The sequence below is a fragment of the Lactuca saligna genome, chromosome 9, assembly GCF_052625555.1.
Source record: "Lactuca saligna cultivar CGN05327 chromosome 9, ASM5262555v1, whole genome shotgun sequence".
NCBI classification, from domain to species: Eukaryota; Viridiplantae; Streptophyta; class Magnoliopsida; order Asterales; family Asteraceae; genus Lactuca; species Lactuca saligna.
The window spans coordinates 68,866,508-68,938,596 of record NC_136425.1 but is presented as its reverse complement, the minus strand read 5'-3'; the positions used below and the strand labels follow the sequence as shown (position 1 = coordinate 68,938,596).

Below are 72,089 nucleotides of genomic sequence, written 5' to 3'. Positions count from 1 at the left end.
TTAAATATTATTTTTAACCTAAAATCTTGAGTTGCTACTTTCTTGGTTCGTATTGTTGGGTAGTAGATATATACTTATATGGGCGTATATATATCGCTCTTAATCTTTGTTAGGTTGGATGTATTTTATGGTTTTGTACTCCAAGACTATCAAATAAGGATCAACCAGATGAGAAGTATTGATCAGCAGGATCATTTTAGCATATATCAATTCTGAAATTCAGCAACCCAAGTGATAGTTCATACTAGTCACCTCTCCCATAAGTATTCAAGAAGTAGGTTAATTAATATTTATACCTATTCTTGTTATTATCCTTAGAGTGCTAAACCTAATAAGAGTGTAGTCCTATATTATAGTTGTATTTCCTAAAATATTACTAGTTCACTAAAACTTGATGTTGATAGCAATCTGTTACACCCCTACCAGGCGGCTGAAGCACCAGGCTATGCGACTTTTCGTCGGGTTGTATCTAGCAACCATAGGTGGGAGTGTCAATCCTGTATTGATCTATACATATATCTCTCAATCATTTAAGAAGTAATGATTATAGGTCAGGCACTAGCTGGATATCAGTTAGCATGTTGAAGAGTCATGTCTCATCTAACTCTTTTCGTGGGGGCCTTCCCTGGTCGATTGTTTTGTTATTTGCATTGTGTTTTCTATGGTATACTTATTATATATATATATATATATATATATATATATATATATATTATTTAGTTGATATATATATGTGTGTGTGTATATATATACATATATATATATATATATATATATATATATATATATATATATATATATATTAGTGTCTAGCATAGCCGAGAATTTGGGTAGAGTAACACTAGGTACTAAGCTTATCCAAAGATGGATATAACGAAGAGTTTCAACATTTCCTGGAAAATATCTAGCATGACAACTAGGTATGATCTTATCTATCATAGTGGTTTAGCATAACAACTAGGCATAATATTAGCTAAAGAGCTTGGGTAGAATAACTAACAGCCTAATATTATCCTAATGCTTTGGGTATAGTTATTTAACCATAATTAGTGATAACTACATAAACTTGTAATTTAGACATATATCCCCCTCCCACCCCCTCGAAAACAGTCTAAAATGGGGCCGTGACCTGCGAGTTTCAAAATGTTGGTGTAGGGTAGAAACCTCAAGTTAGTGATTCGAGAGGCAATGGGGTTATGGAACACGAGGTGATTTTAGAGAGAGGATTCGAGAAGGTTGTAAGTAATGTGACTGCAAAAACTTGCTATTTATAGCAGGTATGGAGTGGGCACTGTGCATTGCACACCAAGGAAATGCATGTGAACCGGACAATCATGCCACGTGGCCTCACCTCAGCGTGCAACATCATCCCATACCTCGACGCAATCAGGTGTCACTACGCGCGACATATTGCGCACAAGCGCATATGACGATAATAAGTGAACTTTGAAATTCCATAACTCTCACATAATAACACTATTATCAACTACTCTTATATATTCATGTAGGTATCAACATTCTCTACAGATTTCTTTTTAGAAGTTTCGTCTAATTTTGACTTCCATTTTTAATGTGTTTCTATTACCATTATAATTTTACAAAAATCATAACTCTCACATGTAATGTCTTTTTTAGGTGTTCCATGCCTCATAGTTCATAATTTAAGTAGTACTACGATTGTCTAGTTGGTGTCTTTCTCCAAAAGTTAACCAATCCCCATGTAGTTTTTGTCATTGTAACTTTTTAATTATGGTAGATATAAATTTGCCATAATTGTCATATCTTATCTATACTATATCAGATTCTTATGAAATTTATATTTATGGAATTGTGGCGGCTTAAGGAGTTAAAATATGCTAATATGTTCTAAAGGTGACACGACTTTTTGCGCACTTATTTTTTAGCCTAATGTTTGACCTAATTAAGGGTGAAATTTTTCGAATATATTAAAATGTATCGAATGCTTACTAGGTTTTCCTTATTACATTCCTACATCTTATTGTCAAGTGTTAACAACATTTGGCAACATATTCTCTGGGTATCATAGAGGGTGATGCAAAAGAAGATGAAGAAGGATTTTTGATAAATTTTGATGATGAACCAGTTGCATATTACTCTAATAATAGAGTGAAGAAATTTTTCAAGAAAATTGTAAATGGAAGTATTATGAAAAACTTTGAAAAGAAACAAGTGTGAAATGTTGGTGGAAGTCAGAGTGTGTTGTCGAAGTAGAAAATAAAAAAGACGAGAAAAAGGCTAAAGTGAAATTAAAAGGAGATTCTAGCTACAACTGCAATTATTGTAATAGCCACAATCACTTTGCTAAGGGTTGCGTGTTGTGATAAGAGATTTGTTGAAAAATATGTGGAGGACAGTGATAATGAATTGGAGGAGTTTGAAAATGTTGATAAGGGAAATGATGAAGAAGATCATGAGACCACTACTAGATGTTTTTTTTCAACCGCCTTGAAAGCTCTATTGTCTGCAAATGTGTGTTTCTAATCTCATTTAATATTCTTTGAATTCTTATCATATTGTTTTAGGTGAATTTGACAAAATTTTCTCTTACTTCAATAACATGATTATTTCGATGGGTAATGAAGAAAAAATATCTAAGGCGTCCCTTTATGAAGCTCATAATAGGTTGGAAGAAAAGAAAAGTAAAATAGAGAGCTTAGAGCCTCATATTATGAATCTTATGTGTGATAGGGATACACTTAGAATGGACAATAAACTGTTAGTTAAAAGGCATAACATCTATTGTAATACATCAAAGAGATTGTACAACAAATTAACTGATCTTTAACACTTTGCTGACATTTGTGTTCAAAAACATAAAAAGTTACTTCCATTTATTATTTCGAAAGAGTTAGTTGATGAGAATACTTTCGACTGTGAGAGTAAAGTAGTTGACTATGATACTGTTTCGAATGATTCATATACGTATGGTGTAGTTAACATATATGATTGTTTAAATTCTAAGGAGCTTGTTAATATTGTGAACGAGACCTTGAATAAAACTGAACATATCAAAACTTTCAAAAAAACTGAGAAATCAACACAAATTACATAACAAAATTTTGCTAATATCGAAGATAATTCTAACAATATTAGTGAAATGAAGGAGGAGGAATGTGTTGATTGCTCAAAATTTTTTGTCATTCATGTCTCTTCATTGGCGAGAGACAAATATAATGTCGATTCTAATGTGAAATTAAACAATGAGTCATCTTCGATAAAAAATCTTACGACTCTAAAAAAGAGGAAGTTGTTGTTGAGGATGTTACACATAACGAAGTATTAGTAATGACGATTCAAGTGAGATAGAAATTCCTTGAGTTATGGAAACTCAAGTGTATTTTGATACGGAGGAATTCTCAAAGATTTTTAAAGAAAAGGGAAAACATTATTTAGAAACAAATTATATTCTTTATCCATCAGGTATTAAAGGTCTTCTAAATCAAGTTTGTGTCACGAAAGGAAATGCTGAAAAATTTGACCCCAAAATACACGAATTACTGAAAAGGGGCAATCAAAAAGTGACTCAAGAAGGTTTTTATTCTAATGAAAACTTGGACGAGAACAAGTTAAGCTAATGATCACATGTTTTTCAACAACAAATGACTCAAAAATCTTTTTCCAAAGAAAATGAAAAGAAATACAACAAAGTTTGGTTCACGAAATAGAATACCAAAAGTTGAAAGTAAAATAGAAGAAACCATAAAAGAAAGCTTATTGGAAGCAACAAAAGGAAAAGCAAAAAATAAAAGTATTTGAGATTCAAGAATAAACCAAAATTTGAAAATAAATTTTCACAAACATCAAAAAGTCATACTTGAAAAAATTTCTCTCAATATAATTTGAGTAATGGACAAACGAATGTTGAAAATAAAAGTGGTTTTTCACCAAAAGTGAAAGTTGATCAAAAAGTGAATGAGAAAATGGACGTGAAAAGTTCGAATCAAACTCAAAAAAAAAAAAAAAGGGAAGTTTTCATCAAAATTATCTTGAGAAAAATGTTGAAAAGATGTAGGATTTTCAAAGAAATATGAAAACTCAAAATCATTTTTAGAACAATTGCCAAAGAAAATTTTCCGAAAATCAAAAGGTTTTTTTCAAGAAGATTCTCACTTCGGTTATCAAAATAAATACTAAAATTGCTTTCAACAATGACCACAAAAATCATCATCACAAATGAATTATACAAAGATGACAAATGCTGTAAAGAAAAATGTACTACTTAAGTCTATTGGCTCATCTTTTCCATATCCTGATTTGAAAAAAAAAAATTGAAAGTATCTTTTGTCAAAGATAGAAGTGACATGAAAAATATTAATCATTGGTTGGAAGGAAAAGGAAAAAAATTTCAGTTGAAAAAGTATTCTAAAGAACAAGTCTATAAAGCTTATGAGAATTACTTAAATGAGTCTTTGATAGAAGTACCACTTCTCAAGAACCAGTGTCCAAAGTTTTCAAATGGAAAGAAGTTAAAGCAACGAAAGTAGATATTTCTCAAGGAAAGGTTGAAAAAGAGAAACTCAAAGTTGAAACTTCGCTATTGCATGATTACATATCAATGCCTAAAGCTGATGAACATGACTTAATTGACAAAAATTAAAACTAATGTTTGAAGTTGCATTTTTGGTTCATCATTGAACACTACATTCCATGCTAATGTCTAAGGACCCAAAAGGTCTTGGGGACTTAAATCTCTGTAATTGATTGCAAGTGAGATGTGATAACTAATATAACAAAAAATTGATATATTGATAGTGGATGCTTGTATCACGTGAATGGGAGGAAGTAGAATTTCGAGAGATTTTCGTTTGTTGGAAAATGTTGGAGTAGTGAAGTTTATAAATAATAAAAAGTGCAAAGTCAAAGGATATGGAATAGTAACAAATGGAAAGTTTATGGTGAAACGAGTTGCTTATGTCGAAGGGTTAAATTATGACTCGATACGTGTATTTCAACTTGTGGTTGGAATAGGAAATCATGTTCTTTTTGATGAGGAAGGAAGAATAATGTCAAATAAAGAAACGAAAGAAGTTTTGTTGAAGTATGATATGTTTACTCTCGACGTGAAACCTATAGTGGGCATACCTTCTGTGTGCTTAATATCGAAAGCCTCTTTAGACCTCAGTTGGTTATGGCATTAATACCTTTCTCATCTTAGTTTGAAGAATCTAAAAGAAGTTGTTCTTATTTATCTTGTTCATGGTTTACCTATTTTAAAATTTGACAATGATTCATTATGTGCAGTTTGTGAATAAGGTAAACAACATCGTCATGTTCATCTAATCACTATTGCTTTCAAGATCGTAGAACCGTTGGACGTTCTTCACGTCGACTTATATGGTCCTTCGACTGTTGAGTCTCTCAATAAAAAGAAGTATATACTTGTTATTGTTGATGATTTTTCACATACTTCAGTTTTATTTCTTGAAAAAGTCATAAACAACTTAAATGATGATCAATTTTATCGAGAACATTGAACTTAGTTTGAAAAAGAATGTTCGAAAGATAAAAAGTGACAATGGCGTAGAGTTTAAAAATAGAGTTTTGGATTCATTTTTTCTTGAATTTAGAATTTCACACAATTTTTTGTCTCCTTAGACATCACAACAAAATGGTGCTGTCAAAATAAGGAATAGGTCCTTATGTGAAGCGGGTAGGATGATGCTTACATATGCGTATTTGCCTCAATACTATTGGGTAAAGGTAGTTTCGACTGCTTGCTTTATGCAAAATTGATCTTTTATTCATCTTCATTTCAATATTACGCCTTATGAAATCATTAAAAAAAAGGAAACATAATGTTACCTTTTCGATGTTTTTGGTTGTAGATGCTTCATGATGAATCTCAAAGATAATCTTTCCAAATTTCAGACGAAAGCTGATGAGGAAATTTTGTTGGGATATTCAGACAATTTTGTTGCTTATAGGATGTTAAACAAGAGGACTCAAAAAGTTGAAGAAACTTTTAATCTCAATTTTGATGATTATTACATCAATAGGATTGAACAAGAATTTTTGAAGAAACCAATTATTTCTAAAACTAAAGAAGAATTTGAGGAAAGGCTTACATTTGATATTGATCTTGATTTAATTTTTGGAATTCCTGACAGGGCAATTGATGCTGAAGTCAACACTAAAGATAATCTAGATCCAGAAGCATGAAAACACTCAGATGATTGTACATTCATGAATGAATAAATTGAAGACAATTCATTATCAACTTTGAGAGTCAATGTCAAAACAATACAAAATTCGACTGATAATCAAGTGGAGTGGGAAAATCTAACAACGAATCCATTGGTTTAGGGGAGCCAAATGGATTGAATCATCATGATGATTGTAACACTTGTGTTTCTAGCCTAGGCATTTATATTGAGTTGATAGTCTGGGTTAACCTTTGTAACTTATTTTGAAGAAATGAAAAGGAATTATGGGAATATTATGTGAATTATGTGTTTTATGCTTAATTATTAGGGTTTATTTAATTAAGAATAAAAATAAGCATCAAAATTAAAATTGTCTGATATCTTTACATAAACTTGTAGTGCTTGAAACAAGGATTTCGAGGATATAAAGAATACCAAAATCCGAGTTATAACGAAGAAGTTATGACCTGTCGAAGTTTCGCGACAAAACTGGCACGGTGCTGAATGTCGTAAAAAGTGAGCTTTTGATAAACTACTTTTTAGCCTTAGTAATCTAAACGAAAGTCGTGGTATTCGTCAAACCGAGAAGTTCGATAAAAAGAACGCCCAAATCTGACTTCTTATGAGGAAGTTATGATTTTTCGAAGTTTCAGCTTAGCAGTAGACAGATAAAAACTCGAATTTTCGATCGAGCAATTTTTAGCTGACACAACCTAAACGACAATTAAGGGTCTCATCATTAGGAGCACAACGGTAAAAAGTCTGACGAAAACGGACGTCGGATGAAGAAGTTATGAATTTTTAACAGATTCCTTGTCCCGGTCTGTTAAAAATAATAATATAAAATTTAAAGTCAAAATCAGTCGATGAAGTCTAAACGGAAGCTGTAGAGCATAATTTTAGCTATGCGTGCATATAAGGAACGTCAAAAACGGAGCTCGTATGCGAAAGTTATGGATTTTAGAAGTTTTTGCACAAAAACCGAGAAAATTCGCATATGTGGCTTCGGCCACGTCACCCTTGCAGCATGCTTGCCACGTGTCCTCGCTTCGCATGCGCCACGTATCCGAGCTGCTGAGTCACGAAGCCTCCAGGCGAGACATGTCGCCTGCCCTCGCATCCGAAGTCCGATCCAGTAGAGGTCTGACGCGTGTTCTACTCCTCGTGTCCGAGCCTCACAATGCCTGCCTCGTGTCCTCTTCTGATTCGACCAAAGGGAGGCCCAATCCGAAGCTCGCATCCGGACCGAACCTCGCACCGCCTAGCCTCCAAACCTCGCATGTGCACCAGTAGACCGCGGTCCAATTAGAGGTCGACACCGAGCCCTTCTCACATGCTACCCTCGTGCGAGCCTTCCCTGCGAACCCTTGGATCTGCGACGCATGGCCTCTTCTCAGCCCTTGGATCAGAAGCCTCGCCCCTGTAAATAGAAGGGTGCGAGACCTCCCGGGTAACTTTGAAAAATTGTCAATTTTAACCCCTAAACCCATGTTTTCTTCATCTTAACATCCCACAAATCCCCGGTATCGATTGTAATGCCCGGAATATGCCACGAAGTGCTCGAGAATCCCGGAAAATTTATCTTTTCGGTTTCGAAGCCCGACTTTTGCAGAGCCCGGTTTCTCAATAAAACTCTCGGTTTTATTAGAAACGATTGTTTTAGGAAATGAATTGCTACCCGATTATCATCAAATCATGTGAGTGTATAGTCACTTTCATTTTACACATAGTATTTACCTTATAATACGTGCTATGTGTAGATATATTAATTGTTTATTTGAGGTACCTGTTGAGTTGATGTTTTATACAAGTTTTAAACTGTATAAGTATTTTTATCTACAAATATATAGGGTAGAACATGGGTAGATAGTGATGTGTGATAAAATAAAATTGATGAGAGGCCTCGATGTGTTTTGAAATCCAATCGTCTAGCGGAGTTTGGATGATGACCACGGATTTTCTAGACAGTCCAGTGGGAAACATTAGCAGGTCCGCAACCTGTAGGTGTTAATGAACTGAGAGTGTTCATTCGTTGTACTCCATCCCCCTCATGGTTGCCTTTAGGACATGTATGGCTGAGGAAACCCCTTAGTAGTGAGGATAACGGGAATGGGTAATCAGGGTTATTGTTGATTGATGAACTTAGTAAGTTTATTATTATTGTGGGTTGAAAACCCTATATGCTCACCAGGCTCCCAAGCCTGACCCACTAAGCTTTTTATGTAACAGGTAGTGGACCCCGAGCATAGTCAGAGGATGAAGAGAGATTTTTGGATTATAGGCCAGTAGTTGTAAATAACTGTTGAAAGGCTTATAATGTCTTGTTTATGCTTTTGATCTGTATCGGAACATGACATCCCGAGGTTTCGATATATATATGGAAAACATATACCTTCTTAATGAAGGGTTTTGATAAACTTTTATCATATTTTGTTTGGGGACCAATTCCGCAACATCTTTTAAAAAGATTTCTCTGATTTTATTTTAAAAAGCATAAATTAAATCGGTCTTTTCTAGCCGAGAAATTAGGGGATGTCACAATGATTATCAGGGTATTGAATTTCTTGATACTCAAGACAATATCTTAGTTTTAGAAGAATTATCAAAAGCGGAAAAGTCATATGAGGATGCACTAAGATCCTTGAGGTTTTGAGTATTACCAACTCGATATTTAGATTTTGAAATGTATGGAAAATAATTTCTCTTACCTTTCTGCTAAGTGACTGGGCCTAGCCTCTGTATCGACGAAAGGTCCTTCTATTGTGTCGAAACTTATGGTGGTTCAATTCTTCTTGAGAGAAGCAAAATATGCATTGCATGGGATGGTTCAATATTTTCACATGAGTCGAGGAAAATAGTGATCATCACTTTTACATGTGGCGATTTTGTTGAAACAATAAAAACTTAGAGCAATAGATTCTATAAACGATGTGAATAAATAACAAGAACAATGAAGAACGAATAGTGTCGAATGATTATATTGAATAGCTTTAGAAGAGTTCAACGTGAACTTCTATGTAAAAGCTTAGTAGGGCGATACAATCGTTAACCCTAGAAAGACCCATGCATGCACATTAAATAGTCTTACCCTAGCAAACCATAATCATGGATGGACGAGCCGAACCTATTATAAATGAGGCTATTCACATATCAAAAATCTAACACAACACTTTAATAGCCCAACAATCTCCCCCTTTGTGTCAAAATGCGAAGGAGATTCTTCATTGTTGCCTTGTTTGAACCTTGAGTAGCTTTGATATCATATTAAGAAGTGTGTTCTATACAACAATGTACCATTTGATCATGTCGGAAAAACATTTTGATCGCTAGAATCATTTAACTTGCATGCTTTGGTTAACTCCATGATGTAGTTCAGAGCGGATGTTGAATGTAAGTTCTTATTTAGCCAAAAGAATACACATCTCTAAACTTTCTGATCAGTTTTCCTATGGTACACCACACTCTAGTTTTCTTTTCTGATTTTCCAAGCTTCGTCTTATTCAGATCCTTAGATTCTTCTTCTCGTTGCAGAATTGGTTTCTTTTTTAGCGTAGCTGCAACTTCCACATCCAACTTCGCAAACTCTTGAATGTAGCAAATCTGCATCCTCTTAAGATAAGCTAAAATTGGCTCATACTTCACTTCGTATTTTGATAGAATTAGGAACAAAGAAATCTAATCATAATGATTCATGCAAGGAAGATCAGCAAGTGTAAATTTAAATTGAGTGCGATTGGTTCCCCTAAATCCCTTGAATCTGATTTCGATGAAGCTTTAGGCTAGAATGGGAGCATACACCTTCCTTGCAACAATCTTTTGTAAGCTCCAGATTTGGAATTGAGGCTTTCTGTATTTGAGATATATAGAGAATAATGTTTGATTAACTTTAGAATCCGAAAGAGGAGCTTTCACAATCTTCTCAAAAAACATGAATAAGAATGCCCTTGGAGTAATTGGGAATCTAGTTGCGAGTGAGTAGTGTTGTCAAGCTCAAAGGAAACGAAGGCTCTAACCAATTTGTGCTTGGTTCTTTAATCACCTCCTTTTGAATCCATTTAGGAATCCATGGGGGGAAAGAGGGACTTTTGAGTTTCTATAGTGACTTACGCAACTATAGCTTCAGCATCCTTGGCTTCTAACTCTTTGCGAAGTTTTAGAATATCATCAAGCTCCTTGTCTCATTTCTTTATCAAAAATTTTTCACTATCAGATAATACATCTTCCTTATCATCATCATCGTTATCAACAACTTTCTCTTTGCCTCTTGAACCAGAAGCTTAGTTACCCTTCTGGTAAACCTTCGGTTTTTGTTCATGATGCTCATAAGTCTTTTACTTTGGTTGGGGTTGTTCCTCGAGGGTTTCTTCTTTATCTTCATTATCTCCCCCTTGTTTTGGAATAGTGCCACTACCCGAAACACCTCTAGTTGATTGAGCATCACAAAGACAAGCTTATGTTTTTCCAAGAGGTGCTGGTGAACTGAAACAGGAAGCATTGAGTCACGAGTTTCCAACAGCCTTTGCAAGTATTGGCTAATTTCCAAAATGAAGCTTCAGAACATTGTTCTCTCAATCTCCAAGTCATCAAGACGTTTATTGGTGTAGTGGAGCTTGACTGATAGAACCTTTTCTTTCTCAGTATTCTTGGCCAATTTATCCATGATTGCATTCACATCAGCAAGATCATTTTGAAGCTGCTCTACCTTTGAGACAATGGAGGCATTGAGTATGGAATTGTCAACCTAGATTTCACCACGAACATGAGAGAGTGTCTCCCTTTCAGTTTACTAAGCGGTTTCAAGACTCGTAATGGCTTTATTAGCTGCTTCGGTATTCTGATCAGAAGAACTTCAGAATTCAAACATGAATTTCATTACTTCACCACATAGTTTTTTTACTTTTGCGGTCGTTTTGCGAATAGTTTTCTCATAAGCTTCAACAGACTTCAAATATTGAAAGGTCTTATTTTGTGGTTTGGGCTAGGCAATTGAATGTAATAAATGTTATATGGCTTTTGTTTATATTGACTGGAGTGTTTATGGTCAGGACTGTGTTTACGGTCTGCCTAACCGTAATCAGGTTTATGGTCAGCCTTTTTATATATATATATATATATATATATATATATATATATATATATATATATATATATATATATATATATATATATATATAGCTTGTCAGAGTCTGTTAGTAGTGGTTGTCAGTCTATCGAGTTTACGGTCATCAAGTTGTACCTGACATTTTTCAATATTAATGTGTGCAAGCTTGATTCTTACTCTTCTTCTACTCATTTCTTACTTTATTTTATTGTTTGATTGATCATTGGTTAAGATCCTTGTAATGAGGACCTTACAAATATTCAGCTAGAACTTTTCCTTTTTCTCTGGTGAGCATCTTAGTCATTGTTCTGTGTGACTTGAACATGAACTTTTAGTTGGATGAAGTAAAAGACGACTCCATAATTGAATCCAACTTAGCACCGAGTTGTTTAAATTTCCCTTGAGTCATTAAGGCATCATCATCATCGTTGTTCTGATGAACTCTAAAGGGGCTAAAGGTAAATACCGAAAATCCTTGATCATTCCTAAAAATAATGTTTGGATCATCTTCTCGGAGAGGTGAAGCTGTAGATGTGCTTGGGCCCTTAGTAACCCCAAAATCAAAATGTACCCCTATATTAGATATGTTGATAGTTTACATCAGAGTACTAACTGTGGAAATTATGGTTAAGTTTAAGTCTATATAAAGTGGAGTGGAGAAGGGAACATAAATTTGTGGTTGAGAAACACCCATAGAGAAATTCGGTAATGGAGCATTGGTGATTGGTACAGTGGTGGTGATTGGAGATGAAGTGGTTATCAGAGATGGTGGTGGAGTGTGTATCTGAAAAAATCTGAAACATGTGTAGAAGTGGGAGGTGGAGTGGATACCTTTTGAATTGGTGTAGACGTAGGTGATATTGATGTGGTTGCAGTATCTTCAACTTCATTATGAATTGGTTCACCCTTACGAGCATCCAATTGAGTTCTTGAATTCGAAGCCTCCTGAACTGGAGATGGTGAACTCCGTTTCTGAGCGGCTTTCTTAATCTTCTTCTTTAGTTTTTTAGCAGCTTCGAAAGGGCTGACTTTTCCTTTTCATTTTGCACCCCACTTTGGTTTGTTTTTTTCATCAATCGCCTTTCACAAGTCATTTGGCATGGGGTGAGCACCAGAAACAGGCTGCTTGCGATACCCATTTACGATCGCATTGTTAGAAGGCACCTTCACAAGCATTACCTATGGAATCTATCCCACAAATGTGAAGTTCATTGTGTTAGACATCACAAATGTGGACGTCTGAAGGATCGGAATCGCAACAAAAACAAAAACCTATGAGATGGGAACTTTGAAGTGAACAAGTTCTCGTTTAATAATGATGGACCAAAAACATGCACATGATATCTCATTGCCACGAGTAGAAGACGAAATGCTTTGAATAAGTTGCCTCCATAGGATGGAGCCATAGTCCAAATTAATCCCATAGTAGAGGCCATAAATAATGGTGCAAAAGACCTTACTAGCATTATCTGATCCTGGTACTCTTCCCGAAAAGCTTTTGAATAACAGCTTAAATAGCCCGTTCCACATTAGAGGATGATTGGGCTTCCTGAACTTTGACAACAAAGTGATATCTCCAATATATCCCATCTGATAAAATATATTGATGAGATCAGTTGATAAAATCGAGTCAGAATCAGCAAGGCCTTCAGATGAATCAAGCCCTAACATTATGCAAAAACGAGCATTGTTTATGTAGATCCTGTTAGCGGCAACCGTGAAGGTGATGTTGCCTCTATCATGAATGTAAATTTCAAACAAGTACACCTTGGAGAGATGAGCCAGTGGAATCGATTCTGCCATTGTCAAAGCTTGAGAATTTAGGGAAAACACAAACATTCAACCATCGGCTTGAGGGGGTCATTGTATTGTGAGGAATTCAGATCAAGAATGATATTTTGACCAGACTTGATGTTCAGTATGATCTCAGATGTAGTTTGGTTAGTAAAGGATGTGGCTTTATATTAACTGCCCATGGTAGCAGTTGAAGAAGATAAACAGTGAGTAGAGAGAGAAAAGGGCTTTTCTTTTGCCTTGAGAGTATTTGTGAGCACTGAGAGAAAAAGAAATTGATGAAATCTATATATACATCTTGATTAGGGAGAGAAAATCATTCCTTGACATTTCCATATCCCGATAAATCAGCCTTGAAGGACATGACAACTGTATGACTCATGCAGTGTTGTAACTGACTAGCGTGATTTCATGGATTTGAAATAAACGTGCCTTATTTGAATCCTTATCCCCAAGAAACCACCTTTTCAGTTTTGATGTTTTGGGATAATATGTTGCTTCCCGTTAACATATTTAATAAATAACAGTAATCCACATGAATTAGAACTAGATTTAGAAAATCTTAAAGATCTTTTAGCAAGAGTGTGCCGAACAAAAGGAATAAAACAAAATAAATTTCTGGGATTTAGCGATGTCAAAGAAAAATGACATGAAATTCAGATTGATCCCGAGCAACGATCTCTTCCTTCTGGGTCAAGAGAGACTTGGAAGTGCTTGTGTGGCTTCCCATTGAATTCTGATAATCTATTTATTAAGAAATAGTGAAAGGCGTCGTTTTAGAAGGTTGCATGGGTGGCTTGGGCTTTAATAAAATTCTGAAACTCAACATAAGTTCTAAGATATGGAAGAAGTACTTGTTTGACAATGTAGCCATAAGAATATGTAAGCTTTGGATATTTTTTTTATATGGCTGGATATAAACGAAATATCAAGAAAAATAAAAAAAATCTTGATCTATTGGGAAGAAATATCTTCGGTCAAGAACATTTAATTAAGATCCCTCAAAAAGAAAAGTGAGATTTCATATGACAATTGTACTAACCAATAAGGTATTAATCATCAATTCATTGGTGAAAATTATAGAACATTTGATTGTTCACCGTCACTTTAGAAATGAGTTTTGTATTGTGGGTCTCACTCAAAATGATGGTGACAACGATTTCAAGATCATCAACATAGAAGTTGTGTAACCATAAACCTCAGCGGTAGATGATGTGAGTCTTAAGGGTTACATTTTCTGAATGTGAAGTTGATGGAGAAATAGGAGGTTGGTTCCGAAGAAGAAAGTGTACCTCTACTATAAATTCGTGACAAAGCAGTCAATTCTTAACTTAGTTTGAGAAGAGGAAGGTAGCTCAACGACTTTTGTGAATTGTCAGCCTGATTGGGAAGAAACAATCAGAATGAAAGTTTCATTAAGGCTTCAAACATAGAGTCTCATAGGCTTGGGACAACATGTAACAACCTGCTTCTAGGGAAACTTAGCTAGTATATATAATTATACCTGCCATATCGTTCTGAATTATGGTAGCATGAATTTGTACCAAAATCAGAAACGTAATATGAAGATAACACACAAAATAAAGAAAAATATTTTTGGAATTTTTGAAGTTTCTGAAAATGATAAAAATGAAAAAAGAAAATATTTTTGGAATTTTTGAATTTTCCAAAAAAACTAACGAAAAACAGAAAGTAAAGAAAAATTATTAAAGAAAATAAATTCAGAAGCCTAAATGAATAGTGATTTCTGAAGCATTTCGAAGCTCGGAATCAATCAGAAGACACATAATGTACAAAGTATACAAATGCTTTTTGAAACCCAGATGAACTATATAAGCCGAACCATTCCGAAGCTTCGGAATGTGAACAGTAAATTCCAACCACGAAAGGGATTTCAGAACTGAGTCAGCAACTATTATTTTGAGACTTGATGAGATATGATTGAATGTAGCTTCAGGTATGGCATTTGTGAATATATCGTCCAACTGATCAGAGGATCTAAAAAACTGGACTTCAACGTTTCCATCCTCAACGTGATCCTTTATGAAATGGTATCATAGTTCAATATGTTTCGTTTTACAGTGTTGCACTAGATTAAGGCATATCCAAATAGTGCTTTCTGAATCACAGTATAAAGGAATCCTCTTCATATTTTGTCTCGTAATCTCTAAGCTGACTTTGAATCCATAAAACTTGCAAAGTGCATGATGCAGCTACTATATACTCAGCTTCAACAGTAGTTAGAGAGACGCATGTTTGCTTCTTAGATTGCCAACTGATTAGTTTGGCATCCAGAAATTGACACCCTCCAGTTGTACTTTTACGATCAAGACCGCATCCCTTTTACGATCAAGACTGCATCCACCAAGATTAGCATTGAAGTATGCTTGTACAAAAAATCCAAAGTTGGAAGGATACAAAATTTCAAGAGAGGTGGTTCTTTTAATGGAACATAGAATATTCTTCACTGCAGTCATATGTGGTTCACGAGGATTCGCCTGAAACCTGACAAAATAGCAAACAACAAACAATATCTAGACAACTAGATGTTAGGTACATTAAAGAACCCATCATTTGTCAATATAGAGTGAGATCTGTTGCTACCTTATCCAAGCATGTAGTGAGTTTCGTTTCGAACTCCATTGGCACCTTGACCTTTGAGTCTCCCACCATGCCAAATTTCACAAGCAAAGTCTTAGAGTATGCTTCTTGGTAGATGAAAATTCCCTCCGAACCCTACCTAATATTTAAACCAAGGAAAAAGTTTATAGGACCCATTGAGCTCATCTCAAATTTAGTTTCCATCAATTTTGGAATTTAGTTGTTAATCTAGGATTAGTCAATCCGAAAATGATATCATCAACGTAAATTTAGACGATCATTAGATGGTCACCATCTTACTGAAGCGGCTAAAAACGAGTTTGGGTTTCGTACCATGCACAAGGTGCTTGTTTTAGACCATACACAACCTTATCCTAAATATAGCAGTGAGTTGGATATTTCTCATTTATGAAACTTGGTGGCTATTCCACATAGACAGTTTCCTCTAGTTCACTGTTCATAAATGCACATTTTACATCCATTTGATAGACTTCGAAATTTTTATGAGCTGCAGAGGCAAGGAAAATCCAAATAGATTTCATCCTTACAACTGGTGCAAACATCTCTTCATAGTCTATGCCTTCCTCCTGGCAGTATCCTTTCACAAGTAATTGTGCCTTGTCCAAATCACCTTGCCTTCTTTGTCAAGCGTATTCCAAAATACTCATTTTAATCCTACCACAGATGCATCATTCGGAGTTGGAATTAATCACCGGACTTTACTACGATCAAATTCATTAAGTCTTCATGCATCGCTTGAACCAATCAGTATAATCAAGAGCAATATTTACAGTTTTGGGCTCGATCTTTTAAATGAAGGAAGTGAACATGTAAAATTCCATTTTGAAAATAATTCATTTTGATTCACTTTTTGTTGTACAAGGTGCACTAGAAACTGCACCTTGTGCAACCAGAACACTCACTCTTGGAGAACTCTATGATATCATCAATGAATAAAATCACAGACCAATACAACATCGGCCTGCATATGCGATTCATGAGGTCCATGAATGTGGTTGGAGCATTGGTGAGCCCAAAGGTAATTCACCATAAACTCATAATGACCGTACCAAGTTTTGAAGGTCGTCTTCTGCACATCCTCCTTTATGACCCTCATTTGAAGGTAACCCGAACATAGATCAATCTTGGAAAACCAAGATGCACCCTGAAGCTGGTCAAACAAATCATCAATCCTCAGGAGTGGATAACGGTTCTTCACCGTTAGCTTATTCAACTCCCGATAATCAATACATATCCGATGAGACCCATCCTTCTTTTTCACAAACAGCATCGGTGCTCCCCATGGAAAACTGCTCGGTCTAATGAACCCCTTGTATAATAGCTCCTTGAAGCTATGTAGACAACTCCTACATCTATGGAGGTGCTAACTGATATGGTGCCCTAGCTATTGGTGCCACACCAAGAGCAATTCAGTCCTAAACTCCACCAGTCACTCCAGAGGCACCTGTCACACCCCGAGACCGATGGCGGAAACGTTCCGGGGCGGAGGACGTCATGTAAAGTATCACAACCAATGTACATAGCAAGCACACTAAACACAACCATTACATTACATAGGAAAATTTACATTTGTTTGAGAACAAAGTAATACATGTTTATATATACATTAGTATAACGTAAGTAAAGACGAGACTTCTCTACGCTCCGTCTTCTCTAAAAGATTGCGGGATACCTGTCTAACGAGAAACTGAGAATACAAGCAGTTTTGAAATATCAGCGTAAAGCTGGTGAGTTCATAAGCATGTTTGTAAGGAAAACCGGTTATTTAATCTTGTAATAAATACTTCATTTCCTTTGATAAAGATTGTTGTAATATCGAAAACCATTGTTACTGAGTTATGAAATACATATGCATGTTTTCCCAGAAAATCCCATATTTTCTAACATGTAAGTCGATTTCCATAAGATAAGAAAAACCCTGACTAATCACCAGTAAGTTAAGAAAACCATAAGATAAGATCCCTGGAATACCCTCCGGTACGAAAGTAGGTAGTTTTAATACATAAAACTATAGTTTAAGATCCCTGGAATACCCTCCAGTATGAATGTAGGTAGTTTTAATACATAAAACTATAGATTAAGATCCCTGGAATACCCTCCAGTACAAAAGTAGGTAGTTTTAATACATAAAACTATGGAATAAAGAAAGGAATCCGTGAATAAAGTTAGTTAGTTTAATACGTATTGTGAGTCGTATCACCATACTGATTTGACCCGTGACCTCCTTGACGTTCTTCAGGCGTCGTTCGATTCCAAAATTTGTCACCCCAGGCATGCCCGCCTAACTGTAGCTAGCAGTTTAGGTGTGGGATTGCCAGTCCCGAATAGATCTATCCACAAATTTCATGTTCTCCCTCCAGGAGACTCTGGTTATACTTCCGGAGAGGATTTACTGGTACCCCAAAGGGTAAAATGAAGACAAGTCTGACAAGCTAGTATTAACTGATTCACGGGATAATAGATCGTTCTCAAGTTTCGAAATCATTTGGTACAAGGTAGAGTATAATTAATCAAATACGAGATAATTATTTATCATGATACTCTAGATTAAACATGGATAAACTAAATCAGACATAGTTTATATTATTGATTTTGTACGAAATCTGAATCCGTAAAACAAGTAATGAAGGTCCCAAATTATTCTCATAATAATTTGAATGATTTGATAAGTTCCCACGTTGTTTGAAAACTATGTAATTATATTCTGAAAATCTCCCTTATGCTCCGCACATTACAATAGGGATTAAGTATTTAAAAGTTTGTCAAAAAATCATATAATTACATCAGTTTTAAGTTTCGAAAAACTTCATGATTTGCTTGTATTCCCCCCTGAAAACATGAAAAACTCAGAAAAAGTATAGGGGTATGAACTCACCAGTCGAGAAATGTGCCGGGTAGGATACTAAGTGTCAGTTTAAGGCTTGAACACGCGCGAGGTTCCTATGTGATATGAAGTGATACATAATTGTATCTAATTAGTTATTGAATTACTAATTAAGTAAGATAATACACTCCGAGGCACGAAAACACTTTATCTTAAGTGTTAGGAATGATATGAGTTACATCTAAGGGGGTGTAGGGGCTAGATATGGAGTTTACTCTTCAAGAGTAAACTCTTGGAGAAGATTAAGGCCCATAGACCATATCTCCATGAGTTTACGGCCGTAAACTCATGGGTGGAGTGTTCTTGGTTGCTCAAAGGTCTTATAACACTTGTGGAATTAGGCTAGGTCCAATTCTAGGGCATAGGAAGTGGCTAAGTCTTCAAATAGACCAGTTATGGGATTTTATGGCTGTAAACATAGAGTTTATGGCCTTAAACTCTTAATTTTCCCCTCACTTCATGTTTTGATGGTTCTAGGTTATGCACACATGATTCTAGTCCAATATACAAGCTATGGAAGGAAGTTAGGGCACCATTTGACCTCTTTAGAGGAGTTTACAGCAAAGGGACCAATCCTTTGGGGGGTTTATGGCCGTAATCTCCTAAGGTCATGCTTTCCTTAATGTTTAAGGCCCCTACTTCGATGGTGGTTTATTCTATACATCATTCCAAGCCATAAGAGGTGTTTAAGGGGAAATTTAACACCTTAAATGGTGTTTATGGCTTATAAGTGAGTGTTTATGGTCCAAGAATTTTATTGGGCCGTAAACTCAAGTTTACTCCCCAAATGACAAGATTTGGTGTTCTAAGCTCATACATGCAAGTCCCTTAGTCATAGCTAAGCACTAGAAGTGATTTGGAAGGGTTTTGGGCTTCAAAACCCCTTTTATGGGTGTTTGCGGTTGTTCCTGGGCCGTAAACACAATATTTTGATACTTTTGGATGATTTAAACACGGATTTGCATGCTAAACAAGCTAAACAACAAGTTAGGATAGATCACTTACTAGTTTGGAGCTTGAAAGAGGTGTTTTTGGATCAAAATTTGAGTTGTAGAGAGAGAGTAGAGAGAGAGAGAGAGAGAGTAGAGAGAGAGTGTGTGTGTGTTAATAGAGTGAAAAGATTCAAATGAAGGTCCACTCACCCTTATATATGTTTTGAGTTTGTGGTCCGGTGGAAATCTACCCGATACCGATGTTAAACGGAGCTTATGGTCATACCGATTAAGTGTTCGTAACTTAATGTGGTTGTAAACTAAAACTTTTCGAGGGTCTTTCACGTGTTTCTAATGCGTTTGGACACTCATGAAGTCATAATAAAAGTCTTAATTCAATTAACCTAATCCAAATGCCAACGGAAAAGTTTCATAAGAACGAGTTTTATTGATAGAAACGGGTTGTAGTGACGGAATAAATTTCAGGTTGTCACAGCACCCCAAGAAAATCCTCCAGAAACACATTCGGATACTCCTACACAATCGGCATATCATCCACGGTCACCTTACCTTTATACCGGGTATCCATAATGTAGGCAACGAATCTGAACAACCCTGATGAATATAGTGTATGGCCTTTGCTGATAAACACAAAATTAGCCCCCGCTGAACTCTCTCCCCCTAAACTATGAACTCTCCACCACTTGTCGTTCAAATTCAAAATAATTGGTGCTCAAAATTGATCACCACCGTATTAAGGCTCAACCAATCCATACCTACAATAACCGTATTCCCACACAAAGGAATAGGAACCAAATAAATCACATATTGGTTGTTGCACATCTAAAGAATACAACTCCGATGAACCCTAGCTACATAGACAAATCGATCTTAATAATCTCAACGTCTAAAGGATAATCCAACTCCCCCGGAGCTCTGACAAAGTTCTTACTAAGCGCAAGTGATATAAAGGATCGGGAAGCCCCCGAATGAAAAAAATACCAATGCAGAAATACCGTTCATGAAGAACGATCCTAAAATTAAACACATAAACATAAGCATGTAATATAATATAAATAAAGAGATAATAAGAAGATACATACTTGTCACCACATCATGTGTTGCACGAGCCTCCTCGGTATTTAGCTAAGAAACCCTGCTATTCACCACAAGAGCATCTGCCTTGCTCAGGCAGTCATTAGTGATCCTCATCATTCCTAGAGTGGGTGCTACCATTGGTCCTGTTGCTACTAAACTTTGAAAATGGGCCTTCTTGTGGCCCCTCTGATTGCAATGGAAGCAAATCAGATCATATATTGGGTGGTGGTGGTAGTAGCATAACAATCCCTGCAAATATGACCTATCTGGTCGCACTTGAAGCAACTAGAACCACCCACCTTGCACGCCCCCATCGTGTGTCTTTCTGCACTTACTACAAAGGCTCCGACTTTGTTGTCCTCTAGATCTATAATCAAATACCTTGGGCCTCTTTCGCGAACTCCATGAAACCTAAACCTGGTCTGGCTTCCCCTTGCACTCCATCTCAAGATCAATCTCCCTCTCCCTAGCCCTCGCTATCATATCCTCCATTGTCCTGCAACTGGATCGGCTCACAAACTGCCGAATTTCACTCCTCAACATCTTGTTGTACCTCGCCATTTTCACAGGAGTCTGCTAAAGTATGTTGCAGGTAATCTCAGACAAATTGAACTCCCACATCTGATCATCCAATTGCATGGCTCTAGAATCTGTGTCTGAGCCCACACTGATACCAGAACCACCAACTAGTCTACCTCAATGAATCACCATACTGAAAATAAACCATAAAAACCATCAAAATACACACACACACACACACACACACACACACACACACATATATATATATATATATATATATATATATATATATTGAGGAGTCTCATACTCTACAAGTGTAACACCCGGTTATTTCAAATCAATAAAAGTCAGTAAAAGTCGCACTTGTTCAAAAAAAGTCAAAAACATAAATTAAATCATGATGTTTAATAATATATACATGGTTTTCGGTTTTAGGAATCTAATCCCATACCAAAACCGAAATTAATTCCTTTATGGAAGTGATGGCCGAAATCACCTCCATGGAAATAGACATGACCGAAAGCTTAAATTGGAATCAAATTAGGATCAAAATCAAGGGGTTTTCGGCCATGTAGGACCGAAATCTCCTTGTTAAGGCCATTAACGCTGAAAACCCTCCCTTATATATATATATATATATATATATATATATATATATATATATATATATATATATATATATATACATATATATATATATATATGTATGTTTAGCCGCAACACTCCTCATTTCTCATTTCCAAGGCCGAAATCATTCCCATTTTGCTCTCAAAACTCATCCTTAAACATCATATCTTCATAAGATTTTGCCCAGATTCCTTCAAATCTCCTTACTTTTATCAAGAACATTCATACTTTCCTTCAAATCTTCAAGTTTTCACCCAAGAACACCAAGAACACCTTCAAATAAATTCTAAGGATTTTTGTAAGTATTTCTTACATAATCTAGTGTTCTCTAACAATTTGATTTATTATTTTATTAATTTAAATGCGATATTGTGTATCATTATTATTAGGATACGACTACTTACACGGGTTCTAACCCAAGGATCGTTGCTACCACTTCGTATCCAAACAAGAACACAGATTCAAGGTGAGTTCATACCCATACATTTTCATTAGATTTAAATATTTTTAGGGGGTCGTACAAGTAAAACACAAGAGATCTTGTGCTAACATACAAACGATTTCAATCTATTTTAAACTATTTCATCCTATAACAAATTATTTCAAATGTTTCAACTATTTTTATTACCGATATATATATATATATATATATATATATATATATATATGTGTGTGTGTGTGTGTGTGTGTGTGTGTGTATGTGTGTGTGTGTATGCGTAAAACTTATTTATTAAAAGCTTTAACCCTTTTGTAATATGCCGAGCAAATGGGTATTTTCAGGAATATTTTCATTACATACAAAACACACTTATAAACTATAATAGGTATAGTTTATGGAACATACATACTACTCTATTAGTTCAAGAAATAATACAAGAACATACATGATAAATTATAATAGGTTTAGTTTATGGAAAACTTACACTATTTTACTAAGTTCAAAGATACAATACGAAAATAATTATTAGTGTATAACTATTTTACACTACGAGTACACTACAAAAGGGAATACATACATTTACAAGAACAAGAGAACATTTACACACTATACGTAAACAAGTTAATGCAAGATTGTGAGCCACTACTTAATCGTACCTACTAGAGTATACGCTAAAGTCCTGAATTATAACGTGTGTCTCTTGGAGGGAGAGCGTGAATTTGTTTATAGATCTATACGTGACTGACAATCCCGCACTAAAACTGTTTGCTACAATTAGATCGGCATGTCTAGGGTGACAAATGTCATGACATTCTGACGCCTGAAGAACGTTGTACATGCCACTAGTTATTTTAGCATGGTTATAATATCACTCACAATAAGCATTCTAGTCAAGTCAAAGTCAAATAAAGTCAACAAGTCAAACCGGTCAACTCAATTAGCCCTTATAGACTAGGGTTTACGTTATGTAATTACTGTACAACTCGCTATTTTCATAAGAAATCATCACTTGGAAAATTTGTATTTTTAGATTTCTGTAACTCTAATTAAAGTAAGTGAGGTAACGAAATGATAAAACAATGTTGCATAGTCATCGGGAGTGTGTAAGATCCTTAAACATGGATTAACGGGGCTTACGGACCTTGAGTTGCGAAGTCAAGCACTCAAAAAGGTCACAAAAGAAGCCTCTCCCAATCTCTTTCACCCTTTCTCTCTATCAAAAATCTCTCCCAAATCTCTTCCAAATCTCTCTCAAAAGTTCCTTTAACTTTTTGAAATCATTCGGGTCATCCCGACCCTTAACCGGGTAAAAAACCGCTTAAAACGTGGTAAAAACGGGTAAAATAACCTTAAGGAACCGAAACCCTCCTATTAGAAGCGAAGCGTCTTAGGACCGAAGGTCCCCTATAGGGACCGAACTCTGTTGAGGACCGAAGCCGAGACCACTAGGTCCGAACTGAGGAGGAAGACCGAACCCGAAGCTCATGGAACCGAACCCGAACCTACCTTCTTGGAACGAAACCCCCCTTTCTCCTTCGGGCTATTTCGGCTCACCTTGCCTTCGGTCCATGACCAGAAGGGACCGAACCTTTGGCCTAGCACCGAGAGGTTTCGCAGGTTTCGCCTTTCTTCCCGGTTTTCGACTACGACTTCGTTTTAGGCCCCTTTTTCATCATTTTAACACGGGATTTTCACCCAAAACTTTATTTTAACATATAAGGCCCCATATTTATTAATTAATCACGTTTTTGGGGATAAATATTATCCAAGAAGAGTAGGTGAAGTACTAGTGGTGGAGTGCTGACTTTTCTTTAGTTTATGACACAAGCAACCACCCACACCCACCCCATGACCAGTCCATACCCCTCCCCACCATACCTAGTCACTTCATTGTACTTATCCATCAATCTCCTACCATTCTCACATCCTAACAGCTGGACAACCCACCCCCTCTCCTCACTTCCCTCATTTCCACCAAAAGATCAAACACTTTTCTCTCTTAATTTCGAGATTTCCAAGACATTTTTCAAGCTTTCCTTATACATTTGCTAAGTATCATCACCCTTCTTATGGTTATTGCACTTCCTTCTACTCAAAATCATAGAAATCTCACACAAACATTGTCACCTTCATGTTAGGTTCTCGATTCATCAAGGCATCTTCTTAGTGTTCTTGAGTTGAACACTTCCTTTTTTCAAACATCCATCCACTAAGAACACAAAAGGTGAGTTCATACCCATATATTTTCTTGTTTTCTTAAGTTTTAAAGAGGGGGGGGGGGATACAAGTTAAAACACCAAGAACACAACTAAACTTTTCCAACAGCTTTCATCAGGAAAGTTTAACTCAAATTCACATACTGTTTTGGTCAACTTAAACATTTTAGTTTTCAAAACTGTATTAGATGAAAATATTTCAGTTTTATACCTTTAAAATGAATACTTTCACATCTCCATACGATTTTTCTACAATTTATGGTGATTTTTACAAAACTGTCTATCACTGTAGCTATGAATCCGGACCAGTCTGTGAATATGGAAAATTTCACACAAGTTAGAGACATCTAAAAATCATGATAAAATTTATGAACAAACTAGACACATTTTCCAAACTTCCAGATTTTACGGATTCAGTTTTTGACTTCGTATGATTTTTCTGAGATTTTTCCAAAACAATACAAAATGTTAAAAACAAGCTGGCAGCTTGCAACTTTCATTCACACCATGTAACTTGTTGAGCAAGGTGTGTATCATTATGTGATTATATATTATTACATTATGTGTCATTTCATCTTGGTATGTAGACATACATCAGAAAACAAATGGGTTTTTACTATATTAAGTATGGTGAAATAATAAATTGTCATAAAGAAAGTTTACATCCGTTACATACAAACATTTGGTAAACCATGACAAGGATAGTACTAATTGAATACATGTGAATGATAATACACGTTATTTACCTTATCTTGAAGATATGAATCATATACCGAGGTTTGACACTACTACAAGTAATTACAATAAACTATAATAAGTGTACGCTACCAACAAATACACTAACTATAGTAGGTATAGTTAGGTTGCATTACATTACAAACAATTTGGATAAACTATAATATGCATAATTCATGTTCTCTATCACTACCAATATTTGGTGAATTATGATATGTATAGTTTATGTTCACTACCACCACCACTTTTCGATAAACTATAATATGCATAATTCATGTTCACTATCACTACCACTATTTGGTGAATTATGATATGTATAGTTTATGTCCACTATCACCATTTGATGAACTATGATAGGCATAGTCTCGGTCTTTGGTTATTTGTAACGACCGAAATTTCGAAACAATTAAAACTTTTCAAAAACAACCCATTTTAATAACGTTGTTACAAAAAGGTTTTCAATACATTATTTAACAGAGTATTTCCCAGGTCCATTTCATAAAACACCAACGCGAGGAACGGTACGATCACGCCTTTGCCTTGCCACAGACTCCTGAAAACCTGAAAACATAAAAAAACCACAATTGTAAGCCCGAAAGCTTAGTGAGATACCCCCAAAATACCAACCACATATACGCCCTTCCAGGCCACAACCTTCCGGTCCAAAACATATCGTCTTCCGACCCATAGCGTAATGCCTTCCGGCCCATAACACATAGCCTTCCGGCCCATAACATGTCGCCTTCCGGCCCGCAACATAAAAAGCATACATATCATGACAGAACATAAAACAACCATGCATACTGGGTTACACTCCAGACCAGACAACCATGCACATAACATGTAATCATATAACAGTTCACAGTTAGCAAATCGATCAACAGATCACATAACATATCATTACGCTAACAAAGATACCAGCCTAGCCGATCACTAGCATAACATCGCCCTACGACTCAGCCAACATAATAATTATGCACATACGCCTTTCCAGGCCATGACCTTCTGGTCCACATCGCATTGCCTTCCGGCTCACAACATGTAATGCCTTCCGGCCCATAACGTAACGCCTTCCGGCCCATATCCCGCAATATCATACAACAGACAATTACCCGGATTTCCATCCGATAAAAGGGTCGGCCTTGGTGCCTTAAACCCTACAGATATAGTGAGGATAACTCACCTTGAAACTACCGACTGAACAGATAACTCAAGCTGCTCCGATCACTGATACCATCTCCACCATTGGATAGCCACCAATGCACTGAAATCAAAACCATAATCAACAATTACCAAAGTACCCCTGGAAACCACTGGTTAACCCTTGGTCAAATACTAGGTCAAAGTCAACCCCTGACTGACCCTACTCGCCGAGTCAACCCTATGACTCGCCGAGTTCCCATACTCAAAACTTCACTCGATCCGCGACCTAACTCGTCGAGTCACCCTGAGACTCGCCGAGTCCAACAACTCTGAGTCCACTCGCACACAACTCACCGAGTCATCCCTTGACTCGCCGGTTCTCGACTCAACCAGAAAATATTTGGACTCTTCGACAAGACTCGCCGAGTCCAAAAACAGACTCGCCGAGTCTAAGGATATCATCAACCTACTCGCCGAGTTGTTCATTCAACTCGCCGAGTTGTTCTTCCAACTCGTCGAGTCTCAGCTCATCTTCAAGCAACTCGTCGAGTCCACCCAAGTGACTCGCCGAGTACCACCGGTCTAAATCCATACAGAAGCGTTCCAGACCTTGCAATTGATCCAAAACATAGATCTAGCCTCCTACAACTCATTCATCACGTAAAGTGGCAAACTTTACGTGAATCCAAAGAGATCTATGCATTTTGCACTTTAGGGCTAAGGTTTGGGACAAGATAGCTTCATCCAACACTCAACACAGGGAATTTCCTGCATTCCAACTCTCCTCCATTCCAGATCTGAGGTAGCAACCTCAGATCTAACCTCTAGATTCCAATATCACCCAAGATAAGCTTCCCCGAAACCCCAAAATCAAGGGACAAGATAACAACAGCCTAAGAACGAGATATTACCTCAAAGGAACGCCCCAATCTGCAAGGAACTCGAATCCAAGCAAAGCCCTTTGCTCCACACCTTCAATTTCCCATACTTTCTTCAACAATTACTTCTCCAAGCTCCAATCCACTCAACAATGGTGCTTCTCCACGATTTTAGGGTTTCAGGGACTCAAAGGAGTGATAAAGAGGTTGGGGAGGAAACATAATGCTCTTTATATAGGGCTCAACCCTGAGAATTAGGGTTTTCTCCACTCAGCGCCTACTCGCCGAGTCCACTTCATTGACTCGCCGAGTCGGCTATTTAACACGCGACCAAGTCGCGACTCTACTCACCGAGTCCACCCATGGACTCGCCGAGTCACTCTTTCCCAAATTACACTTTTAGCCCTTCCACTCAACTCTTGCTATTTCGGGATGTTACATTATTAAGACTACATTCTGTCTAGAATTATTAGATTTCAACCAGAATTACTAAGTGTATATGCTAGAGTTATATAGAATCTAGTCGTGATCGACTTAGAATTGGTGGGTCCACTTTATTTCCTGTTCCTTATTTGGTTTGGGCCTAGGGCAGACCCATTACATTCAACGTTTTATCTAACTTTATTTTATATAACTTATATATATATATATATATATATATATATACTTGGAGATTATAGAAGGAAACTATAGGAAATTCTAGGATGCACTATTTCATAACATAAAGACCTTCAAATCACTCTTTAAGGAAAATATCGGATTTTCTGGAACAACTTTATCGCTTTTACAAAGGAAAAACAATTTCGTTTCAAAATAAAACTCTTATGAACTCACCAACTTAATTGTTGACACTTTTTCAAAACTACTTGTATTCTCACGATTTTAGTGAACAGGAAATGCTCAGCTTTGAGGACAGGGACGCTAAGGCGTCAAGTTCAAAAACATATTTTGTCATCATGATGTAATTGATTTTTGAAAACATGTAAACATATACTACGATGCAACTTTTTCAATTATATTGATGATTGTTGTGTTTGCTTTCTTCACTATTATATTCATTGTTATGATATTGCCCAAGAAGTTATCCACCCCCGAACGTTTCCGCCGTTCTGGTTTGGGGGTGTGACAACAGCCATCGTGGCAGCCCACATGAATCAAATCAATGCTAGTAGTGCTATTGGGGAGGGTAGTGGTGATCACACTTCTAACCACAGAGAAAGTCTCAAACATCCACGGGAGTGTTCCTTTAATGGAATCGGGGGAGTCATTTCCCTAATGAAATGGTTCGAGAAAACAAAAGCAGTTTTCGAGATCTGTTCATGCCCATAAGGGAGCAAAGTAAAGTTTGCAGCCTGTACCTTCTCTGATAGGGACCTTATATGGTGGAATGGCCATGTCAAGTCACTGACTCTCACAGTGGCTACCTCAATGGGCTTGGAGAACCTAAATACAATGATGATGGAAGAGTATTGCCCGAGGGGCGAAGTACTAAAGCTGGAGCAAGAACTTTGGAACCTTACCACGACAGGTTCCAACATAGCAGCTTATACTGCTCTCAGTGATCTAGCAGCTCTATGTCCCGAGATGGTTACCCTGGAGAGTAAGAAAATCGAGAGATATATCTGGGGACTATCTCCTCAGATCCAAGGGAATGTATTAGCTTCAAAAACTACTACTTTCAATAGCGCCAAACGCTTGGCCCAGAGACTTATTGATCATGGAGTCTGCCAAGGTGTGATGGCCCCCATCCCTGAGCAAGAAAAAGGGGGCGAAAGCAAGAGAAAATTCTGGACTAAAAAGAAGAGTCGGCTATCACAAGACCCTGCCAAAAAACAACATATCGTGGTTGTTCATGCTGCAACTACCCTTGCTACCCTAACACCAGTGAAGAAATATGTTGGAAACCTACCAAAGTGCAACAAATGCAATTTTCATCACCACGGACCCTATCGGGAGATACATTGAAATAACTACAATAGGAAGGGGCATACAACCCATTTTTGCAAGGCACCGACACAACCAATCACCCAGGTCCTTGGAGTTGGGGTAAGCCACGCTTGTTATGGGTGTGGTGAAACTGGGCACTTCAAGAGAGTTTTCCCAAAGGCAAAGAATGTTGGTGGTGTGGGAAGAGTGTTGGAAATAGGTCAGGAAGAAACAATAGCAGATCCCATTGTGCTCACGGGTATGTTTCTCCTTGGTAACTCTTATGCATGTATACTCTTTGATAATGGTGCACAGATGAGTTTCGTGAGCCACAAATTTAAACATCTACTTAAACAAAAACCACAATCACTAAAAGAAACATTTACCATCGATATGGTCAATAGGAAGACAAAGAGCACTAACGATGTAACAACGTGAATTTTCAAAACAAAATTTTCATTTCTTAAAACATGTTTTCCAACCAAATCAAGTCATAAAATCCAATGTATCATAACATAGTACAAATCATGTAAATCCCAAGATCATAAATAAATCTCCCGATAGTGTGTACAGATCACGTCGGCACCTTCCCACGATCCTTGCTAGTACCGGAAACACATAACACAACTGTAAGCATAAATGCTTAGTGAGTTCCCCAAAATACTACTTACACACATACGCCCTTCTAGGCCCTAACCTTCCAGTCCATGTGTCTTAGGGAACATCCGTCCCGACCCGGTAAACCTTCCGGTTCTACCCGTGTCAACCTTACAGTCCACATCACAACGCCTTCCGGCCCATAACATATATGCCTTCCGGCCCATATCAATCATAACATACATAGCACATACAAACGGTTAACTTATCATATACAATGCATACAACTCATAACATATTCGACCTTCCAGTCACACAATAAAACCCTTCCGGGTATAGTATAGTGAGAAAACTCACCTCGTAGAAAGTCTAGAATCTCACACGCTCGCTATCTCCAAATCTCGAAATGAAGACTTAACCTCGCCTAATCATAACGAAATATCATTTTAATTAATATAGACTTCCACAACTAGACATTACCCTTATTAACATTCCTCAGAGGGGTAAAAGACCATTTTACCCTTCCTTGACTCAAAGTCCACATGTTGACCAAAACCCTAAAAGTCAACATTTCACAGTACGCGGGGCGTACAGACTTATGTACGCGGGGCATACATCACTGATCCACAATCGGGGTCTCCATCCAGTACGCTGCGCATACTGGGAGTTACGCCCAACGTAACACCCAGATTCAGCCACTCTTCATTTCTGGTCTTAAATGGTTAAGACACTTCTTCAACTTCTAGATCCGGCTCTCTTTTAGCCTCCTTACCCATAAAGTCGAAACCTTTAAGCCTTGGCATGGCTGTAAAGGCTCCAACACTCCTTAATACCTTTCCATTTCAACTCAAAAGATCTAGATCTCATGCATGGCTAATCATTCACGTCCAAGATTACATTTTTATGAACCTACAACTCAAATGGACCAGAAATATGATGGATCTAGGCCAATGGAGGCTACTTGCTCATAAAGCCTCCATCTTTGGGACCAAAACCCCAGAAAATGGTCCATAAAGCATACCACAAGAACTACAAGGCAAGATCTGAACTTTTTACCATAGGAAGAAGCTCCAACCTTTGCTAAACACGGATCTACACTTGAACACCAACTTCTAGCCTCCACAATGGACTCCTCTTCTCTTTTGCTACCTTGAAATGACACCACAAAGCTTAGAACACTCACAAACAAGCTATGAACGAAGGAGCAACTCTCTTAGGGTTTCTTTCTGAAGGATGGTGGCTGAGAAACCAAGCCATCTCATTCCTTTTATAGCCTACCACCAAATTATGGTTTTTGGGTCTGGACCAGTTACGCCCGGCGTAACCTTAGGTACGCCCAGCGTACCTGGGGGATGATGCGTTTAAATGAGGTGCGCGAGTACGCGCAGCGTACTCCTTGTACACCCAGCGTACTCGCCCAACAAAAAAGCCCAAAATGACAACATAACAAAAGATGAAGGGCTAATTAGAGGTACCTGAATTTCGGGTTGTTACAAACGACATATACATAGGTTGTACCCTCACTCTAAATGACTATTCTTTTTCAAATCGAACCTATGCCGGTCTCAATAAAAAGTTTCGACATCATCATCGGCATGGATTGGTTAAGTCCTCACCATGCAGATATTCTATGCTACAAAAAGGTCGTTCACCTTAATCTATCAACTGGCAAAATCCTCATCATTTACGGCGACAAACCTGGTACGAACCTTAGAATTATATCTTGCGTCAAAGCCCAAAAATATCTACTCAAAACTTACTTTAGAGAGATAGTATGACTACATGGTGTGCTGATATCTATTATATCTGATAGAGACAGTAGATTCACCTCACGGTTCTGGAAGTCACTATAAAATCCCTGGGAACTAGGCTGGACATGAGTACAACCTACCACCCACAAACAGACGGGCAAAGTGAGAGAACTATTCAAACCTTAGAAGACACATTGAGAGCTTGTGTGATCGACTTTTGTAAAGCATGGGATACCCATTTGCCACTTGTTGAGTTCTCATACAACAATAGTTATCACACTATTGCTGCGTTTGAAGCCCTCTATGGCTGCAAGTGCAGATCACCTCTGTGCTGGCTGGAGTGGGTAACACGCAACTAGCTAAAGGGAAAGTCCCTAACAACACTCTCACCGGCCCGTAAATCATAAGGGAAATGATAGAGGTGATCATTCAAATCCAAGAACAACTAAAAGCTTCTAGAGACAGACAAAAGAGCTATGCAGACAAGAGACGAAAACCCTTGGATTTTTAGGTTGGTGACCGCGTTCTGCTGAAGGCCTAACCCTAGAAGAGCATGATACGTTTCAGAAATGGTGGAAAACTAGATCCATGTTACATTGGGCCATTTGAGATATTTGCTAAAATCGGACTAGTAGCTTACTAAATAACGTACACCCTACCTTCCACGTGTCTAAACTAAATAAGTGTTTATCCGACGAGACTCTTGTGATTCCACTCGATGAAATCGAGATAAACGAGAGCCTACACTTCATTGAAGAACCAGTAGAAATCATGGATAAGGAAGTTAAAAGAACAAAACAATGTCGTATACCAATACTGAAGGTCCGCTGGAATGCCAAGCGGGACTCAAATTCACTTGGGAACGAGAAGACTAGATGCAACGAAAGTACCTGCATCTTTTCCCTAATCCATGAGTACTTACTATAAAAAAAATTGAGACGAAATTCCCTCTAACGGGGGGATAATGTAACAAGCTGTTATTTCGGGTCAACGAAAGTCAATAAAAGTTGCACTTGTGAAAAAAAGTCAAACACATAAATTAAATCATGATATTTTATAATATATACAAGGTTTTCGGTTTTGGGAATCCAATCCTATACCAAAACCAAAATCACTTCCTTTATGGAAGTGATGGTCGAAATCACTTCCTTAGGAATAGCCATGACTGAAATCTCAAATTGGAATCAAATTAGGACCGAAGTCAAGGGGTTTTCGGCCATGTAGGTCTGAAATCTCCTTGTTAAGGCCCATTAAGGCCGAAAACATCCCTTATATATATATATATATATATATATATATATATATATATATATATATATATATATATATATATATATATATATATATATATATATATATATAGCCGCAAACACTCCTCATTTCTCATTTCCAAGGTTGAAATCCTTCCCATTTTGCTCTCAAAACGTATCCGTAAACATCATATCTTCATAAGATTCTGCCCAGATTCCTTCAGATCTCCTTATTTTCCTCAAGAACATTCATACTTTCCTTCAAATCTTCAAGTTTTCACCCAAGAACACCACAGAACACCAAGAGCACCTTCAAATAAATTCTAAGGATTTTTGTAAGGATTTCTTACATAATCTAGTATTGTCTAACAATTTAATTTATTATTTCATTAATTTAAATGTAATATCATGTATAATTATTTTTCAATGTTTTTAGGGGGGGGGGGGGGGGGGGGGCGGGGGTGCGATACAAGTAAAACATAAGGGATCTTATGCTAACATACAAACGATTTCAAACTATTTTAAACTATTTCAAGCTATTCGAATTTTTTTTCAATTTTTTCAACTATTTCTATTACCAAAAGATATATAAGATTCAACAGGTTAAGGACTAGTGTTTTCGCCTTAACTCCTGTTTCTTGTTTGGTTGTAGGCTTAAGGTATAACCACTTGTCCGATTGCCTTTTTAATCTCGATTATATATATATATATATATATATATATATATATATATATATATATATATATATATATATATATATATATATATATATATATATGAATATAAAACTAATTTATAAAAAAACTTTAACCCTTTTGTAACATGCCGAGCAAAGGGGTATTTTCAAGAATATTTTCATTACATACAACACACTTATAAACTATAATACGTATAGTTTATGGAATATACATACTACTCTACTAGTTCAAGAAACAATACAAGAACATACATGATAAATTATAATAGTTATAGTTTATGGAACACTTACACTATTTTACTAAGTTCAAAGATACAATACAAAAATAATTATTTAAGTAAAATTATTTTACACAACGAGTACACTACAAAAGGGGATACATAGATTTACAAGAAAAAGAGAACAATTACACACTATATGTAAACAAGTTAATACAATATTGTGAGCCACTACTTTATCGTACCTACTAGAGTACACGCTAAAGTCCTGAATTATAACCAGAGTTTCCTAGAAGGAGAGTGTGGATTTGTGTATAGATCTATATGGGACTGACAATCCCGCACCTAAACAGTTCGCTACAAGTAGACTGGCAGGTTTGGGGTGACAAATGTCATAACATTCTGACGCCTAAAGAACGTCGTGCAAGCCACTAGTCATTTTAGCATGGTTATAATATCACTCACAATAAGCATTAATTAAACATTTTGGTTTACGGGATAAACATAAATTCAATTATTTTATTTTAATAATAGAACTATATTACACTACTTTATAGTACAGCTGGTGGATTCCAGGCTCATACATACAAAGGGTTTTCATACAAATACAATAAAGTACACTATTTTTCTAATACAATACACTACTTTCCAAATACCGTCAACATACATTTCGGGGAAGCCTTCGTTTATATGGTTTTCTTTAATAATAGACTACAATATACTATTACAGAGTACAATAACACATACATTTTGGTCTTAAGGATTAAGACTACATTTCAGTTACAAAAGAAAATATTAGATTTTCTAGAGGGAACACATTAACATTTTCAAAGAATAAAGAAAAACTTCTAAAACAAAAATGTTTATAAACTCACCAACTTAAATGTTGATAAACTTTCAAAGTCACTTGTATTCTTAGGGAACCAGTAGACAGGTACACTAATAGGTTTTAAGAAGACGGAGCATCATAGCATCACGTCTTGTAGTATTTTCTACACACTTTTGGTGTCTTACAAACAATGTTACGAACACAATGTAAACTATATATTATCAATACAATGGTTGTTGTTACTTTGATTACTATTTTTTAATTGTTGTGATAATATACATAACGCCATCCGCCCCTGAATGTTTCCGTCGTTCCGATTTGGGGGTGTGGCAACAAGATCCCTGGTTTCATTGCAATTCTCCTTGAAACGAGTATGGATCCTCTGCTTCTAATAGTACTGGTCCATACTACCATCCATATCTATCTGTACTTTCCTCAAGGATCGCTTTGAATCCTCCAGGTTACTCCCTATCCACATGTATAATCCTTCAAAAAGAAGGCTCCCAACACTAAATCTCTTCCTAGGTTTTCTCTAGGGTAAACACCATACCACTCTCCGCCATCAGTTGCAGAAGGAACTCCTACCTTCACCCTCTAACCAGCTTACGAATAAAACTATATATCAGCGACACCAGATAATTCTTCGAATGAAAGGTCTCACACTACAATGGTTGGACTCAAACAAGAGTTGCGCAATAGATTTAAAACCTAACCTTCTAAAATTATTTAGTTTCTCATATATGTGACTTAGTGTATTCGCTTACTAGTTAGCTGATGCTAGTGAGAACTCCTAAAAAGCACAAAGCATGCAACATTCAAGCATCAATTAATCGGAATCAAGCATAACCAAATCAGGCGACTTTATCACTGAGTGATTAGTACTAGCATGCAAGTCTAGAAACTCATTCAGTAGGCATAAAAATGCATCTCTCCTAGCATTCTATCATGCAAACCCTTAGCAGATCCTTAGCCCTAACTAGCACACGATTCACAGATTCACAGATCAAAGCATATCATATATCATATATGGGTATTTTAGGAAAACTTACTTGAGCTCGGTCGATTGCATTCACCACTCCCTTTTCTTTTATTAGAAACTCTTTTTATAAAACATATCTTTTTGAAAAAGGTTACCAAACCCTCAATTTAAGTTCAGACGAACCCAAGAGTACGTCCGAATCCCACAAAAAGGCTCTGATACCAACTTGAAACGTCCTAAAAATTTAGACCAAAACGTTTCATTTTTAAAATTATAAAACCATTATCCTAAAACATTAATATAAAACCATGGTGGAACAAATTGTATCAAATACATCACAAACATCAGAGTAATCATTAAACGCAGACTATTGTGGTGTGTGCACTACAATCATCCCATACGATCCCCTTTCGAACAAGAAGTACCTAAAACATAAACTACAAGCCATAAGCACAAAGTTTGATGAGTTGCCCACAATACTACATAACATACATAATAAACACATAAAGGGCCCCACCGAGCATCAAACCCCGCCCTTTATCCAACCCTGCTCGATTTACAAATCTGTCAGTCATCGGGACCCGACCAACATCGGGCCCCACCAGGTATATATATGAACATATAATCATATAATCATACAAACATATGTGATAATCACAAAGATAATAGTATATAGAATAGTCATTGGGCCCCGACCAATATACATATATATATATATATATATATATTTATATATATATATATATATATATATATATATATATATATATATAAAACACATGCAAAAGGCTCACAGACAACTAGCATACTAACATATCAAACCACGGGCCGACATTATTTCCTTCGACCTACTAAATATATTGAGGAAATTCACCTCTGTATCTGAACAATAATTGATGAGGCCCCGTCTCCGAATCTGAGCTCTAACCGACACCTAATCATCAAAACACAAATTCTCAAACATAATCCAAAATACCCTCATGGGGTTAAACTGTATCAAACCGTGAAAAAGCAATGAAGAGTCAACTCAGCTTAACCGCCACATCGTGGTAGCCCTTTTCTACGACGTGGCATCGAATACGACAATATAGTTGCGACCACCCCCGCCACCACATCGTGGTAACTGGATTTTCAGCAGCTTAATGTATTAAGCCATTTTCTTCAATCCTAAAGGGTCTCCAACTCATATATGGTCCATAATAGGGTTTAGATGGATAAAGTTTCCAAATTTCTCCAATAGAACCCTCTAAAGTGTATAGATATCAACTTTAAGGAACAAAACACTACATGGATTAAGTAAAATTCCCTCAATCCTTAAAATTACTTGTTTAAAGTCTCCAGAAGAGTTTCTAACACCAAACATATCATAAAATTTAGTTCTTTTTAAACATGCATGTCCAATACAAGTCTTGCACTCTTATTAGGTCAAAAGGGCCAAGATTCCATGCATGGCATCAAAACTCAAATCTAAATCAGATCTAAAGATCCAAACGCTCCAAATGGCCTCGAGATTCAGAAAGGTGCAAGCTTTATGAATAGAGAAAAGTGGAAAAAATAGGTCTATCAACTAACTCATCAAGATGAAGACTTTATACCTCCTTAAGATGCTTGAGGAAGATAGACTCTTGGACCTACGTTTCTTTGGACTCCCAATATGATCTTCCACCACCTTCTTCCTTCAGAAGCACGAAACACGCACACTTTAAGGCTAAAAACTAACACAATGGATCTAGGGTTTGCAAGGGATGATTTGGAGAGATGGAGGCTGATAGGAGGGAGGCTACGAGAGGTTAAGGAGTTTAAATAGGGCTCAGCCCTTAAACTTTAGGATTTTATCCAATAGTCGCTACCACATCGTGGTGGCTCATTAAACTCCCGTAGCCCAAAAGCTTATTGTGACGTCATGGCGAGGCTTCAAAAAATCATACACAATCGGCAATATTTTCATACCTGGAATCGAGTGTTACAAAATCAATGAATCAAGTCAGGAATATAAGATTGTGTATAAATTAGCATCACTGCTTGATCCTTTTACTCCAACTCATAGAATGGAGTTGGAAACTAAAAAGGAAGCCTTTTTAACTCGATGTTCAGAGGAAGGAAACCCTGCTGCAAGATAACGATTAGAAATGATATACATCTTTTGTGATCAATTTATAGGAACATATTTTGGTTTTTCATTTGTTGTTGTCATATGTTGATGTTAATCTCATTTTCAAGTTGAGTACTTCTCCAAATCTAACTTTAAAATAGGAATACGGTTGCTACATTTTGCAAGAGAAACAAGTCATTTTGAAGCAAGTTATGTGCTTGGGATAATTTACATCTCAAGGGGGCAGTCTCTATGCTCTCAAGGTATATATAATATACATTATTGTTAATATATTTTGATAATTTGTATTATCTATGTGAGACTATAATTTTAGGATTCTATCAAAACACCGATTGAAGTATATTTTGTTGTTTTGTATGTATGGAAGGCAAATTGAATTGTTAAAATGGATGAATGTTATTTCAAATGTTAAATTGTAGATTTAGAGATACTTGAGTATGATTTTGGTGCAATGTTACCATATGATGAAGAATTTCTTGATTGTTCAACATATGTGAAGTAGTTTTTGGCGCATATATCGCTTACTCATAAGCCAACAAAATATGATATCATCTTGCAATGTGAAGAGGGTGATCATTCAATCATACGGACCTGTTTTGATTATGTATAGTTTGATTTCATATTCGATGATTACCTTGTTTGTCACTGGTATAGGAAGTACAGTGGATTTTGTCATTTCATAGATATTGTTAGTTGACAATTTATGATAACTGTTGTAAAAAATATCTTTTGGCTATGTTTTGGATGTTTGGGTAGCAGATAACACTTAATTATATGTATAAAATACTGCCTCAATGAAGGTAGTTTTCTTATTATATAAAAAATGATATTGTTTTAATTAAATTGTATGGGTTAGGATTTATGGCATTAAGTCATATGGGTCAGATAGTCATATTTGACCACATTATTTGAATGAGGCTAAACGATACATACAGACACACAAACTATTAAAAAAATGTCACCCTAAAAAACTTACAGCCACATGGTTTTTCACGTTTATTATATCTGATTAAATGAAACATATGTTCATATAAACAATTCATATGAGCATAGACATTATTTGCCACATTAGAATCTAATGCGCATTATTTCCGATAAAATGAACATAGAGATCTGGCAGATGGTCATGTTTGGCAACATTATTCGACTAAGGCTAAATGATACATTTGGACGTATGAACTATTAAGAAAACGTCACCATAAAATGTTTACAGCCACATGGTTTATCATGTATTACCTTTAGTTACATTAGAATCCTTTGCACATTATTTTCGATAAAATGAACACAAATACATGGCAGATGGTCATATTATTCAACTGATGCTAAAAGATACATTTAAACACATGAACTACAAAAAATTTACCACCATAATGTGCTTACAGTCACATGGTTTATCACGTTCATTATATGTGGCTAAATGATATATACGTGTAACGAAGTAAAAAATGTGGTGATACAAACAATTAATCTGGTCATAAGTATTACCTTTTCTCCATAATAAATTTTTGTATGTGACAATATATATAGGGGGAGGGTTCAATTGAGAAAAAAAAAGGTTGAGAATGGGGGAATCATTCTCAGCCAATCATTTATTTTTGCCGCAAAAGGCTCCAACGTACCGGCGGAAATGAGAAACGAATGCACATGTGTTTTCCAACATAACATATTTCCTTAAACTATGGTAATCATTACCTTAATATATACAAAAACATAGTTTTTTCATTTTTTTTTTTAATTTTTATAAGCTATTTTTATCAAAAAATGATTTTAAATATACCAAAATTCATGATTTTTTATTTTCTACAAATAGACATCCATATTGATATAGTTTTAAGATAATATATATATATATATATATATATATATATATATATATATATATATATATATATATATATATATTCAGCTAATAAGTGAATAACAATGTATCAGGTTCTATTACAGTACATTCGTTATTCAATTATGAATAAAAAGTATGATTTTTTTTTTTTTTTTAACAATTTAAGTATCATTCATATATGAATATAGTATATAATAAATATAGTATATTCATATTTTAATATTGGACGATAAATTCACTTGTGAATATTAACATAGTATATTTACTTGTGAATATTAGATGGTATATTCACTTAAGAGTATTAAATGATATTTCATATGTGAATATTAGATAGTATTACATACATGGTATATCACATGTGAATATTACAGAGTATATTCACTTGTGAATATTAGATGATATATTCACTTATGAATATTACATAGTATATTCACATATGAATATTACAAGGTATATTCACTTATGAATATTGAAGGTATTTTGACAAATATATATAATTTTTATATGTTATTCACATATGAATAACATACAGACTTGCATATTTGTTTTGTGTTTTTAATAATCATATACTGATTCAGGTGAGAAACATATTCATATGTGAATATAATGTGGTAATTTAGTTTATGCATTTTATCAAACAGTTGGAGTGCAAACAAGTTAACTATTTTAAAAATGTTAAAAACATCAAGTTATCAATTCCAAATCATCATATACTTCCGATTTCGACTTCAGATGCGACATCCTATCTCTGATTGATTTCTCAATTTAATTTTGATTTCCGAAAATCCGATTGGGAACCTGTGAGTACCGATTCTAAGTCCCTCAATGTCGACTGTGATTGCGAGTCCAGAACTCTAATTCCAATTTCATGAACAGCGAAAAATTCCGGTTTACTTGAAAAATCTTGATGATTATTGAAGGTTGGAGGAAAAATTTTGATGATGAACGAACAGTTATCGAATCCGCTATAGCTACGTATTTGAAATTGAAGGTTATTACAATATTTATAAGTTTGTTGTCGTGTCTTTTATCTCAACCTTTTTTATTTTTCTCAATTGAACCCACCTATATATATATATATATATATATATATATATATATATATATATATATATATATATATATATATATATATACTAGCCGTCTACCCGCGCAAAGCGGCGGGGCACGTGAGTTCTTTCAGTGATATGTTTCCATTACAAAATTGTTATGTTAGAAAAAAGTACATGTTGAAGACAATATAATCAAACTATGGTGTTATTTGTTACATCATGCATCAAATAACCAATAAAAAGCAACCAGTCAAGACGACACAAAATATTAATCGTGCAATACTTCTTTATACACCACATTTGCTGTATAAACCCCATCACCTTTTGAATTTTCGTTAGGCTTTACTAATACTTTTGTATTGCAACGTGAAACTCCTCTGGACAATGCAACATAAAGTTGTCCATGCGAGAATACTGGTTCTGGAAGATAGATACCTACATATGGAATTGTTTGTCCCTGAGCTTTATTGATTGTCATTGCAAAGCACAATCGAATAGGAAACTGTTTCCTCGTTAGCTTGAATGGGAACATATCATCATCAGATGGACATAAAGGAATCTTAGGCAAAAATATCCTTGTTCCTGCATGTTGACCAACAGCTATTTCTGCATCAATAACATTTTGCTGAAAGCTTCTACATATCAATCGGGTGCCATTACACAACCCATTTGCTGGGTCAATATTCCGTAACAGTATTATCGGACATCCAACTTTTAATCGAAGGTAATGCGGAGGTAAACCACTAACACTGATCGAGTTTAAGAATTCCAACGGATAGAAGCCATTTTTATCATCTATGGCTTCATCGACACTATAGTAAATTCTCTCTTCTCCTTGAAATCGATCGATCATGTAATCGTTAATCGCATCGACACTATCATTTTTTGTAGATAATATTGCCCACGATATGATATAATCTGATTCAGACCTATTAAATTCCAATGAGGGAAACACTGCATCAATCAAAGAATCTAATGATTTTTCTTTATCAGTGTATGGAATGACCATATCATCAGGGATGCGAATAAAACTTCCGTCCACTGTTTCTTCAACTCCATCACCAACCCGTAATAGAAAGTTTGAGAACCATGGATCAGTAAGTGCTCTCATATTTATTGTTAACCGCAACTTTATAATCGAAGACCAAAGAGGCGACATTCGTAGGCTAGAGTCTACAATTTGTGCTCGTGTCCCACGTCTTACGACTGGCAATACTTGTCTAAAATCGCCTCCCAGAACCATTATCTTTCCACCAAAAGGGAGTGCCACCCCAGTGATATCTTGCATTGTCCGATCAAACGCCTCCACCACCTGTCGCTTTGCCATCGATGCCTCATCCCATATGATTATTTTTGCAAGCCGAAGTAGTTGAGCGGTACCGCTTTGTTTTTGGATTCTACAGAATGAGTTATTATCTGGAGTTAGAGGAAGTTTGAAACGCGAGTGAGCTGTTCTCCCCCCAGGCATGTTATTAGCCGCAACACCCGATGAAGCTGTGGCGAGTGCAATATGACCAAGTTTGCGTATATTAGCAAGTAAAGCTTTGTACAGATATGTTTTTCCTGTTCCGCCAGGACCATCTATGAAGAACATTCATGTACAATCAGTACACACATGCCTCATGATCTCATCATATGCATATTTTTGTTCAGGATTAAGAAACTCTTTGGCACGCAAATGGTCATCTTCCACAATTATAGAGCATTCTTCTTGTACCTCTCGAAAAACTCCAGACTGAAAATTCAAATCGGTGTTTACAGTCGGGAGATCAAAGTTATCAAGCTTGTTACCCATAGATTGTAGGAATACGCTTATGTCTGTAAGGACCATATTTTGTACTCGATTGACATTATCGTATTGTCTACTATAATCTTCGGAGAGAGAATTGTAGTGGGAATTCCATATCTTGCGAACATCTCCAGGATCACAAAAAACTAATATCGTTGCAAACAACCTTCTGAGAGCATTTGGAAACTGAAACAAGGAGGCCTCTACAAGACACTGCGATAAACTATCATCTGTCTCTATTAACCCTCTTTCAAGAGCCGCTTTTCGAAATGTGGGATGTCTTACGTTATTGACTGTGTACAGATCTTCAAAACATGTAGGACCCCTAACATGACATAATAACACACGTAGATAGTATCGCTCACCTTCAGCAGGATTTGCAGAAACCAAACGACCAACTGCTCGTGATACTTTTCGAGGATTCCATAGACGCGATTCTTTATTCCATGTGAAGTGTTTGGGAAAATCTTTGTATAAATATTCTCTTGCATTAACGTTATCTTTATTCATCTTGAAAAATGCAGTCAACATTGATCTCTTATCTTTCTCCCTCTCAACAACTGATTTCATTGCATCATCATCAGTGAACCTAACCAACTGTTGGTTTGGAAGATGCAATTGCAAAGTGATCACATTAGGGTGGATTTGATTAAGAGAAAAGCTAAAAATTCGCCATACTGCTTCTGGAGCGGAGACGTATCGTGCATCCTAAAAACGTTTTATCTCATTGATAACAACAGGTTGTGCATCTGGATCAATATGGATAACTTGCTTGTCATGACCCTTGTAAATATACTTAAAGATGTATTTCACTGATGTTATACTCGAGCAAACCTCAACATTTAGATGGCAGTTGAACATCATCAACAACTTTGGGTTATATGGGACAACCCATCTATTATCCATCATAATACCTTGTTTATTCACAGCAATTCCATTATCTCTCCTTCGATAAACCGGATATGTGTCCTTTCCTTGTGTTGTGGCTTCGTTGAATTGTCGAGGGTATCTAAAACGATAGGTTGGTGGATCGCCTTGCATACAAGAACATTTTTTGTTTAATGTACCACAAGGACCATGTATCATGTGTGATTTGACCAGATCGTGTAGTATAGGATACTTTGTCGGGTTTGGAATTTCGGCACACACATACTTGTCATAATGGTCTGTATTGGTGAGCTTCCATTCAGGTTTCATTATTAAGAGAAAATGAGCATGTGGTAAACCACGTTTCTGGAACTCTATTACATAAACATATGCACTCACCACACCAAGGACGTGCCTCTTCAAGAGTTGTTCCTTAAGGTCATGTAACTTAGCACGAAAAACTCTTGCAACCAGATCTGGTCTATCTTGTGCTGTTTGAAAATGAAGTAACTCATTTTGGATTTCAGGCCAATTCGGATTGCACGTTATTGTAAGGAATATATCAGGTTTCCCTCCATCTTGAACTAAAGCCATAGCATCGAGAAATCGTCGTCGCATGTCACGAGGACCTCCGATGAAACTTGCTGGCAAAACAACACGTTGCCCAATCATACTTGCTTGTACCTCACCGGCATTGACACAATCCACAACACCTTGGTATAACTCCGCTCTTATTGTAGATTGGTTTTTTCTACAAAATTCCAAACGCGAAGTCTCAATCTTGATGTAGATATCTACCACAAATTGTTGTAATAATCTCCCTCCTAACATAATTACGTTCAAGTTTGATCGAATCTGCAACTTGTAACAGTAGTACTCCCGCATAGTTACAGTTTTCCTACCCGTTCTTATATCAGTCTCTACATAATGATTAAATTGAATAAATTATATCAATTTTTACATTTGTAAAATTTAACAATATTAAAATTGTGGCTATGTGTACCTTCTAGATCTTCATCGAAGATTTGGTCGTCATTAACCATCTCATTGAATGAAACCCCTTGCCTTAGTATGTTAGAATGCCATCCAAGCTCACCATTTGGAAAGAATAAAGGATAACACAATGGGTCATAACATCCCCAATAAGATTGAATTGTTTTTGGTTTGTCGGACCTTCCATATACTATAATACTTCTTTTATATGCGATTATGTTGTCATTGCCTTCAATCCAAATACCAACAACCTGTGAAATTATACAATAGAAAAAATATGATTAAAACTGGTACGTAATTTGCATAGTTATATTTAATACATGAAACATCTTTTTTCTCAAAAACATATGTACATAATTAATTTCAAACCTCGGATGTGGTTGGCCGGTTGTACACCCTTTGGTCTAGTTCTACTGATGAATTTAAAGTGACTCTGTAATTGTCGAGCGGTCCTAGATCAGCAAGGCTACGAAATATTGCAACGTATAGGTTTGTAGCAAGAACGCGAGTCAAAATTTCAACAATTGGTTTAGCAAGATTCTTCCATTCGAGTCTATTTGACATCTCAGCTTCAACATCGTAAAAATACAATTGTAAGAACTTAGGTTCATCCTTTTTCCTTGGAACTAACTGATCGATTCTATGGTATATCCCTCCATTCACACAAAAAGTGTATACCCCAGATGTCATATTGGCCATCGATTCATCCACTTCTACGCCCATTGATGCAAATGAATAGTTGGTGTTGTATGCACGTATATTCTTTCTAAACAATTTGCCTAATTTTATTTCTGAGGTGAAAAGATTGTGTAATTCGTCAGGAATAGATGAGTCTGCCAACTTTGTCTTTCCACTCATGCAACAAAAGCCAGCAGATTCAAAATGTAGTCGTTTTGCCCCACAATATCTACATATATCATTGAACTTCACCACACGATGTTTTTTACGGATACCGGCGAAAACAAAACTATATGGATCATCCGAGATGCTACCATTTTGTACTGATGGAGTGACATTGCCATGGATACAACCTTGTGGATCTGTAGACATTTTATTCATTAGTTAAATGTAATATAAATAAAATTAAAATAATTACACATAATTATTAGCCAATATATATGATATTTTTCGGTAAAAATCAAATACTGACCTATTGATGTTGAAATTTGAGTTATCAATTCATCGCGTGGAGGTAGTATTACGTCAGGCTGACTTTGAATACCTACGTATAAACAAAAATTTCTCATTAAGAATGTAAATTATGAAAGATTATGGTTAAATGTAATGTTGTACTACTTAGATTGTAATATGATAACTTCAGACATAGTTACCTGGTTTTGTTATGGTTGGTTCCGTCTGACGTTGATAAGGGTTTCTATTATAAATCAACTTTTTTTGACCAAAATCCATTACACATGTAGGAGATGCATTGGTAATATCCACCAGATTCCTATTTACTGTTGGCACATTTGACAAAAATGTTGCGTTTTGACTATTTCCTTCCCCATTAGCTATTCGTCTCATTTTGTTTTTCTCCTTTCGTCGTTCGTAACATGCCTTATTATATGCTTTTCGTTTTTCTGCAACATTTTTTTAAATGAAAAATGTATAACGATGATATACTAATAATGATTGTAAATATGTGACATACCTTTTGTATTTTCTGCATCAATTTGGATAACATTATTATGTTTATTTTCTTTACCGTCAAACCTCATTGCAAACTGTAAAACACACAAAAAAATGTATACTTTATTTTATACATAACAAATCAAAAAGTATGATTATTCAAATACGAAATTTATTACCATTTGTTTTTGTTATAATAGTTTAGATCAAAACCAGATTTTATTTATGTGTTTCTGGTAATGTGAATGGTCTATAAGGAGATGATGCTTGAGTTGCCGACATATATTGGTTTGATGATACTTCTTTTCTTAGGTGAAGCTAATTACTTTGAAACACGTTGCATCTAACTAAAAAAATACTATAAATAGTAGACTTTTTCATCATATAGTACTTGAATAAGAGATAATTTAAAGTTAAATACACATACCTGTTTGATTTTGATGAATCCGATAGAGCAGATGGTTTTTGTGAAGCCGATAGAATATATGTAGTTTATGCATGTACAAAGGAACACAAAGTGAGTGTGAATGGTGTATAATCGAGAAAGTAAAAATCGTAAATAGTAAACATACGCAGTAGCAGACTGTAGAACCGATGAAGCCTTCTTATATGTTAAATTATAATTATAGAATATGTTTGCAATTGGCGCCTATGGTTCATCTACAACGCAAATGGCGAGGTATGATTGCTAATATTTTTTCTCTCTGGTGTAAATAACAAAATGGTAATGGTATTATTTACAAAATTAAACTTTTAATAGAAGTTGAATATTTTAATTGGAAAAAAACCTTACCTGGCGATCTATCATCCACAAGAGCATCCTGTTGTTTTCCATGTCCTCCCAAACATACAATACTCTAACACTTGTAATGTTCCACCATTCATATATTTGCCCCAAAGCAGAAAATTCATTAACAGTAGTATGATAAATATCCATTTCAACTGAAAAACACTTCAGTTAATAATTGCTATACTTGATGGTTTTTCTAATACATATTGCTTGTACTATGAAATAAAGTAAAAGTTCAATACCTGTTTGATTCTGATATAGCATATAGAACAGATGGTTTTATGAAATCAATGGAACAAATGGTTTGATGGTAAAGTATGGAAGCGAGATTCGTAATCTTAAATATGTATATATGTACAGATTACAAAACATGTTTGTTATTAATGGATGAGATAAATTTAATGTATATCATCAGTTTTTTTTTAAATGACAATTTAAAAAATCCTAATCAGTTTGGATAGAATTTGAAGTGCTTATCTGATAAGCACTATGATAATTTCGAAGTTAGTGTTATCTTTTTCTAATTAATAATGATATAAACTGTAAAGATAATTTCGAAATTAATATGTTGACTAACATTGATCCTTAAAATTTGGGATATGAATGGTTTTGAGCGGGAAAATATTGACACCTGGGTAAGCCTCTACAATAAATACCTATGTTTGCTTCTCTGAAATTCGATAATGACTTGATTCTTCCACCTGGGAAGAAGGTATGTTCACATATTTTTTGTTTTCTCTTTTGATTTAATTGTTACGTTGTAACTAATACTACTTTTGACATAGAAAAACGACCATAATGTCGAACTCAAGTAGCATTGTAAATAAGCAGGAATGTGATCAAATCATCCTTCAACTTTGTATGCATGAGAAACATGAGAAAGAAAAGAAAAGGGAATGGGCATTGCTAAATTGGAATTGGGATGAGGTTATTGATATTCTAAGTTCTGAAGATGAAAAGCTGGATGATGAAGCTGTGGAAAAGTCTGACACATTAGATTCAACAAAACCAAAAACTTTGTCACCACCACTGAAGAGACCCCGTGTCAAAGTTCAAAGCCGAAACAGATGTTATAGGCTTCGTGATGAAGAAGATGGTGAATTTCCTGTTGATGTCGGGTAAGATCATTTGTACTTTGTTTTACAAACGATCATGAAAAACTGTTTTTTTTTTTATATTTCAAGGATCAAGAAACTTATGAATGCCTTAAATTTTATTTTTTTGTCAGGAGTGGTTTGATTACTGTTGCAGCTGAAAACCAGCCATCTCAGGATGATGAAGATGCAGTTGTTAACACCTAAGTTTTTTTAGTAGATTTATTTGATGTTGGAATTTTTATGGTTGTCTTTTTTTTGGATTGTTTCAAATAAGTAACATGTTTTTATGGTGTTGTTTTTCCTTTGCTATTACATTATTATTTTCTGGGGTATAAATGCATGCCTTGTTTTTATGCCTTTTAAAAGGCAACCAATGTCACACATATGACATTTAATCAGAAAATCGATCATTCTTCAAATATGACATTTAATCAGAAAATCGATCTAAAAATGAGACATTTGGTGTTTATCGATTTTTCAGGGTCGACGGGTTGTATGAAAAGCGAAGGCTGAGTAATTGAAAATTAGAGGATTGATGGTTGCTACTAATTGCTTGTAACTGGTATTGGTTTCATATCGATGGATGTGGATTCGCATATGAAATCAATTGTGTTCGCATCTATGAAATCAGTTCGCATATGACATCAATTGAGTTCGCATTTGGTTTTGTGGGTCAAAACAGTTCGCATAAGAAGTTCACGATTTGTTTGAGGTTAATTGATTTTGATTTCGCAAGCTTGGAGTCGGAGATCTGGATTGTGTTCGCATCTATAGAATGCGAGGAGAATTTAATGGTGATATTCAATTCGCATTTGGTGACACAAGTACGTGGTTGATGATTTTTGGTTGGTTCGCATTTGAAATCAGTGGGTTTCGCAATTGGGTTCGTATATGGGTTTCTCAAACAACTGAAATGCGAATATGAGACAACTGATTAATTTCTCAGTTAATGCGATGAAATGCGAATGAACTCAAAGACGGATGGATGCAAGATGCGAAGAATTTGAATGAAAATGCGAAGTTTTTAATGTATAAATGCGAATTGGGGAAGAAAGATAAGAGTTTCGCATTTGGCCCCTGATCTTTTCAAGAAATAATATAAGTGGTCCAACTTCGCAAAATGGGGTCATAAAAAGACAAAAGTGCAGAATTTTCATTTCGCATCCCTGTAGTCTTCGCAAAATGGAAAATTTTACCCAGTTTCGCATTTGGGGTAAATTTTTTTGAGAAATTGGAATATTTTCAAACTTTTTTTCTTAAAAAAAACACATTATCTTCGTCTAAGAGAGGGAGAAAAACGATTAGGGTTTATAAGGGAAATACTTCATGGCAGTGGGATTTATAGCAGGGTTTATAAGGTGGAGAGAACAAACACACGTCTGCTATGAGATATTTTAATCAGCTGCAAATGCAACATTTAAAGGATATTTGTTGAAGCGTATTAGGATGAAAAAGTTTTAAATTTTGAATGACCATGAAATTAGGATTTTGCTGAGAAATATAAGGAGTCAAAACAAATTTAAAATTTAATATTATTTTATTAATGATTGTTTGTAATATTAGCTTAATCGTTTGTACGTCTTAAAAAAATAATATTATTATATTCATTCTATTTATAGAAATAGTTAGATTTCTTTTATAAGTAGTATATATATATATATATATATATATATATATATATATATATATATATATATATATATATATATATATATATATATACACCAATGATCCATTGATAATCATGACGATTTTATATATGGATAAAATAATCCAAAATTTTAGCATCGACAATTTGTCGTACTTAATAACGAAATCGTCACTTTTTTTTTTTTTTTTTTTTTTTTTTTTTTTTTTTGAATGTTGCAAAACAATTTTTGAAAAGTGTGGCCGATAGGTCAAAATTTTTGTAGTCTAATCTAAAAATAACTAAAACAAAAGAAAAAAAAGACAAAACATGAATAAGAAAAAAAAAAAAAAAAAAACACGAATAAAATGATAATTTTCTATATAGTTAACGAAATCGCCAAAAACACTATCCGTGTAGCATTTGAAAACTATAAATACTATTTACACGAATGGTCCCTGTGGTTTAGTGTAAATTACAAGCTTGGTCCCTAACTTATTTTTCTAACTCGGACTATCCTCAACTTTTAATTATGTAACCCGCCTAGTCCCTATTCTCACATTCCGTCAATTGTTTCCGTTAGACACCCCACGTGCCTTGCACGTTGGGGGTATAAAAGTCTTTTCACATATCCAATGTTATACCGCCAAGAAAAAAAAGGACGTATCGTTGATCAACGTGATCAGACACACGCTTCACAGACAAACCCTTTGAAAACCCTTGATCGAAAGAACCCTACATTTGAAAACGACGATGGCGCCTTGGAGGATACGTGCTACCATGGACGAGATTGACGTTGCTCGTAGATATGGTAAGTGTTTACTCCCTCAATCAGTTAGTAACTTAAAAAGAAAAATGTGACTAACCAATCTTTCCGTGAATATACAGCCGGACATCCGACGATATTCTCTGTCCGATTACACCATGGTGGACAGTTTACAAAGTTCCCTGGAAGAAAGTACATCAAAGGCAAGCAAAATTATGTTGATTTACTAGACATTGACACCTTTTCCATTCACGACATTGACGAGATGATGGAGGAACTTGGGCATATTGATTCAGACGAAACACTACTCTATTATCATTTCCTGAGACCATTTGGCGATTTGGATTTTGGGTTATTTGCTTTGGGTTCAGATCAGGATGTTCATCATCTGGGTACGTATGTTGCTAACCATAAGGTAATAGATGTATATATTGAGCATGGGAAAACAAATTTACATACTTATTCTATGTCCCCCAACCCTAGTAAGGTTAAAATTGTTGAAATTAAAGAGCCACCAGCTTGCTCCAAACAGTTGTTCTTGGAGTGGAATGACTCTCCAATTGAGCATGAGAGTGTTCCAGACCTAACAGAAGTTGAGAATGATAGTCATTTGGACAAAGAACCATCTTTGGTCGACCATATTGAATTTGAAATGAATGTAGAGAATGAGGATGATTATGATGGTAGTGGACACAACAATGGCAGTGGAAATGATAAGTTTGATGATGATAGTGAGAGTGAAGATAGTGATTTTTTTATTGATGAGGACAATCTCATACACGATGTTGATGTGGATATGAAAGATTTCCATATGAACATTGACAAGGATGTAGAATGGGTTGGAGGTTCTTCTGAAAGTAATGTACCTGAAGATACACAACAAGGTGACTTAGAAGTGATCAACACAGAGGTTTTGTTGTCTGGGTCTTCATCAGATGAGGCAAATGATGGTAAGCGAAGGAAAACTATTAGGGCCATACATAGGGCTTATGAAAATGATGCATCTTTGGTTAGTGAGCCCTTCTACATTTTTCAAACTTTCAGTTCATCTAAGGACTTTAAGACACAAGTGAAACTACATTCCATAAGGACAAGAAGGGAAATACAATTAGAGAAAAATGATAAGAATAGGGTTAGGTTTGTGTGTAAGGGCACTATACCAAATCTTGCTACTAATGAAGAAGAGAAATGCCCATGGGTTATATATTGTAGTAAGTGGAAGCGTGACATAGATTGGATGGTTAAGACATACACGAAGGAGCATCGATGTCTACAAACAAGGAAAGTCAAAGCATGTGACTATAAGTTCCTTTCAGAGCATATAGTACAAGTTATTGAGACAAACCCAAAGATTCCTATTAGGGCTTTACGAGAGCAACTCCAACGTGAGTACCAGATGGACATTTCGCATATGAAAACTTTTAGGGCAAAGCAGCAAGCTTTAAAGCATGTTCAAGGAGATTATGCCAGCCAATACAGGTTGTTAAGGGATTATGTTTTAGAGGTACAAGCACGTAACCCAGATACTACGGTTAAAATTGATGTTGAAAGTGAAGCGAATCCAACTGTTGAGACAAGAACATTCAGGCGTATCTATGTTTGCATTGGAGCTTTGAAGCGAGGTTTTGCAGCGGGAAGAAGGGACTTTCTTGGACTTGATGGAGCCTTCGTGAAAGGTCCATATCCAGGCCAAGTTTTGTCTGCTGTGGTAAGATCTTCTTATTTCTTTTTGTATTGTATGTTCTTTATTTTAATTAGTGTTAACTGACCAATGTTTTCTGGTAATTTATGTTTCTTATCAAAGGCATTGGATGGTAATAATGGGATATATCCTTTAGCCTATGCTGTGGTTGAATCAGAAACATTGAATTCTTGGACTTGGTTTTTAAGTAATTTGGGTGATGACTTAGGTTTGGGAACAAATTCCAATTTCACGTTTATGAGTGACAGGCAAAAGGTATTGGAACCTATCCAAACTAGGTTTTATAGTTTTATACTATTGATGCAGTTATACTAACATACAAACATGTTACTATTGCTAGGGTTTGTTGCCTGCGATTGCAACACTATTTCCATGTGCAGAGCATCGCTATTGTCTTCGTCACATACACGACAACATGAAAAAGAACTGGAGGGGAAAGGTGTTCAAGGATCTTCTTTGGGAATGTGCCACGACCTCTAATGTACAACACTTTCATCAAGCAATGGAAAAACTAAAGAAGCTTAACAATGATGCTTATGAGTGGCTGAAACAAATACCTCCTCAAAGTTGGGCTCGCTCCCACTTTACTGGTATAATGACTTTCGATCTCTACTTAATAATTTTAAAAGAAGGTAAATTGAATATTGACATAGAATTTGTTTATGTTCAGGGAGAGCACATTGTGATGCTCTAACTAATAACCTGTGTGAAGCATTCAACAGCAAGATAGAAGATGGTCGTGATGCACCAATTATTAACTGCATTGAGTTCATCAGTAGAGATGCACACAAAAACCGGATTCACTATTCAAAACCGGATCCAATCCGAAACCGGATTGGGTCAAAACCGGTTTTGACCAAACCGGATCGGATCGGATTTAAAACCGGATTTTCAATCGGATCCTAATCCTATATTCCAAATCGGATTTGATACCGGATCGTAAACCGGATTCGCTAAAAACCGGATCCAAATCCGCCCCAAAATCCGATTAAAACCCACTAAAATCGGTTTAAACCGGTTTCAAATCGGATTAGAATCGGATTCGGATTTTGGTTAGAACCGGATCGGATTTTGACCGGATTCGGATCGGATTTTGACCGGATCGGATTTTTGATGACGTAAGAGAAACCGGATCGGATTCGGATCCGGATCGGATCGGATCGGATTCGGGTTTTGTGCATCTCTATTCATCAGAGAGTACATTATGAAGAAGATAGTCAAAGTTGACAAGGAAATTCAGAAAGTTGTAGGTCCTTTGACTCCTACAGCTACAACAATATTGGATAACATAAAGAGTAAGGCAGAACAGTATGTTGCAACATTTTGTGGTGCTGGAAAATATCAAGTTGCTGGACCATGGCAAGATCAGTGTATTGTGGATGTAGGTCAACAAAGTTGGATGTGCAAAAGGTGGGAATTAACAGGAATTCCGTGCAAACATGGTGTGGCTGCTATTTGGGACATGGGGAGGAATGACAAAGATGTGGGAATCCCAGAATCATTTGTGCATCCATGTTACTGGTTATCAAGCTGGAAAGAGATGTATTCTTTTAAGGTTAGTCCAATCAATGGAAGGTCTATGTGGGAGAAGTCAGCTATACCAACAACTCTGTTGCCTCCAAAACATCGTGTTCCCATAGGAAGACCAAAGAAGAAGAGAACAATATCAATTGTGGAAAAGGAGGACTTTGTTAGAGGAAACACAGCATCAAGGGCCCATAGATCAGTAACATGTACGAAGTGTAACAATGTTGGTCACAATGCAAGAACCTGCAAAGGGCAAAGACCAATTGTTGGTGGGGGTGGTGGACAATCACAAGTAAAAGGAAAAGGGAAAGGGAAGGCAACCACTTGATGGTTTGTAATAGGGCTAGTCTTTTGTTACTTTAAATATGAATGGATTGTGTTATGTTGCTGCTTGTAATAGGGCTAATATTTTGGTACATTATTTACTCTAGTTTGTAATAGGGGCAGTATTTTGATACTTGTTTTAGCCAATATGTTGGCACTTTTGGATGAACTAGTTTGTCACCCTCATTGCCCAGTAATAGTTTGGTACTAATTAATGGAATGTTTTCTTCTTATGATACACCATTGGGTAGATAATAATTTGGTTTATATTGATTTTTACATTTATATTTTCCATAATAGTTTGGTACAAAATTAGATTGTTATATTCTTCTTATGATGTCACCCTTATTGCCCTGTTATAGTTTGGTACTAATTAATGGTCAATATGTTGCTTATACATCACTTTAAAACATAATCAATACAACACTGCTACAACCATTACAGTACATTTGCATTACAATACATAGACAACCTAACCAATACATAACACCATTTTCATTGATCTTTAAAATCTTAACCATCTGCATTACAATACATAGACAACTTAACCATTACAGAAAAGGATACCTTCACATTCACTGCTACAACCTAACCATTATAGATAATGATACCATCACATACATTGCTACAACCTAACCATTACAGAAGACTTTACCATTACAATAACAACTCATCCCCACCTTACAACTTGTAAACAAGTATCACCAAGAACAATACCCAACTAATAAATAAACATATTTTCAAGAAAAGATTTTCATTTTTCAGCTTCTTGTTCAACCTCACAAGCCAGGAGATTGTCAATCTGTCACCATGATCCTTTTCATCATCATCTACCCAAGCAATAAATCCTTTACGTGGTTCCTGTCAATTTCAAAAGCCACGGTTACAATACCTATAATCGCATACAGTGATATCCCCATCTAGGGTTACGATTACAAAATTCTCAACTACAACATACCTTAATTGGACATGCGTAAAAGGGTCTTCCTGGATTATTGTTAGTAGTTGAAGTTCGAATTACAGCAGCACGCCCACAATCGCATTGAACCATCCTTGATTTGAAGGAGATTAGGTGTAACCACTTCAAACGATGGAGGATTGAAAGAAACTACTCTAAATTAGGTTCGATCCTGATGAAAAATTAGTATTTGAAGATCGTTGGAAATGTGAAAAGACTTTTATACCCCCAACGTGCAAGGGACGTGGGGTGTCTAACGGAAACAATTGACGGAATGTGAGAATAGGGACTAGGCGGGTTACATAATTAAAAGTTGAGGATAGTCCGAGTTAGAAAAATAAGTTAGGGACCAAGCTTGTAATTTACACTAAACCACAAGGACCATTCGCGTAATTTACTCTTATCTTTTCGGAAATAAGCCTACTATATATTAAAATGGTTAATTTTTAATTCATATTTTCAGAAATAAGCCTACGATATATTAAAATGGTCAATTTGTAATTCGTATTTTTCTAAAATATTGTCTGTCATGTTCATACTGAAACTTGTTTTTCATTTCTATTTTATAGTTTGCACATATATTTTTATTATTTTTAATATACATTAAGATATAAAATATGAAAATGTTTCCAGATTCTCTTAAAGTTATCTAAAACAATATAAGACTCCAGAAGGAAACCACATATTAAATTAAAAATAAGATCTGAAAATGGACGAGAATATATAACCCTTCAGGCTTCATGCCATATCCATTTTGTTAGAAACCCTACACCTCCAAAAAGAGTCTTTGGACTTTGCAAAGGATCACGAGAATGCTGGATGTCAATTCCTTTCCATCCTTAAAGTGTTTTTTCCATGGTTGGAAAATTAATTAATAAACGAAAAAGAGTTCAGTATTTTCTTCATACAATTGTGATTTCCTTTGCCATGAATTCCGTGATTTATCTGCAAAAGATTTTTAAGAAAAAAAGAAAACATACTTCCATTAACTCCAACGGCTGCCACACGATCGAGGAATTATTGGTTTCTTGGTGGGAATGATTACATTATATATATACTAGGCGTTTTTTTTTCTTTCTTTTTATCGAAAGGCATATCAAATTTTAAAGCATAATAAATTACAATATCCCAGTGTCCATATCATCCTGTCCTAATGTCCACGGAAGAGGTTAATTGCCAAACAAACACAACAGAAATAAAAAATCTTATTTAATTAAATACGGTATTAGGAGGTAACATATCAGTAGATGTGCCTCCGATATGGATAAAACCACCACATTGTAAATGAACTTTTAAGTAATAGACACAAACTTTTTATACATTGGCACATCACCTATATTTATGCACGGGTAGCCTTACCCCGTCTTATCCTTCAAACTTTTTAATATAGTGGAAAATTTTCTATATAAGATCATGTGGTATGGGCAACATCATACCGCGTTATACACTGATGTGGCAGTGCCCAAAACGGCGCCATAACGTCCGAACACCGCTTCAGCGCCCCCCGTTATGAGGCGTTACGCGATAATGCGTTACCATGGTAACGGATGTTAACACCTAATTTTTCGACCGTTTCACTTTCTAAACTGTTGAAAAATGGTAATATTATGGTTGGGTACATTCAAAAAAAAAAAAAAATACTAATTAATTTTTTTAACTATATCAATACATATATACCTCATTCTACAATTCTATTTCTCTATATCTATCTCTATTTCTTTTATCATTCAAAACACAAAAAAAACCCTATGGATCAAAACCAGAATACTTCTTCTCCGAACACAAACACATCGATTTCATTAGGTTTTGCAGGATACAAGGGATACATGAACCTTTTAAATTCCTAAAACTCATCACAACTTCCATATTCTGACAATTTTTTCAATCTCGCCTCACCCCGACTACAATTCTCTACCACGCCTTTTATGGAACAAAATGCAAACATTCGACAAAACCTTTTTAACACATTCGGTCCCATGCGACAAACAGTTACACGACCTCCACCCACGCAAAAAACGATTGTCGAGACGCAAGCCCGGGTTAGTCAGAAAACATCGGGAAAAAAAGAAGATCAAAAAAGAAAGGGAAAGAGGTCGTTATCGGGGCAGAGCAAACGCAAGCACCTCCAACATGGTGGACACCGGAGGAAGAGCATGCGTTGGCGGTGGCTTGGTACGGGACTTCAAAACAACCAACTTTGGGAAACGATATGAAGAGACTTGCTTTTTGGGAAGCCGTAATTGTCAAATTCCGCACAATTTTGAACATGAATGACACATATCGCAATCACAATATGCTTAGTGGCAAATGGACTCAAATTAGCCGAAATTGCACCAAATTTAATTCCATATACAACAAACTTTCTTCGCAATGTCAAAGTGGTGCCAATGAGTTCGATGTGTTTAGAGCCACGAGGGAGGAATATCATGTGCAAATTGGTCATGTATTTGAGTATCAAAAAGTTTGGAAGATCGTGAAGAAAGATCCCAAATGGATGAAAATGTCAACATCATCGGAACAACAATCAAAGAGGTATCGTGGTTTGGGTTTGGTTGACATTTTCGATACACACACGAACATCGATCTCAACGCGGACACCGATGAGATCCCGGACGAGTTTGACGACATCAAGGAAATCTCTCCGCCACGACGACCAATGGGGCGCGACAAAGCGAAGTGTGCTCAAAACATGCAGAGGAGAATGAATGTCGGCTTCGAGAGCACGGCAAAATGAAAAAAAAAATTGACGCCCACACAGAAATCGCAAATAAAAGATATGAATTGCAACGGGAGCATTTGAATTTCCTTCGTCAAAAAGCCGAACACGATAGCATATCGAAGGATTGTCAATTCTTACGATAAACAAAGAAAAATTACCACCGAGATGAGCTGAAGTGATACGGAGGATGAAGACAAAGATCGAGAGCAAATACTTGGACGAAGAATAGTTTGTCAGTGTTTTTTTCTTTTTTTAAATTATTAGGACTATTTTTTTTTTGCTTAGTAATATTTTTTTAAAAGTTTGTATGCTATATTTAATTTACTATTTTGTGAAATTATGTTTTATTAATTTATACGTTTTTATAGATATATGCCATAAATAAATAAAAAGTAAAACAAATTAGAAATACATAAAGTAAATAAAAATAATAAGACAAATTAGAAATATAAAATTAAAAACATTTAAAAAGAAATAGAAAATAGTATGTGTTATAGTGTTGCCTATTTTCACTTTTTGTATTATAACACCAAATTGTGATTAAGATATCAGGTAAACAATTTAAATAAACAATTTAAATATGATAACATTTAATACCATGTTGTTCACACCTTCTAGGATGCTAGTCTAATGTATTATTTTCTCATATGTTACTCCTAAAATCATGTATGCATCACCTCATATATATATATATATATATATATATATATATATATATATATATATATATATATATATATATATATATATATATATATATATATATATATATATATATATATGAACTACGTTTAAAACATATACAAGATTCTAGTTGAGTTGATTCGTCGAGATAGAAATCTCGTTGGTGAGCCATATATATATAAAATTTTAATTATTTGGAAATAGTACCTACCAAACACTGGTAACTTTATTATATAGTTTTATATTTTTATAACTAAATTTTTATTCACCTTACTGCTTTGTTTTCGGGTGAAAGTTAATTTAAAATAAGTTGATGAAAACTTATTTTATTCAGCTTATTGCTTTGTCGCCTTACATTTATATATAATTTTCAATACAAGCAAGAATGATGTTAATTTATATGATAGTTTATGTTATAATAAATGAACTAATAATTAATTAAGTGGCTATATAAGCATGTGCATAAATTACTTGTGACGTGTATGCAAGAAAAAAAGATAACAAAACGTAAGAAACAAGGGTAATATGTAATTATAATATACTATATAATGTTTGTAATTATGTTTGCATTTTTTATGATACCAGTTAACCTAGCAAGGGGAGTTTAATAACTTGTACACATCAGTACAATTGTAGAAATTTCGTTAAAGTTCATAAACACAAATATGATGAGCTTAAATGATGAGGAGATAGGTAGTTCGCAAGGGGAAGACGAAAAGGAATGATCAATAATCGATACAACAGAACTATGCAAATTACACATTTCATGCAAAACATATTATAAGATGGACTTAGTGCTGCAATCAGGTTTTCGCTTGTTTAGACTTGATACTGTGCTAGTCGTTTTTTGGCTTTATTATCCCGTTTTTTGCAAGTATCTTTATATATAACTATTAATATTGTCGTCGTTTTATAACTATGCAAAAACGACCTGGACCATTTCATATCATCAATTTCTTTATTAAAGACTAAAACAGTTACTTCTTGTTATCCTATCTCATTTAGATTATTGGTCGAGTCTTTTCTTTGGTTGAATATACAATGCTTGTAAAAGAAATTTTAGAGTTATAGAATGACAATGTAACCCGTTAATTGCATCTCATGTAACTCTGTTTGTTTCTTTCCTAGCAACTTCGTAAGTTTCCTTTATAAACTTCAGCTTTTCCAATTAAAAAAAAAAAAAAAAAAACCCTTATAAGTACACGAAAGAGAGAGAGAGAGAGATTCTATTGTATATATTCTTTGCTAGGCAAAGGTATTTCTCCTTCCAGTTGTATCATTCTTTAATTTTGCGTGTTAGAGCTAGCTTGCTCTAGCAGCTTGTATCTTCCAGAGAATAGTATCCACCCACTTCACCTTCGCTCTTGTATTTGTATGTGTGTGTGTTTGTGTGTGTGTGTGTGTGAGAGAGAGAGAGAGAGAGAGAGAGAGAGAGAGAGAGAGAGAGAGAGAGAGAGAGAGAGTCCTAATTGTATACGGATGATTCAACAATAAGTTTTGCAGGTTTCACAAATACCCATATAGAAATGAAGAGAAGCGATATCCTCAAAGAAGAAGAACATGAACAAGAAGACTATACCACGAAGAAAAACCCTAGCTCTCGAGGCCTTCATGAAGAAGAAGATGCTGATGATGAAGAAGAAGAAGAAGAAAAAGATGCCCAATTAGAAAACACTGATCATCACTCAGCAAGTACTAGTATACCCAAAAATGGATCAACTTCAAGCAACAGCACAGTAGATGAGAGCGATAAGAAGTCTAACTCAACCACCGGTTATGTGCGACCCTATGTTCGTTCCAAGAACCCTAGGCTCCGGTGGACACCCGAACTCCATCTCCGATTTATTCATGCAGTCGAGAAATTGGGAGGTCAAGAAAGTAAGCAATAATTAATCAACCTATTTCATGTCGTTCTGTGTTGTATTAATTATTCATCAAACGATTTCCTCCATAAATATCTGATTTTAATGGAATCTAATGTGTTTTATACAGGAGCAACACCGAAGTTAGTTCTTCAATTGATGAACATTAAAGGGCTTAGCATCTCCCATGTCAAAAGCCATCTTCAAGTAATTCTTTTTTTTAATTAAATTTCATTTTCATTACAGTTCATTTTTTATAGTTATCAATTATAATAATATTTCATAATTTCTGTCGATTGAATTTGTTTAAGTAGATGTATAGAAGCAAGAAGATCGACGATCCAAATCAAGGTACATACACAACAAAACTATTCAAGAAAATTTCAAGAAATTTAATTTTTATTACAAGATTCCAAATATTTTTGCAGCTGTTTCAGAACAAAGGCTTCGTTATGAAAGTGATGATCATCATATTTACAACCTTAGCCAACTTCCCATGCTCCAAAGTTTTTCTCAAAAATCAATTTCCAATTTTAGGTAAGATATTAAATAAAGTAAACTGTTATCCTTTCAAAAAGTTTTGAACTTTTTGATATTAAAATCACTAATTTGTTTCATCCTTAATTACTCATATCTTCTGTCGATTATCAGATATTCAGATGGTCTTTGGAGTCACCACACAAACCAAGATTGCAACCCTTTTATGGCAAGTGGACTTAGCAATGGCGTTCATGGTTCAAGAGTACTTGAGAGATTAATCTATGAAAGGAACAACAACTCAAATTTAAGATGCCTCGCAAACAATAATAGTGAAGAATCCCAGTTGAGATTATTCGGAGATCATTATGGTTGGTCGAAAGAAAAGCCAATTCGAATCAAAACTCAAACGGATAATAGATCAGACATCATCGTCAACGATCAAGACAAAATGGTACTCAAAAGGAAGGAGAGCAATCAACAGGATCAAGAAAATCATGATCTTGATCTGAATCTTTCGCTACAAATGAAAACCCATGAAAATGATGATTCAAGAAACAATGAGGTCAATGAGAGCGAGTGTGCGTTATCATTGTTTTCGTCAATTTCAACGAAAAGCCCTAGTAACATTAGAAGATCAAAGCATGCAAAAACAGTGGGAGGTAGTACTAGTACAAGCCTAGATCTGACTTTGTGAAAGAAACAAAATAACTGTTCAAGTAAGATTCTGAAGGTACTATAATAATATATATTGTTACAAAACAAATTTATATTGCAGGTTGTTTCTCAGCCTAGGTATTCTACTACTAACAATGCCGTACTTTTATCGGTTGTCATCAGTTCAAGTCAACCCAAAGTATGAACTAATGATCCTACTATTATAGGACATTAATTAAATGTGGTCATGTTATTGATCGATTAACTGAAACACTATATTTAGTTGATAAGTTAAGTTTTGTAAAAATTTGGTGTGTTACCGGGTAATACTTGAGCATTTTATAACGGTCTTGTGTTCAAATATTGAGAGTTTCAATTACCCTCATCACATATTTTTTTTAAAGGGGCTGCTTGTATCAACTTAAAATGTGAGTTCTCTCTTACAAACTTTGAAATATCGCGTTGTCGTAATGGTTGTGGGGAACTCATTTTATGTTTTGTAAAAACTGATTAACAAGGTAGCTAAAAATATAAAATAATTTAAAATAAAATAAACATTCAGAAAAATAATTTAATATTATAAGACAAATACATAATATCGCAATATTATTACAAATTTATCACATCTAATGACATGACTCTGAATATTATTAATATTTTCTTCAAGTTTTTATATAGTTTTTTAATTTGTAGTAAAAAAAATTCTTAATTCATAATAAGATTTACGAAATTGGTGATCATTTTATACTAAATATCAGAAAACTTATTATAACCAACACCTAGGTGGTTCACCAAGTAAACTCCATAAGATAGGTATAAAGTTCAAACATCGAAAGTTTCAATTAAGAGTTGCTAGGAGAAGGTATGTGATGCACTTCCATAATGGGTGTTTAGTATCATTGCCGAAGGCGACTCCCATCCCCTAAACCTTGTAATATCGGGTTTTAGGGGATGGGACTCGTAGAGGACGAGGGAGAATTTATTTAACTAAAAAAACTAATTTCATTAGATGATTACATCATTTTAGACATTTATATTATGTTCTTAATTATATTCTAGATGGAGATAGTTTTTGTGTATAATATTTAGGTAGTACCTACAAGTTTATTTATTATTTTAATTTGTTCTCCATGATTTTCACATTTACTTGGCTTGTTTTAAAACCAACCCATAAGGATATGTGTTATATACACTTCCAAATGATAGTGGGGTGTTAATGTGGCTTAAAACACTGGTCGGAACACCATGTCCACCCTTGGTGGCCCCGATGAGACCCTCCCCGTTGTGAACTCGTCTTCATGTTCCCTCTTCTTCTTCTCTTTTTGTGAGTTGTGTCTCTTATTTCTCACTCATTTCTTATGTACACTTCCAAATAAAAGTGGGGTGTAAATGTGGCTTAAAACACTGGCTGGAACACCATGTCCACCCTTGGTGGCCCCGATGGGATCCTCCCCGTTGTAGACTCGTCTCTATGTTCCCTTTTCTTCAAGCGTAGTTCCAACCAGAGTCCAACACATGTCCTAGTCACGCCATGTCCGAAGCGATCTGCCTTCGGTTCCAATGCATGTGATGTCCTCGCATCCGATGCATGGCCCTCGCATTTGCTACCGCATGTTGCCCCGTGTCTTGGTGTCAGAATCGCCACCTGCCCTCTCTTCACCTGAGAAGCTACTCGTGGCTTCTCCTCCTCTCTCCGGATCCGAGCCTCGCCCTATAAATAGGAGGGTGCAAAGCCTCACGGCTAATGTTATAAAATTTCATACTTTTCACTCCTAAACCCATTTTTAAGCCATTCCAACTTCCCCCGAAGCCTCAGGATCATACTCAACACCCAAAGAACTTCCCGAAGTATCCGAAGACCCCGAGAAATTTATCTTTTCGGTTTGAAGCTCAACCCTCACAAGGCCTGGTTTTCAATAAAGCTCCTGGTTTTCATCGAAGAAAGTTAATTATAGTAACGAAGTGTTGCCCAAATTAGTATTTTAACCTCCAATTAATTCACGGTGAGTTCAATATATAGGAATAAATGTATGTTATATGTTTTATGTGCTATGTGATTTTCCATGTTATTAATTCGTGCTATTATGGTAGCAAAGTTGTACCTTTGACCATGTGATCAGCGGAAGGACTTAGATTCACAGGGTTATTGGTATGTAGTCTCTGACCGTGTAGAGCATGTCTCGTAAGAGAATGACTTCTACCCCTACGACATTGGCAGAAGGTTAGATAGGGATGAAAGTCTGAAATCTAACAAAATGTTTAAATCAAAAATTGTATGCCTTCTGTGCCATTTGGGCCGAAGCTTTATTGATGTGCATCAAGTTGAAATTATTGTATCTCATTGATTGTATATCTTTGAATCAAATCATTGATTGATATGGAAAATTTGTCACGTGATTCACATATACCTTTGTTGTTCCTTGTTCCTCTTTGCTTCTGCCATATTGATGTATATATATGGCATAATGTTAAATTGTATCTATTATTGAACTCACTAAGCGTCACTGCTTATCCCTCTCAGTGTTTAACCATTGCATGTAATTAAGATCCTGTATAGACATATACTGTTAGAAGATTTTGAATAGATAATACTATTACTTTTGTAATTAATGTTCATGTATGTATAAAACTATAATATCCTGGGTAGTTATGTAATAAATATAATACTTTGTAATAGTCTTAATAGTCGGTTTGTATCTAGTCTTTAGTAATTAAACTATCAATGTAAAATATTATTTATAAATATGCATGTAGCATGTTTTGGAGTAATTTGATGTAGTTAAATTTTAGAGAAGGGTTCTCTCAATCATATGAAAGTGTGGTCGTTCAACCATGGTATCAGAGTAGTAGTTTAAGTGAACTAAATTCCACGGATTGGTATTTAGACTTAAACCGTTATAAGTTCAATATATGAACGGATTCATTGTAAGTGTATGGATACAAACCTTAGGAAAGGCTTAAGTAAAGTATTAGGTAATGATAAACCCTAATATTCTAAAATACAATGTTACTCCATATTGCAGAGCAATCTCTGAACATGTGAGTAGCGATACACTAGAGGTGGGTGTAGATCCTCAACCTGATGAAGTAAATACTCTAGTATCTCCTCGTGAAGAGTGACTCTTTGTTAAACTTATTGGTGTTATTCGACAGACTCTCGAAGAACACAAAAAGAGTGGTGATAAAGGAAAAGAGAAAGTCACCGAAGAATCTTCAAAAGGAAATACGAGACATCCTTCATTCAAAACTTTCAAGAGTAATGGTGCTACGAAGTTTTTAGGTGTTCTTAATCCCATTGTTGTTCTTACATGGATCCAGAACACATAAAATGTATTTTGTATCTCTCATGTAGTTAATGAAGACAAGGCTAATTATGCTTTTACAATGCTCACTGAGAAGTTTTAGTCTGGTTGGAAGCAATATTTGAAGCTCTCAACGAGTATGACCAAGAGAATCTATGTTGGAAAATGTTCAGAACTCGCTTGTTAGGAAAATATTGTCCTCTAGATATGAGGAGAAGATTAGAGAAAGAACTCCTCGAGCTTAAATAAGTAGGAATGATTGTGATTGATTATGAAACTCAATTAAATCAAAAACATGATTTGCTACAAAATATATTCCGACTGAAGACGATAAAATTCAGTTATTTCTGGATGGACTATGGTATGAAATCTGCGATTTCGTGGCTAATTGGGATGTTCTGTCATTTGAAAAAGCTGTTGAATATGCTCAAAAGTAAGAGCACGACTTAGAAATATGTGGTGCCACTCTTTATGTTCCGAAGCATTCACGTATTGATCGAACTGCTCCTATTTCCTCTATTCCACCAGCTCAATTTATTCAAACTGATCCTGGTAAACAAGTGCAAACTCATAATACCCCTCATGATTGCGGTAGGTCACAATCTTTTTCTCTTCAATCACCCTTGTGTCGAAATTGTGGAAAGAATAATTCTAGCGAATGCAGATTAGAAAAAGGATTAATGGTTTGTTATGGATGTGGAGAAGTAGGCCACATGAAATATGTTTGTCCGATGAAGAATGTTGCATACTTTGCTTGTGGTGTTGTTGGCCATAGGAAGCGTTGTTGCCCTACTCTTACTAGTAAAATATAGGGAAGTCAAGCTTCTGTTCAACAACCTACGAGAAGTCAAGCTCATGTTCAACAACCAAAGTGTACTCCAACTAAAGAGGAGGGGTGCCAAAAGCTAAGGGCCGTGCATTCTAGATTACCATAGAGGAGGCACGCGAGGACCCGGATGTTGTGATGGGTACCTTTCTTGTCAAATCTAGACTTGCTCACATCTTATTTGATTCTGGTGCCTCAGATTCTTTTGTGTCTCATGAATTTGTGGATTCCTTTCAAACTGCTTGCTATGCACTTGCGCAACCATTTCATGTAAATACTGTAGGAAGTATATCATTACTTGCTGATAAAATCTATAAGGATTGTGTCATAGATATTGAAGGCTATAATTTTCTTGCTAATCTGATTCCTATCTCCTTGCCCAACTTTGATATCATTATCGGCATGGATTGGTTGTCAAAGAACCACGCAGAACTCTTGTGCTATGAAAAGATAGTGTGCATTCCTATTGAAGGGAAGAATCATGTTTATGTCTATGGTGGACAAAGAATCTTAAAAATAATCTCTTTCCTCAAAGCCTATAAGTTTATATCGAAAAGGGTGTTCTATTTATCTAGTTTACACAGTTGATATCTCAAAAGAGGAGAAGAAAACTGTAAATGATGTTCTCGTTGTTAATGAATATCCTGATGTTTTTCCCGAAGAATTGCATGGACTTCCTCCAAATAGACAAGTAGAATTCCGAATTGAACTTGTGCCTGGTGCTGCTCCAATTGCAAAGACTGCTTATCGTCTTGCCAACTGAAATGAAGGAATTGACGATCCAACCACAGGATTTACTTGACAAAGGCTTTAATCGACCGAGTACCTCTCCTTGGTGTGCTCCATTGTTATTTGTCAAGAAGAAGTACGGTTCGATGAAAATATGTATTGATTACCGTGAGTTAAATAAGGTAACTATCAAGAACAAGTACCCACTACCTCGCATCGATGATTTGTTTGATCAACTTCAAGGTATTAGCTATTTTTTGAAGATTAATTTGAGATCTGGCTACCATCAGTTGAAAGTACACGAGCAGGATGTACCAAAGACTTCTTTTCGTACTCGATATGGGCATTCTGAATTCCTTGTCATGTTATTCGGTTTGACAAATGCTCCTGTTGCATTCATGGAAATGATGAATCGCGTATGATATGCATGAAAGTACCCACTAATTTTAATATTTATAACCTAACAAACTTAAACTAACTATGCACTTATAGGTAGTGTACCTAGTCAGATTACAGTATAGCTTAGGTAAGTCGTATGTCGATCACAGGGAACGGTGTTACTAATTAATCTACTTGCTATCAAATTAACCTAATTATTAACAAGTTTAGAAAAGGTTTTATTTGATTTTTCAAGATCAGAGGAACTTAACTCAAATTTAATCAATAAGTAAAAACACTCTTGTCTAGCTCGAATCCACTTCGTCCTTATGGCTAGCTAATACTTATGGATTATCAAGTTGGTTTTAATTATATTAGTAATTTAAGTCTAACTTTACCTATAATTAATTAATTCATGTAAAACTATGTATGGTCACACACAATTAAACACAGAACCAGTTATGAATATAATATGTTATGTAAGATTTATTATGTAAACGCAATTATAGTCATAATCTACGTTCTCTAGCACAACTAAGTTTATTTACTTTAATTACTAACTAAGATTGGTCAATCCTGGCTCTAACAATTTAATGTTCACTAAATCATTAGGTAAACAAGTTCATGCAGTTAATGATCACTAAGCTACACAGAACATGAAATTAAGCAATTAAAGAAACAAACACAAGCATGCTAGGTAACTATAAATCAAACACAAGCAATTTACCAACTAAATAAATCCATATAAAATTAAGCTATTCATAAGTTGGAAGCTTCATCTAGCTAAACAAGAGTAGCTAGATTCAACTTCTCATAATAGCAACTAACACACTAACACAAATCAATTATAATGAAACATGCTCCTAGGTAACAAATAAGTAAACTAAATTATGGACCTTCACTGTTTTGGTGTTAAAACCCTTTTTCCAAGACCTTATTTCTGCTAAGGATCGCCTTCTGGAACCTCTTTCTCTGGCCAAAAAGTCTCCCAATCGTAGAGTTTAAGAGTATATATATATATATATATATATATATATATATATATATATATATATATATATATTATCAAAAATCCTACGCCACGTCGTGGCTATCTCTGCCACGACGTGATTTCCAAGTTATCCGTAGCGGGCAAGGAATCCTTCTTCACGTGATCTTTATCTTCTAGAATACTCATGCCACGATGTGATTATCCATGACACATCGTGATTTTAGCAATTTCCGTGTATTTCTTCATCTCTTGTGTTTCAAGTCTCCAATGTTCTATATATTGTCGCTTTTGGTCCCTCTCTTTGAAAATACCTCTAATTGACTGCAAATAACAATTTAAAGTCATAAGTATCATTATTCTAAACATATTATCAACTTATTAATAAAAATGTCAAAAAAATATTGCCTAAAAATAAGTATAAATATGGAAATATCAGCGTATGTCGTCCAATACTCGATAAATTTGTCACCGTATTCATTGATGATATTCTAATATATTCCAAGTCTGAAGTTGATCATGCCATTCATATTCGCAAAGTATTAGAACTTCTTCGAAAGGAGAAATTATATGTTAAATTCTTGAAATGTGAATTTTGGCTTCGCCAAGTTCAATTTCTCGGCCATGTGATTTTTGGTGAAGGTATATCCTAGATCCTACCAAAATTGAAGCCATTTAGAATTGGGAAGCGCCTCGTAATGCTTCAAAAATTCGTAGAGTCTTGGGTCTCACGGGATATTATTGGAGATTCATTAAAGATTTCACACGCATAGGTGTACCTCTCACGAGTCTTACACGGAAGGAAGTGAAGTTCGAATGGACTGAATCCTAAGAAAAAGCCTTCACAACTTTAAAAGATCTTTTGACTCATGCTCTAATCTTATCACTCCCAGAAGGTGATAATGATTTCAAGAAGGTATCCTTATCAACCAGGGGGCCTATATAAAGACATTGCTTGCTAAGTATGGAATGGTGATTGACTTAAAGGTGAAAGTTCCAATGGCATTTAGAATGAAAGTTACTCCATCTCTGGATAAACCGGCTACAGACATGAAACTTTATCATCAAATGATAGGTTCTTTTATGTATCTAACTGCTAGTTTTCCAGATATCATGTTTTCTATATGCTATTGTGCTAGGTTTCAAGAGAATCTTCGCGAACCTCACATAACCGCTGTCAAGATCATATTCTGGTATCTAAAACGAACATCTTCACTTGGAATATGGTACCCATCGATGTTTGGTTTCTTTGTGCAAGCATTTTTGGATGCTGATCTTGGAGGCCGTGGTTTAGATTGAAAGAGCACAACTAGGGATGCCAATTTATTCATGGCAAACTCGTTAGTTGGCAATCCAAAAAGCAAACCAACGTTTCCTTGTAAACAGCCGAAGCTGGGTATATTGATGTCGCCTCTTGCACTTTGCAAGTTATTTGGATTCAGAGCCAACTTCATGACTATGGAAAAAATATGAAGCGAATACCCTTGTACTGCGAAATTCCTACATCTTTTAAGATTCATTGAATCTTATCAATGGTGTGTTTAATCTCAAATTATGTTTTTCTATTTGTAACTGGGATGCTGATTATCACAAACAAAATGTGAATAACCATGAAAACATGCTTGGCAACCTTAATGACATTTATCATCTCTAATTAATATATCAGTTAACCACATGCGCTCCATTAACAATGATAATTTTCAAGATGCCTATCATTTCTCTTTAAAATTCCTTATTAGTGTGCCGGTTAATCACACACGCGCCACTAACGACATATTAAAGTATGATGTGTGTTTTTCATGGATTAGCATACTTTTCATATTTTTCCTAAAGTAACTAGAGTGATATTTTTAAAGAAGACTCTAGTACTTTTATACCATTATACTTTTAATGAGATTATGTCCTATCAAACCCATTCGGTTAATCACCCTCCACCACACATGAGAGCAATGTGTCAGAGTAGACACCCACTCAACAACCATTTTATAAGTGACTTTCTTATAACGTCTTTATAGCATGAATGAGGTCTACTATTGATTTGATTGACTTGATAACAATTTATAATAATAATAATAATAATAATAATAATAATAATAATAATAATAATAATAATAATATAAGGTGTATTTTAAAACATTTCAAAATACAATGTTTAAACTTTTAATTAACTAAATTAAACTTTTTAATTCATTTAAATTTAAACCAATTATGATTTCATCTTTATCTTTTAATTAACTATTAATTAAATTAATTTAAATCATTTATAGATTAAATAATTATTTATTATTTAACAATTAATAAAATATATTCAAATTTAATCATAATCTAAAGCCTTCTAATTTTTGAAAATTAGGGTTGGGTTTATAGAGTTTTAATTATTCAAATTTTAATGCTTTTAAAATAATAATTCAGAAAACAAGATAAAACCATTGTTGGGTCTAAAATATAGTTTATACTTTGCTTTTCTAATCATTTGTAGTTTTCGATCTAGGATCAAAAACCCTCTTGGGTTTAATTGTAGCTTGGACCGAAATCTCATGTGATTTCGGTCTAGATATTGGGTTTGGGTCTTGGGTTTTAGTCCATAGGTATAAATAGTAATTAGGGGAATGTTTAGTGTGTGACACTAGAGCATTAGAGAATGGGGGGAGGTTTTCGATCCAGAAGCAAGGAGCATCATTGTCATACTTGTGTCCTAGAGAGAGAAAGTAAGAGAGAAGAAGTGTGTGTGTGTGTGTGTATGAATCTTGTGTAAATTGAATATCATTCATACATTGAAGATTCATCATCATCATCATCTTCTTCTTCTCCATTTCATCTTGCATCATCCACTTGATTGGAATTCCACACCATCAAGTGCATCGGGTTGATACGTCAAGCGAATTTGAGGACTTACAACCCTAAAGGACCCCCTATTTTCCAAAATAGGGTTAGGGAGGCTAGGGTCTCAAGAAACCCTAGCAAAATAAAAAATACATGGCCATTAGGGTTTAATTTTTTTTTTAATTTTGATCTATTCACTATTATACACAATTCAATAGAAAACTATGGCTCTGATACCACCGATAAGTTTTATAGCTTATAATTAAAACATGTGGCGAAAAAACTTAGTTCTTAAGTTCACATGCAACCTATTTAGATCTAACTTTTCTCTATTAATAGCAACAATCTATGAACATCAAGAACCCTAAAGAAACCATACTATAATCGAAAATTACAAGGGATTAGGGCTTACATACCTTTTGATTATTATTATTGCAAATAATCAACCAAATCTTTTTTCAAAAAGCTCTTAGAAAGCAGGCACCAGAAATCTAATGCATCTGATGGTTTGTACCGAAAACCTAGCAAATAAGAAGACTTGGGGAGAGAAGAGAGGGAATATGGATTTCGGCTATTTCTTTGGTAGAAGTGGTGGTCGAAAACGAAGAGCCAAGGGGCTCTATTTATAGCTGAGACAAGGAGCCTTGGAAACCCTAATTTGAATATAATATTATTATTTCAAATTTAGTAATCATCCCACTCTTTAATTATTTTTAAGGATTAATCTAAAATCCTTTAAAAAAATCTTAAAACCCGTTCATAACTCATGGAAGGTTCTTGAACCCTCTTTTTCAACTATACAACAATTACAACTTAAATCCCTACACTTGTAATTAATCAAAATAATCACAAAATTAGATCCAATTAATTTTTGATTGATTATTAATTATATAATATTTTTCTAATTAATATATTAATCTCATAATATATTAAAAAATTATTTATTGCTATTTATTATTAATATAATAAACCAATAAATTAATTCTCTCCAAAACTCATTCTAGTGGATTACTAGTTTTGACTTTTTAAGGCAACCCAAAAAGATTTTGTTTTTAATAATATAATACACTTAATCCAATAATGTCATGGTGAAACGATGATTAATGTGGTGTTGTATTGACCGGTGTACGATAATTTGGTGCGTTGTGGTCGAAGACGTCACGAAGGACGTAAGAAACTCAAAAACAACATAATCTGGAAAATGAAGGGGATAAGCCTCGATTTAGACGAAGGTCAACAGAAGTAACTCTTTTTGCAGCGACAAACAGACAATAGCTACGACTGCAAACGGTAAACAAGGGTAAATAACTTGCAGTCTGTTTTACAGCTTTAGCGACGACAATATCGTTGCTATTGCTCGTGTGTGATTCTCTACTTATATGTCATTTGATTGAACGAGGTGAACAATGGATGAGCTTATTCGAAGAAGCGTCAAACGGATTTGGTCTTTTAGCATTAGCGGCAACATACTTGGTGTCGATGCTATTGGCCCGCCACCAATACTCTATTTTCTTGTAGCAGGTGTTGTTATTAGTGTGTATGGTTAAAACCTATTTAATTAATGTCAATCATTTGTCTCTGCATCTAATGAGACATTGGTTTTTTTAACGCCATAAAATCATATTAAATACATGAAAGCTAATAAGAAATTACGAGATGAAAAAAAATCTAAAGAAAAAAACATCAAACAAAACGATCCAATGTTTCAATTACAGGATCACGGCACCATTCCTATTAACGTAGTTGACCGCCCATCTTCTTGCTAAACAGTCCACAAGCGTAGACATGTTACATGTTATATGTCCGCACACCAATTTAATATAAAAGTTGGTGATAGATACGAAAATTAACACATAAAAAAAAGCTATAAGTCGTGTATTATAATGGCAACTGTAAAGTTTTATCAGTCAATTGGATGCTGATTTGATTCGATTTTATGGAGAAGAGAAAATTATCTTCATGATCATTTGCATATTGGCAAATACTAATAGGATCAAGACTGAGGTCAGGTTTTATATATGCACGTGGGAAGATTTTAATTAACATCATGTTGTCAGGGTTTGTTTTCTTGAGCAACTTAAACAATTGATTGATCGTCGATGACAAAGGCAATACAAGAATAAATAATAAAAAAAATAAGTAAAATATATTTAACGATTAAAACTTA

At 35.3% G+C, this 72,089-nt stretch overlaps 5 protein-coding genes across 5 annotated transcripts; 3 read left to right on the top strand and 2 right to left on the bottom strand.

The window, feature by feature from the left end:
• Positions 1-15,338: 15,338 nt before the first annotated feature.
• LOC145016453 (uncharacterized) lies at positions 15,339-41,735 on the bottom strand. Its single transcript, XM_078974765.1, has 2 exons — positions 40,912-41,735; positions 15,339-15,564 (listed from the first exon to the last, which is right to left on the bottom strand). The coding sequence occupies exons 1-2, from the start codon at positions 41,733-41,735 to the stop codon at positions 15,339-15,341; spliced, it is 1,050 nt and encodes a 349-aa protein (XP_078830891.1).
• A 267-nt stretch (positions 41,736-42,002) lies between these two features.
• On the bottom strand, positions 42,003-45,868 carry LOC145016452 (uncharacterized). Its single transcript, XM_078974764.1, has 8 exons — positions 45,854-45,868; positions 45,709-45,781; positions 45,389-45,637; positions 45,208-45,279; positions 44,427-45,097; positions 44,068-44,308; positions 43,032-43,984; positions 42,003-42,905 (listed from the first exon to the last, which is right to left on the bottom strand). The coding sequence occupies exons 1-8, from the start codon at positions 45,866-45,868 to the stop codon at positions 42,003-42,005; spliced, it is 3,177 nt and encodes a 1,058-aa protein (XP_078830890.1).
• A 1,409-nt stretch (positions 45,869-47,277) lies between these two features.
• LOC145018348 (uncharacterized) lies at positions 47,278-47,911 on the top strand. The gene is made up of 2 exons (XM_078976239.1): positions 47,278-47,594; positions 47,705-47,911. Exons 1-2 carry the CDS (start codon positions 47,338-47,340, stop codon positions 47,775-47,777), a joined length of 330 nt encoding a protein of 109 aa, XP_078832365.1. The 5' UTR covers positions 47,278-47,337; the 3' UTR covers positions 47,778-47,911.
• Positions 47,912-56,686: 8,775 nt separating this feature from the next.
• On the top strand, positions 56,687-57,211 carry LOC145016451 (uncharacterized). Its single transcript, XM_078974763.1, has one exon. It carries the CDS (start codon positions 56,687-56,689, stop codon positions 57,209-57,211), a length of 525 nt encoding a protein of 174 aa, XP_078830889.1.
• A 2,086-nt stretch (positions 57,212-59,297) lies between these two features.
• LOC145014067 (uncharacterized) lies at positions 59,298-61,027 on the top strand. Its single transcript, XM_078972436.1, has 5 exons — positions 59,298-59,758; positions 59,873-59,949; positions 60,057-60,093; positions 60,171-60,279; positions 60,394-61,027. The coding sequence occupies exons 1-5, from the start codon at positions 59,407-59,409 to the stop codon at positions 60,914-60,916; spliced, it is 1,098 nt and encodes a 365-aa protein (XP_078828562.1). The 5' UTR covers positions 59,298-59,406; the 3' UTR covers positions 60,917-61,027.
• Positions 61,028-72,089: the final 11,062 nt, after the last annotated feature.

Coding starts and splice junctions, on each gene's coding strand:
- LOC145016453 (XM_078974765.1), bottom strand. CDS start 41,735: ATGGCAAAGCGACAGGTGGTGGAGGCGTTTGATCGGACAATGCAAGAT. Junction 15,565..40,911: donor TTCAAGCTAACGAGGAAACA/GTTTCCTATTCG, acceptor CTATTTTGTCAG/GTTTCAGGCGAATCCTCGTG.
- LOC145016451 (XM_078974763.1), top strand. CDS start 56,687: ATGAAGAGACTTGCTTTTTGGGAAGCCGTAATTGTCAAATTCCGCACA.
- LOC145018348 (XM_078976239.1), top strand. CDS start 47,338: ATGCATGAGAAACATGAGAAAGAAAAGAAAAGGGAATGGGCATTGCTA. Junction 47,595..47,704: donor GAATTTCCTGTTGATGTCGG/GTAAGATCATTT, acceptor TTTTTTTGTCAG/GAGTGGTTTGATTACTGTTG.
- LOC145016452 (XM_078974764.1), bottom strand. Junction 45,638..45,708: donor TGATGCAGAAAATACAAAAG/GTATGTCACATA, acceptor AAAATGTTGCAG/AAAAACGAAAAGCATATAAT. Junction 44,309..44,426: donor ACCGGCCAACCACATCCGAG/GTTTGAAATTAA, acceptor ATAATTTCACAG/GTTGTTGGTATTTGGATTGA.
- LOC145014067 (XM_078972436.1), top strand. CDS start 59,407: ATGAAGAGAAGCGATATCCTCAAAGAAGAAGAACATGAACAAGAAGAC. Junction 59,759..59,872: donor GAAATTGGGAGGTCAAGAAA/GTAAGCAATAAT, acceptor TGTTTTATACAG/GAGCAACACCGAAGTTAGTT. Junction 59,950..60,056: donor ATGTCAAAAGCCATCTTCAA/GTAATTCTTTTT, acceptor TTGTTTAAGTAG/ATGTATAGAAGCAAGAAGAT.